General features: G+C 47.1%; 4 protein-coding genes and 1 pseudogene across 4 annotated transcripts; 2 read left to right on the top strand and 3 right to left on the bottom strand.

Moving 5' to 3' along the window:
* The first annotated feature begins 3,373 nt into the window (after window positions 1-3,373).
* On the top strand, window positions 3,374-23,022 carry LOC119276489 (protein VACUOLELESS1-like). Its single transcript, XM_037557554.1, has 15 exons — window positions 3,374-4,383; window positions 4,531-4,821; window positions 17,001-17,140; window positions 18,795-18,900; window positions 18,994-19,086; window positions 19,257-19,346; window positions 19,420-19,533; window positions 20,418-20,540; window positions 20,741-20,814; window positions 20,897-20,951; window positions 21,212-21,393; window positions 21,530-21,659; window positions 21,737-21,839; window positions 21,991-22,088; window positions 22,592-23,022. Exons 1-15 carry the CDS (start codon window positions 3,523-3,525, stop codon window positions 22,745-22,747), a joined length of 2,616 nt encoding a protein of 871 aa, XP_037413451.1. The 5' UTR covers window positions 3,374-3,522; the 3' UTR covers window positions 22,748-23,022.
* A 6,103-nt stretch (window positions 23,023-29,125) lies between these two features.
* Window positions 29,126-33,372, bottom strand: LOC119279576. The gene is made up of 15 exons (XM_037560775.1): window positions 33,188-33,372; window positions 32,433-32,772; window positions 32,088-32,338; window positions 31,865-32,014; window positions 31,716-31,790; window positions 31,449-31,604; window positions 31,314-31,376; window positions 31,148-31,237; window positions 30,961-31,077; window positions 30,800-30,880; window positions 30,293-30,718; window positions 30,025-30,219; window positions 29,817-29,942; window positions 29,535-29,738; window positions 29,126-29,463 (listed from the first exon to the last, which is right to left on the bottom strand). The coding sequence occupies exons 1-15, from the start codon at window positions 33,323-33,325 to the stop codon at window positions 29,275-29,277; spliced, it is 2,601 nt and encodes an 866-aa protein (XP_037416672.1). The 5' UTR covers window positions 33,326-33,372; the 3' UTR covers window positions 29,126-29,274.
* A 5,703-nt stretch (window positions 33,373-39,075) lies between these two features.
* LOC119279577 (putative cyclin-dependent kinase F-2) lies at window positions 39,076-40,506 on the top strand. Its single transcript, XM_037560776.1, has 2 exons — window positions 39,076-39,103; window positions 39,683-40,506. Exons 1-2 carry the CDS (start codon window positions 39,076-39,078, stop codon window positions 40,504-40,506), a joined length of 852 nt encoding a protein of 283 aa, XP_037416673.1.
* Window positions 40,507-40,575: 69 nt separating this feature from the next.
* Window positions 40,576-41,983, bottom strand: LOC119279578 (annotated as a pseudogene).
* Window positions 41,984-43,130: 1,147 nt separating this feature from the next.
* On the bottom strand, window positions 43,131-44,826 carry LOC119276490 (60S ribosomal protein L18a). Its single transcript, XM_037557555.1, has 4 exons — window positions 44,694-44,826; window positions 44,475-44,590; window positions 44,322-44,385; window positions 43,131-43,697 (listed from the first exon to the last, which is right to left on the bottom strand). The coding sequence occupies exons 1-4, from the start codon at window positions 44,706-44,708 to the stop codon at window positions 43,356-43,358; spliced, it is 537 nt and encodes a 178-aa protein (XP_037413452.1). The 5' UTR covers window positions 44,709-44,826; the 3' UTR covers window positions 43,131-43,355.
* Window positions 44,827-70,710: the final 25,884 nt, after the last annotated feature.

Consider the following 70,710-nt stretch of genomic DNA (forward strand, 5'->3'; position numbering starts at 1 on the left):
ATTTGATTGACTCTGGTGCAAGTGGGAGACTATTGGAGATATGCCTTAGAGGCAATCATGTATGATAATATTTCCTATGTTTTTATGAATAAAGGTAGTCCTTGGACATTATCAATAATGTGTATCAACAAGTATGTGACTTGTTTGTGGGACTATGCATTATATGATGACTGTCCTAAAAGGTCCGTAGTATGAAAGGGTTGTGTGGACGGGCAACCGACTAGACTAGCATATGACACGGTCGATGGCTTGGTCTCACTAGCCATGAAGCATTGGAAGCTAATCGGTTAATATGGACTCGAATGGATCTGGTCGGATGCGACATAGTTGGATCCGAGTTGAGATAAGGTCCAAGTTGGACAGACCCAACTATGAGACGCAACGATATGTCATCTATGAGTCTCTAATACAACATACGTTCTATGTCCTAAGACCTGAGCTGGCGCATGTACTTGGGATGGTGACAGACTTGCTTTGGGCCAACCAAACGCTACTCCGTGACTGGGTAGTTACAAAGATAGGTTTTGGGCTTGTCCAGACCCATGCTGCGAGACATGGTCGAGCAAGATGGGATTTTCCCCTCCAGTCAGGAGAGATATACTCTGGGCCCCTCATGTGATTCGACCAAGATAAGCATGGACATGTGACATGGATTATGAGATAATCCGATTTGTGGTCGACATCACTGGAACGAGAAAGAGGTCGGGCTAGCACAAGGATGACAGACTCGCCTTGAGCCCAACAACATATATCGTGTGGCAAAGGGAATAGAAGTGTGACATGTTGTACAGGTTCGCCTAACCAGCTTCATCGGACACTTGGAGTCGGCACACTTTTCTAGAGGCCGTTACCGACTAGATGAGGCAGATGTGATCTGACTCGCGACCAAGTGAACGAGAACCTAAGGGATTACACTTAAGGGAAGGAACCTATGAGGCTGGACATGACTCCACAAGTTGGATGTGATCCTACTCGGACTCAGATCCAGGTCGAATAGACTTTGGGCTTTAGAATCCATGTGAGGCCCAAGTGTTGAGCCCGCGACGGATGCCTATATAAAGTGGGGGTACGACATACTCATTTGGTTGATCGCTTCGGTGATGTCACTAGGGTTCGCAAATAGCCACCTCCACTCGTCGTCGACTGTGTGATTAGACCTAGCAGTCCACCGCACGTCGTTCCTCCTGCATGCGCGGATACCGTTTGAGGCGGTGCACTTGTGTCACTCCGGCGAACCTGTACGTGGGAACCGAGGACCGGCTGTTCGAGGGAGATCAGAGGAGGAGGGGACGATCCACGCGGACACGCTGCCCCAACTCTTCTTCTGCTGCACGTCTAGTGGTAATGATCTGTGATCCATTCCCGTAGCATGATCTTGGTTGTTCCGCGCGTAGGAATTTTTTTAATTTGCAGTCGGCGCATCCTACCGTAGAGCCCAACAATATTTAATCTCCAGGTGTGGTTGAATCGACAACTCAACTGCTAATACTTTCAAATATTATTTGGCTCCTCTTGTGTCGAATCTATAAATTTGGGTTGAATACCCTACCCTCGAAAATTGTTGCCATTCCCTATACTTGTGGGTTATCGATGTCCGACGATAAGACGACGCCTGATACGGGCACACCCACTCATACCAACGTCTGGAGGCTTTGTGGCGTCAGCACAAGACTACTTCATATAAGGCTTGAGCCCCCATTCGCAACAGAGGAGACACCAATCTCAATAGAACACTCAAAAACGCTAAAATCATCATCCAACTTCGTAGTCGTCGCCATTCCATGTCCATCTCCATCCCTTCGCTATAGCCACCACTGGTAATCGAGATACATCGCATACAACGACATTGTAAGACTATTATCATCAATCATTCATCTTCAAGTTTTATCTGCAATGTCTTTCATCTCTGATTTGTCTATGATCTGTGAGTGGTCCGCTCGGGCTATGGGCTGAGGCATAGCCTTGCAACCCCTATGTATTTATGCATGGTAATGTTGGTATTGACTTCATCACAACAGATTTGTCCCTTAAATCTTTTCGTTCTTAGGCCTCGCAGGTACCCGGGGATCCTTGAGATCGATATAGGAGGAGGTAAAGTGCAGGGATGCATGGATGACTATGTCGAAAGTCGATGCCAGTAAGGGAGTACGTTAGCTGAAAGCAATTCCCTTGCAAAATGTGAGGTCTGGTCATTAAACGCTCAGCGCGTTGGTCTAGAGAAATCCTTCATAACCGAGGTAACCTCACGCGACGGTAAGGGCCTATGGTTGGACAATAGAATCACGATGCAAGTTGATGATCAGTCGTGAGATTATTAGGACGCATCCCCCACAACATGCACGTTGGCAACACATAGTGGCATGTCTACAGGGACTGTGTTACTATATAGATGTAATCCCAAGTGTAAGTACAAAGTTGCAAGTAAGATATTAGCCCTTTCCTATTTTACTTTAGTTGTCTTCTCGGTTAGAACTGTGCGGTTTTTGATCCGGGAAAATTGAACTCTTTACGACGGCAAAAGCTTGCAAGACTCGCCTTTCGCATTAGCATTCTTTCCGTGGGTTCGATAGCCAGAGCCACATATGGGGGAAAAGACAGGGATTATCTACATCCGAAAAGGGATAAGTGGTAATTAGAAGGTAGAAGTGCAGTAGCGGCAATCTTTCATGCAGATGATGGAAGCTTTTATGGGTGTGAGTGCATTGATGATGGAAGGGATACATCACCCGCAATGTGTAGAACTCGTTGCTTGTCGAGAAGTTGTATGTTTGTGGCAGGATCTCCATGCAGGACTGCCGTAGTAGCATCAAACAATGCTCATATTGTCCGCAGTATACCCGAAGGAACCGGGGGGCAAAACACTATGCTAATAAGGTAAATTAGACATCTGAAGAATGATGATAGAGATGTCTCCTTCCATCATGACATCGAGAGGCAAACGTTGTTGTCCATAATATTGCGAAGAACTTCTTAGAACTATATAACTAGCCCAATATGTTTGGCTTTTGGAGCCCCGAGATATCAAGAAAACTCTATAATTGTTGGTTAATAAAGCTCGGGTATTCTTAAAATACAAAGGATAAGTAGTTGTGTTATGTCTCTGAGTATTATTTCTCCTAAATAACTTTTTTCAAACTTGATTGTTTCACTGATCTTTCCAACAACTTATTTTGGAACCTGAGCCGAAACATCTATTTTGAAACGGAGGGAGTATAACTTAGATCAGATTTTATAGATAACAAACTGTTTGAATTAAAAAAACCTGTTTGAAGTTTTTTTCTGAAATAGTAAGTTTAAGAGGTCAGTGAATCAGTTATAAATTCGAGATGAAGGACGGACCATGAGAGACGAACAATGCAACGAGCCGAGGGAACGAAGAGGATCAAGCAAGGCGGCCTGACCTGTCTTCAGATGTCAGCGGCCAATCCGTTCTAAACTCGGTTCCCCGGACAGTTCAGCCACAACCCCCTTCCATCCCCGGCTCGTGCGCGATCCGGACGCGCTCCGACCTCGCCGCGGGCGATGTCCTCCTCCGTCTCCGTCGCGGCGGAGTGGGACCTCCTCTCCGACCGTTTCTACCGCCGCATCACCATCTACTCCCCCCTCCCCTGGTCCTCCCCGGCCACCACCACCGCCTCCTCCTCCGGCGGCGGCAGCTCCGGGGTCAGCCGCCTCGACCTCTCGACCCACATCGTCGCCGCCGCTCCCTTCGGCGGCCCGATTGCCGCCGTCCGCGACGACTCCAAGATCGTGCAGCTCCACTCCGAGCCCTCGCGCCGTCGCCTCCTCCTCTTCTCCTCATCCGGCCACCCACTCGCCTCCTCCCCTTGGACGCCCCACCTCCCCCGCCTCCACTCGCTCGCCTTTTCCAGCTCCCTCAACCTCCTCGCCCTCCTCTCCGATGGTTCCCTCCTCCGTTTCCGCCTCCCCGATCTGAATCCCATTACTAGCTCCAGCCCCGTGCCCCTGCTGCCGCCTGCCTCAGGCGGCGTCGCCGACGCTGTTTTCTGGGGAGGCGGCGTGGCTATCCTCACCGAGGACAACCGCGTCGTGGTCACCACCGACATCGAAGTCGACGACCCGCACCCGCGGGAGCTCGCCGACCCGGGCGTTGCCGAGGACGAGCAGGTGCTGTGTATGGCCGTGGTGGAGCCACAGTTCGTCATGTCCGGGAGTCCAGAGGTTCTGCTTGCAGTTGGCGATCGGGTAGTGGCAGTTGACGAGGATGGCGTGCAGGTGCTCGGAGAGGCCCTGGAGATTGGACCCGTGCAGAAAATGGCGGTGTCACCAAACGGAAAGCTGCTTGCAGCGTTTGCACATGATGGGCGCTTGTTCGTAATCCCCACGGATTTTTCCAGGATCATATTCGAGTATGAGTGTGATGTAAGTATTGGATGTGCTGCACCGTTTGTCTGTAATCTGTATATCCAATTATGTGCTAACATTGGTGCATTCGATCATTATCTAGGCATGAATTGGCAGGAGTTATCTTTTGCACAATTATTCACTAGTATTTTTGTAATCTTGTAGTCTGCATTACCACCGGATCAAATTGCTTGGTGTGGGTTGGACAGTGTGCTCCTTTACTGGTCTGAAGTGCTTTTGATGGTTGGACCCAATGGAGATCCAGTGCAGTACAATTATGATGAACCTGTAATGCTCATTCCAGAGTGTGATGGCGTAAGAATCCTCACAAATTCAAGTATGGAATTTCTACACCGAGTTCCAGATTCTACTACATTAATTTTTGGCATTGGAAGCATGTCTCCAGCAGCATTACTGTATGATGCTAGAGATCACTACGACAAACAAAGTGCCAAGGTAATGTTCAATTCCTTTTCTTATGTAGATAATGTGCGACTATAATGGTATAGCACATCTGTCTTTTACTACCGCCATCCACTTGTTGCTAGCTTAATGTTTACATGTAGCATATAGTCACTTGAGATGATGTGCACCTTGATTCGCACCGAGATAATTACCCAAGAGATAATAGAAGAGATAATTATTTCCTCTTGCTTGGCTGTACTAAGATACTGGAATCCTTCAATGGGGTAAACTAGACTAGACTTAACATGGTTGGAGTCCAATTACAACTAGGTATCCAAGTAATCCCCAAAGGCCCAACCACTTAACTAAATCTGACCCGAGCTCTCCTAGTTCCCATAAAGTACCCCTAGTGTTTTACTCTTCCTGGACTCTCCTCCTTTCCGACTTGTCGGTAGACTGGATTCATGTCACAACATGGACTTTTAACAAATGCTACCATGCTAAGGTAAATACCAATAAGTCTAGTCTAGGTATAGTTAGAAATTTTGGCAGAATTCCCCTTTTCTTTTAATAAAGACATAGACAACAAGCAAATAAGAATATATCCATCCAACAGGACAACAAGCAAATAAGAGTAATCCGTCCACACGGGTATAACGTTCAACATGACTTCATATGAACCAACTCTGGAGGTAATTAACATATGACAAGTCTCGACACTATAGAATAAGCATCTAATAACTTATAGTGGGCATAATTAAGCAACTTGATTTGTATTAAGTCTGCATATATGTGATGGTAGTGTGTGTCCAAGCATGTCAAGGCGCTGCTCCCAGTCCCATGCATGCCGGCATGCCGGTCATGCTGCCATCACCTGTTACCTGAAAGCCAAATAAAAGACAAGAGTGAATAAAATCTAAAATACTCAGCAAGTGCAGTTTTGAGCCATACAAACAATAAACAATGTGACAATAAACTCACAGTCAGCTCGTGCAAATAGAGCCTTATCAAATAGAAGCATTTCTTTGGATGAGCATTAGGGTCATCACACTATTTCTTCACCAAGAACAGTGGACTAGTCACAAAGTAACTTACTCACTGACATCAGGTCATTAGAAAATTAGCTATGTTTGATTTACTCACTGAGATGGCTTTGTATAGAAGTTTCGAATACTCAAAATATGTGGGACCACTAGTAGATGCCCGTGCTACGCTATGTAATCAAAAACTCAAGGTGGAAACTAGTTTAATCAAACTATAGTTCAATTTATTTACTTTAATACTTTCATTTATTAATCGGCTATGGAACAAAGAATATAGCTAAAATTATTGCAAAGGGAATTAGGACAAGGATGATATCGACGTTACGCAATTCCGAGCGAGCACGAGGATGATATCGTCGGCCCTATGAAAGGTGACAATGGGTCTCCGATCCATGTTTACCCATGGGAAAATCACCTAGCGTGTGACGTGAATGGGATAATTAGTGTTTCCGCAGGAAGACTAATGAGAAAGAAGTAATCCACATTGAGTGAGACAGGTTCATGAATATTCTTCAGTTCCCATCCCTGTTCCCCATTTTTCATGATAATCCTTCTGTTTTTTTTCCTTGAGAGGAACCTATGTTTTGTTCTCTGGAAAGGGAGGAACTTGATTTTTGTGTTCTTTTAGGAAAAATTTAGTGAGAAGAGAACCTACTTAGGGTATGTTCGGTAGGCCTCCACAGCTGCAAACTCCCCAACTCCGTCGCCGCTAGCCAGCAGCCGGCTTCTCGTGTAAACTCATGGAGTGATCGATCCGTTCGGTGTGTTAGCTTCTGCCTGCGAGCTGTGTAAAAGGCTGGGCCTGGTCGGTGGCTGGCTTTATCGGGTCATGGCCTGGAAAAAGGAATAGTGGGCCGTCTAAATGGCTAGGCCTGGTCGGTGGCACACCTCATATGGCTGTTCGGTCGTGGCTGTTTCCGCGTACCGGTCCGTAACAAGTCACTTGGCGGTGGCAGCGAAGTGTAATATATGTGAACTCTCGCTTCCCTCGGTTTTTGTGGAGCTTGGTTTTCTCAACTCCACGAATCCTCCAAATTTACACTGCGTGGTTAGCCAGCTTCTCGCTTGCATGGTCGGGAGTTAGACCGTTCGTGTGCACTCCACACATGGAGTTGGGGATTTAAGAAGCTAGAGGGCTACCGAACAGACCCTTAAGCTAAGGTAGCCTACCTGTGCAAAACGAACTGACCTATTCACTCTTTTATGCTGGTCCATTTACCCTTAGTTTACATAGGTTGTCGGATATCGGGTTCCGGCAAAACCCTTAAGGTTCGAACTCTGGGGTGCGCACGAAGATCTTTTCCCTACCGATCCACGCCCCAAAACCTCGCCGCGATTCTAAGCTAGCACGATGAACAACACAAGGGACACGAGGTTTATACTGGTTCGGGCCACCGTTGTGGTGTAATACCCTAATCCAGTGTGTGGTGTGGTGGATTGCCTCTGGGGCTGATTATGAACAGTACAGAGGATGAACAGCCTCGTGAAGGGTGTTCTTGAGCTGGTGCGGTGTTCTCTTAGGGAAGGGATCCTCTCCCTTCTACTGTGGTGGCTATCTCTATATATAGAGGCATTGGTCCTCTTCCCAAATATTGAGCGGGAAGGGAGCCAACAACGGCAATTTTGAAGGGGGACAGCTAGTACAAGCTATCCTGACTAAAGTTGGTCTTCGACTGCCAAAGGCACTGGTGATGACGCCGTCTTGGGCTTCACGGTGATCTCCGTCCTGCCGCTCTGCTGGTCTTGGTCTCGTTGCACCGATATGGAAACCTTTTGCCTGATGCCTCGGTACTCCGCGCCTGCGCTTGCCCCCTTTGCACCAAAGAGGAAATGAGGACACTGCGCAGGCTGGCCCCTACTTGGCGCCCGCCTGGTGCCCGCCTGGTCTTGATCGTCATGGCTTGCGTCACGAGCACCTCGCGAGGTACTCCTTGCCTTGATCTCTCTGCCTCCTCGCGAGCCTGCCTGGTGAGGCCGCCCCTGAGGAAGCTTTGTGTCGTCCGCCCCGCGAGGCTTGGCCCCTCGCGAGGGTCTTGAACTTGGGTTGATGAAGACGGGCCGTACTTGGCCACTGCTTGAGCCACGCCGCAGGCAGGCAAGTCTAGGGACCCCCGTTCCCAGAACGCAGACAGTAGCCCTCGGGCCCAAGGCGCGCTCGGACTTGGCTTAGCAGCGAAGCCAAAGGGCAAGTGCGGAGCGCCGCGGGCCCCAACAGCCTGGGGCCTTGGTCGCCGCGTGGCGGCTGATGGGACGTGGGCGTCTCCGCTTCCCCACGCCGCCTCGGCAACTGCCTGATTTGACGAGTCCCTGCTGCATGCAAAAAGAGTCATGATTACCTGTGATCGTGGAGGCCGGCGGTTGGCCTCCTCTAGATTATAAGTACGGAGAGGCGTAAGCCCCTGTTGCCCATCTCCTCTTGCTCCGCCTGCTTCTTCTCCCTTGTTCCTCCTCTGCTCTCGACGTTTATGGCACCGATCCGCCATTTCTCAGCAGAGGAGAAAGGAAAGGCCCCCGGGGAGGGGCCTGACCCGCTCCCACCGAAGAAATGGCCGGTCTCTAGCCGCCGCGACGAAGTTGTGTGGCCGGAGATGAGGAGGCCTTGGTGCGAGCGGCCACCTCCTGGGTTCCCGCCTCCCTGTACGCCCGGGCCGAGGGCCCTGGAGAAGGAGACGCCGAGCGACGCCGCCCGCGCCGTCGGCGAGGCCGACGAGCCATGGCGGTGCGCGCCGTTGCTCTTGGAGTCCATGCCGCGGACTCTTCTCGGGAGCTGGTGCTCCACGCCGCGATGCCCCCGAGCACTTGGATCTGCTTTCCTCCCTTCTTCGCCTTTGAGATGCCGCCGAGGGGGCCTCTCGAGCTTTGGTTGCAGCACGCCGACTGCGGTACTCCGGCGACCGGAGCGGAGGTTGAAGTCGTCGCTCCGGACAAGGTCTACATGACCCGAGGCTGGGGCGAGATCGCCCGGATCTATCGAACAGGGGGTGCCCTCGTGATTCATTTCGAATACGATGGCGCCTCCTTGATGCTCTTCAAGGTCTTCGATGCAGAAGGCCGCCGGCTGGAGTGCTGCCCCAGAGGAGGCAGCCAGGACATTGATGTGGCAAGGGCTAGGCCTGCCACCCACTTCCCCAACGGCTCCTCTGGCAGCAGTGGCGATGCTTGGGAGTCCAGCGACTCTCCCGAGCTCTTCGTGACTTCGGAGACGAGCGACGACAGCTACGTGCCCCCGAGCTCGCGTCGTGCCCAGAGCAAGGCGGCTGCATCAGGCCGCCGGCGCGGCTGATCTGGATGGGGCTGGCGCCGGCCTCCCGTGGCCCACTGTTGATGATGGCGTCGGCCGCGGAGGCGCGTGTAGTTAGGGCTCCTTAGGATTCGCACCTTTTGTTCCCTGCGAGGAATTGAGGAAACACCCCGTGGGGGCATGTAAAGGGTCCGCAACGTCTTTTGTTGATATTATCCTTATTATGAAACGGTGCAAATGCACGTCCTGTTTCGGCTTGGCTCCCCCTTTCTAACCTCGCGATGACTTGGTGCTCTACGCTGACAGGTCCCGGTCCCCAGGCAGGCTTCAGCCGTCGCTGGTATGCCAGGTCGCGATGCCGTGGTCAAGGCCAGGAGGTGAGCGGCCCGAGGTCTAGTAAGAGCCCCCGAGGCGCGATGCTTAGGTCCCCTTTAGCGCTCAAGCGGCCGCCGAAAGGTGAGAAAGGAAGGCAAAGTCGCCGTCACAGATCCGCATTAAGTGGAGGTTTTGTGTCGCATCAGCTAGCTATTCCAGGGGCGAGATTTATCTCGAAAGCATGGAGTTGTTCATTCGCGAGGCGCCGGACTTGCGCGTCTGCAGCTGGGATGTAGCTGGGTTAGGCCTTCGCGAGCTTCCCCTCTCTTCCCCGCACTCTCCTTCGTGCTCTACGTCCTCAGGTCCCGGCCCTCGAGCGAGCTCAGCCGCCGCTGGTATGCCAGGTCGCGATGCTGTGGACAAGACCGGGGGGTGAGGGCTGGAGAGCCAGTAAGAGCTCCTGAGTCGCGATGCTCAGGAGCCCCCCTTTTAACGCACAAGCGGATCGCGCGGGCAAGAGAGAGAGAGAGAGAGAGTGCTCGCGATGCCTCCCGTTTTAGGCCTCAGGAAGTTCTTGTAAACCAACACGAGAAAAGCACGAGTTGCCATTACGATTGCCGGCCGGCCATTGGTTGCTCCGAGAGTGTGGTGAGGGCACTGAGGGCCTGGTGAGGTGATGCTTGCGGGGCTGCCGCGGGCCAGAGCTCGGCCACTCAGATTTATCGACGTTGCAGGGACGGACCCATGCACAAGCGTCGTGCCAGCGCGAGCGGCTCCAAAGGTAGGTGTCAATCGAGCAGGCGATTATCACAGGCAGGTTAAGCATGAAAATCAAATCAGATTAGATAGATGCAGGAAGGATACATGCCACTTGGTCAGGCCCGAGCGGCTTGGGGATGATGCAGCTCGAGGGCGCCCCCAGCAAGGTAAACTAAAGACATAAGCAAAAGGGATACATGCCGCAGGGACAAACCCATGCGACCTAGGAATGATGCAGCCCCGAGGGCGCTCCCAGCTAAAATGAACTCGAAAGATGTCACCTGGTACCATTGTAGAGGAGGTGCTGAAGATGCGTGATGAAGAGGCCGATCCTCACGAGCCCTCGGAGCCCTGAGCCTTGGGAGGCTCTGGGGGTCCAGGCGGTTCCTCGAGGACCATCTCCATCTCCGCCAGGACAGCGTGGTGCCTGGCCTCCTGAGCTGCCAGAATGCTCCGCAGATGACACTGGTGAGTGGCAGCCGCGTTTGGCAGGCCGAAAGGCATGCGAATGTAGTTGTGCGGCGGACCCTCGCAACGTCCCACGCGCGAAGGCCAGAAGCGCTCCTGAGACGCGGCTCGGCTGAGCCCTGGGTAGTCGATGCAGACGCGCAGCCCGCCATCCTCGCCTGGATGGGGAGCTACGCCGGGCAAACGGCGATCGCCGCGTATGACTCTCGATTCCTGCAGCTCCTGAGTGGTCTTGGTGATGAACTCCTGAGGGTTGGGCCTTCCTTGTCCCGTGCCTTTCTGAGGGAAACGTGTGCAAAGCACGCCTCCAAGTGGTGCCCGAGCGCCTCCCTCGTGATCTTGGCAAAGTCTGAGGCCCTCCAGAAGAGAGCCCTTGAGCCCTGCCCGAGGAGGGCGCCGGGCGCGCCTTCCTATGCGATGGAGGGAGGCGCCCCTTGCACGGGCGCAGATCCTGATGCGACACCTCCTGAGATGCCAACCTCCTGAGGCCTTGAGCTGGGCGATGTCTTCTTCTTGGGAACTGCCTCAGGAGGGTTCTCGCTCTTGCTGACTGGGTCCTCGATTGATGCAACTTGGAAGGCGCGCTCGAGGGAGCACACCGCATCTTTCTCTTCGCAGGGGACTGTGATGATTCCATCACTTCCCGGCATCTTGAGGACATTGTAACCATGGTGGGTCACCGCCATGAACTTGGCCAGGGCCGGATACTCGAGGATGGCATTGTATGGCAGGCGAATGTGGGCGACGTCGAAGTCGATGAGCTCGGTATGGTAGTTGTTGCGCTGTCCGGAAGTGACAGGTAGGCGAACCTGCCCTATCGGAGTGGTGGAGCCATCAGTAACTCCTGAGAAAGGCTTGGTTGGCTGAAGTTGATCATATGGCACTTAAAGGTTGTTGAACGTCTCGATGGACAGGACGTTGAGTCCCGAACCGCCATCGATGAGGGTCCTAGTAACTTGCACATTGCTGATGACTGGGGAACAAAGCATTGGGAGGATGCCAGCCGTAGCCGCACACTTGAGTTGATCCGCCGAGCTGAAAGTGATGGCGTACGTGGACCACCTGAGAGGGCGCGTGGCCTCGAGCTTGGGAAGGACTGCATTCACCTCGTGGGCAAACTGCTTGAAGATGCGCTGAGAGGCTGGGTCTGGGCTTCGCCCAGGATGCAAGCGATAGCACGGGGCTCCTGGAAGCCCCCAGCCCCCTCGTCCTGGTGGTGGTCGTCATTCCTTCTTGGCGGTGGTGGCAGAGGAGGAAGGCCTGCGTTGCCCTGCGGGCGATCCTCGCGAGGCTGCTCTCTCCAAGCCCCTTCGCGAGGCTGGTCCTGCCAACGATCCTCGCGAGGTCGGTCACGCCACTCTTGGCGAGGGCCTCAATCGTCCCATCGTCCTCCACCTCTTCCACCTCCTCGGCCGTAGCCCCGGTCGTTGTGCTCGGGGCGTCGACCGACACGTCCTTCTCGAACGGCCCTGAATTCCTGGCATTCGTTGGTGTTGTGGGTGTAGAGGTTGTGGTAGGCGCAGAATCGGTTGCCCTTGGACGACTCCGGCTGGTCCCTGCCGCGCTTCGTGTCTGGTTCTACTGTGAGCACGGCTGCTGCTTTGCGCTTCACGTCCTTGGCCTTGGCTTTCTTCTCTTCTAGGTCAGCAGCTGGAAGCTCGAGGAGGGAGAGGCGTCCCTCCTCAGCTCTTGCGCATTTGGTCGCCAGGTTGAACAGCTCCAGAGATGTGCACAGATCCTCGTGGATGGCGAGCTCCTCCTTCATCTTGACGTCGCGAACGCCGTCAGAGAACGCTGAGATGATGGCCTCCTCAGTCACCTTGGGGATCTTGAGGCGAGCGCTGTTGAAACGCTGAATGTACTTCTGCAGGGTCTCTCCAGGCTGCTGCTTGATGCGGCGCAGGTCACCCACGACCGGAGGACGGTCGCGAGTGCCCTGGAAGTTGACGATGAAACGGCTGCGCATCTCGTCCCAAGAGGAGATCGAGCCGGGAGGCAGGTTCAGGAGCCAGGTGCGGGCACCATCCTTGAGCGCCATGGGAAACCAGTTCGCCATGACCTTCTCGTCTTCGTTGGCCGCCTCGATGCCCAGCTTGTAGAGCTGTAGGAACTCGGCGGGGTCGGCAGTGCTGTCGTAGCGGGAAGGCAGATCTGGCTTGAACTTGCCTGGCCAGGCGACGCTGCGCAGCTCGGTGGTGAAGGTAAGGCAACCAGCCGTGGCCACCGGGGCCTTTTGCAGACGCGAGGCTTGCTCTTGATGGTTCCCGCGCGCTGCCGCCAGGGGCAGCACGGGGTCTTGACGTGCCGGTGCAGGGATGCGGTCTTGACGTGATGGAGCAGGGAGCACGCGAGCGCCTTCTTGAGGCCGAAGAATTTCTTGGCAGCTCCTTTCTTGTCGCGCGGACGCTGGACGCGATGGGTCTCGTCCAGGGGCCGCGCGCCTTGGGGCCAGGGTGCCTTCTTGGGGAGGAGGTGGTGGAGGCACTCCCTGAGCCGCATCGCCCATGCAGGACGGAGGGCGAGGCAGCGAGAGGGACGGCGCAGGAGAGCCCCCTGCGGCGCTGACGAGCTCGGTGATGCGAGCGAGCCACTCCTCGTAGGTCGTTGACGGGGCGGTAGTGCAGGAGCTCACGTGCCAGGAGCAACGCGGCCTGCGCGTCCGTGGGAGCGCGATGAGCGTGAGACGACGAACCAGTTAGGGTTAGCGACGGAGTGGCGGTGCGGCCTTCCCGCTGCACCGAGGGATGCAGCGACGATGCTTGCTGCTCGTTCCCCGCCGGGCCGGTGGCGGCGTTGGCGGCAGGCGACGGAGAACGACGAGGAGGCCCATCGACGGGAGTTGTCTGAGCGACGCGGGCGGCGAGAGCAGCCCGGCGCTTGGCGCAAGCTCGGCGAGCGTCTGCCATGGATGCGACGAAGCGATGGAACGTAGAACCGCGGAAAGAAGATTCTGGCGCACCCTACCTGGCTCATCAAATGTCGGATATCGGGTTCCGGCAAAACCCTTAAGGTTCGAACTCTGGGGTGCGCACGAAGATCTTCTCCCTACCGATCCACGCCCCAAAACCTCGCCGCGATTCTAAGCTAGCACGATGAACAACACAAGGGACACGAGGTTTATACTGATTCGGGCCACTGTTGTGGTGTAATACCCTAATCCAGTGTGTGGTGTGGTGGATTGCCTCTGGGGCTGATGATGAACAGTACAGAGGATGAACAGCCTCGTGAAGGGTGTTCTTGAGCTGGTGTGGTGTTCTCTTAGGGAAGGGATCCTTTCCCTTCTACTGTGGTGGCTATCTCTATATATAGAGGCCCTGGTCCTCTTCCCAAATATTGAGCGGGAAGGGAGCCAACAATGGCCATTTTGAAGGGGGATAGCTAGTACAAGCTATTCTGACTAAAGTTGGTCTTCGACTGCCAAAGGCACTGGTGATGACGCCGTCTTGGGCTCCACGGTGATCTCCGTCCTGCCGCTCTGTTGGTCTTGGTCTCGTTGCACCGATATGGAAACCTTTTGCCTGATGCCTCGGTACTCCGCGCCTGCGCTTGCCCCCTTTGCACCAAAGAGGAAACGAGGACACTGCGCAGGCTGGCCCCTACCTGGCGCCCGCCTGGTCTTGATCGTCATGGTTTGCGTCACGAGCACCTCGCGAGGTACTCCTTGCCTTGATCTCTCTGCCTCCTCGCGAGCCTGCTTGGTAGGCCGCCCCTGAGGAAGCCTTGTGTCGTCCGCCCCGTGAGGCTTGGCCCCTCGCGAGGGTCTTGAACTTGGGTTGATGAAGACGGGCCGTACTTGGCCACTGCTTGAGCCACGCCGCAGGCCGCAGACAGGCAAATCTCAAGACCCCCGTTCCCAGAACGCCGACATAGGTAGCTCCACATAGTCTCCCACTCTCCCTTACATAAACAGATGCCACCCGTAAACATCTGCTACCAGCACTTTGCATCTCACACTGCAACGCAACAGTGCCGCTGTTGGCTCTTCTCCTCTGACCTTCTCTTCTGCGTCTTGCTGTTTGCTGGTCCCTAGATGTTGTTGCTTCTCGACTGCTGGGGCTGTTGTCCGTTGGCATTGGATACTGCTATCTGTGCAGCCTGCCAGGGCAGGTCAGGGGTCCCTGCAGGGTCCCCGGGCAAGGAAAAATGGCACAGACGTCAGTGACCAGGCGGGTGACGGGTTAGCTTTTGCTTCACCAGGAAATGGGAAAAGGAGCAATTCCAGCTGGGGATGTCCCTCATGTGGTCTCCAGGGGTGCCATCCAGCGGATGCGTTCATGTGTCTTCATGAGATTCCAGAGACGGCAAGCGAGCACGGTGGTCTCGAGCTGCACTGCAAGACTTGAAGCATGGTAACAAGGAATTAAAATTTTAACCCAGGTTAGCAGAGATTTTACATGAGAAGAAGCATTGGAAACACAGGAGGCGAGATGACTTGGGATGGGATCCCTTGCTGCTGTTGTGCATGCAGATTTGTGTGGTCCCACTTGCCATGGCTGACGGGTGGAAGATTGTAAAGGGTGAACGGACGACCTCCAACTCGAATCATTATAAGTATATATAGGAAAGAAAAGATATGCGCAATACTACTGAATTAGAACCATTAACTCCAAAATCACCAACAATGGGCAGCCATACAAAGATGGGGATCATGATACACTTGTGCTAAACCTGACGACAACTGAAAGATTTACCTTCAGTACCAGAAGTCAAAAACCTCCCAAACCTGTAGAGCGAATTACAATTAAGAAATGATACCAAAAGAAACACAAGAACTAATAACACTTTACGACAAATCCCTCGAAATGTAACTTCCTGTCTCAAATAAACCTTGCCTATCCTCTGCTTTTTCGCTGTTATTTTCATATCTTCTAATCCACCTGTCCAAAAACAGCAAACAATACCAATTGGACATTTACCTAGAATTTCCTACACCTTTCGTGTTGTGACCAAAATTTAATTCTGAGTCCATCAACGATCAAAGCTTGATTAACGGAGAACGGCACCTATTAAAATTGTTGGTACACATGCATGCAAACCTGGATTCTTGGATTAACATGTGTGAGCGCCTGGCCAATCTAGTTTCTTGAAAAAATACATGCATGTATGGCTCCTGCCGCTGCATGAACTGTATGTATTTGCTGTAATTCCCGTACATGTTCTGTTATGTCATTGTGCTGCTGCCGCTGGCCCTTACACGCACAAATTAGGTTGGCTGGATTGTGTTCCAATGCTGAGTTCTGGAATATATGTCCACAAGTTGTGAAATGTTGCCTATGTAACTAACATGGTGATAAGTTGTGGACTCTTTTGGGAGGAATTAGCATTGGTCTTGGAAAGAGATAGTGCCAGCATTCGAATACTCTTGGTTGCGGAGTGATGTCGTGTCGATAATGTTGCCAGGTTTTTGTCGGCATTGTTTTCCTGATTGGTCCAAGCTGAATTTGGTTAATGAAGTAGTGGGTCCTCATGCTATCCTGAATTCCTGATTGCATAGCAGTATTAGATAAAGTCCAGACCATGTCATCTTGTTATTGAAACAAGGAAGTCCAGAAGAGTATCAGGGACTCTTGCGACGGAAGGGGACAAGCTCTGTCAGCAAGGAGGGTGACTATTCACCCTCACATTACCATTTGCTCTCCAACCCCAGCTCCAGACCATCTTTTTCTGGGTTCCGCCTCCCCCGCAGCCCCGCAAGTTAAACCATAGTAGGTGCATGGTCCATGTGGGGTTTACTCAGTGCACCCCTCAAATTTTGAGTTCTGCCACAAAAATGGGAACTGAAGGATATGCATTTTTTGGTCGTGGTCCCTACCTCAATACTACCTCATTCCAATGCAGATGTTGTTTTAATTAGTTGGTTTGGTTGTAATACTTGTCATTTGTTTTTTCTTTGAGGGAACACTTTCCATCAGATACTCCTAGTAATTTTTATTGAGTTATTGGTGATGGTGCTGCTACAGTGATGCCTATTCAATTAACAGGGGAAAAACACACCAAAACTAAGACTTCAATTTCGTCCTTGTTCTATGTGTTGGGAGCTGTAGCTACAAGTAATTTTAATATGGGGAGTCCTAAAGAACATAAACAATTTATATTTGACCATCCTACCTGTCATTGTTCCTGTGCAATCTTACAAATACATGGTAAGGTATCATATATTGGTCCCTGTTTATTTCACACTTTATTGGCATTTACTGAGAGTCAACATAATCGTCATTTTTATTGGAGTGCACTTTATGGCATTCAACATGTGTGACTTGTGAATTATATCTGCGCTGTTTGATATCTAAATATTATAAAAATATTGTCAACCATTTTGGAAATTGTTCTATGTCATCTCATAAATAGGTCCCCTTTCCCTTGAAAACCAAAGATGGGACATTAACGAAGATCTATACTCGCAGGCTTATGATAACTATCAGCTAATATCATCTTCCTTGCCCGAGGCGATTGAAGCATGTATTGATGCTGCTGGATATGAATTCGATGTTTCACGCCAACATACATTACTGAGAGCTGCGACTTATGGTCTAGCTTTCTGCAGGTTATTTTTTGTCTGTCTTTGGGATGCTGTTTTTACATATTTGTTTTTCCTTATTGCTAGCAGTCACATAAAGGACTGACCCAGTGTTAGAAGCTCCCACACCAGGTAGGGTCTGGGGAAGGATTATACTAGCCACGCCTTAGCCCTGCAGAGTGCAATGCAGAGAGGCCACGTCAAACCCAGGACCTCTTGGCACAAGTGGGGAGTAATTTACCACTGTGCCAGCCCTGTCCTTACTGTTGTGGAACCAGTACATATTAGTTATCACTTACTAATGCCAAGCTGAATCCATATGAACACTATATAGCCTCCATAGGTAAAACTTAATGTGAAATTAACATATACCCTCTCCATTTCATATTATAGGCCTAAAAGGCGTTTCGCTCTTGTCATGGAGATTAAGATGCATCAAGAGTAGTAAAAGGACTCCACTCACCCTCACATAAGAGCTTTGCATTAAGATTAATGTACTTCTAATATAATTCTTCCCCAGATCCTACCTGGTGTGGGAGCTTCTAGCACTGGGTCTGTCCTTTAATATGAGCATGCTAGCTGTGCGTGCAGTTCAATTGATTTCTTGGTGAAAAACCATTGTCAACCACTGCATGCATCTGCCAACTTTAATTCTATTGAGCTTTTCTTGGAGCCTTTACATCATGTGTAATGGGTGAAGAGAAGTCAATGGAGTGCAGAAAAGAGAAATAAGAGTTAATATCACATTGGTGGTTGTTGTGCGCCCTGTAAAACAAAATATAATGCTCAAATTCATACACCTAGTAAAATGAAAAGGCGAGCCTTCAATAAAGTATACCAGTATCTTGTGTTTATGTGAATAAAGTATATGCACCTTGTAAAATGCAGTAATGCACCTCTAATATAAGCCCTTAATCCCTTAGTGTATTTTTTGGAAGATATTCCCCTGTGAGCTCAGATGTATAATTCCCTAGTTTTCATTCACTGCCTCCATAGTATTTATGACATCATTAACTCCAGTATATTCTTCTTTACACTGCTGCGTGCAGATGAACCATCCAACTATATGTGCATGAATGTTGGATTGCTAGGGAACTAATTTGACTAGCATCGTTAACACTTACATTCTAATTTATAAACCATGGAAAACGCCCTGGGTAGGAGAGCTTAATAGAGGCGGTGATGCTCAATGATTTTTCTTATCTACTTCCCATCGTTCTAGGCAAAGAATGCATATGTTCGCTGATTTGAGGGTAGTTTCTTTTCCACTATAGTAAAACCTTCTCAGCCTGCTGGAGCTTAAGGTCTTCTATTGTTAAAAAAAGTTAGGCTAAGTATTTTGCTTATCGCATCATGCCCTTACATATCTGAACTTCCTGGATTTATCGACCACCTTTGATAATCCTTGCAACCAGGAGGTTGTAATAGTGTATGACATATGTTTTAACTTGGATGGTAGTATATGATGCGCAGCTGCTACTGTCACACCTCATGCATCTTGCAAGATTGGGATGTTATAGCTCGCTAGTTCTGTAATACAAAAATTAGACCATCTTATTAAATTACCACCAATGATCATTCCTTTATTTGTAACACTTTTTTAGCCACTAGTATTTATTTTTAGAGAATAATTTATTGCTGATATTTGAACTTGGTATTGATACCCAGTTGGCTTTGGCAGTCGATTTCCACACGGGCGCTTTCAAGAAATGTGCAAAATTTTACGCGTTCTAAATGCTGTTCGTGACCCTGAGATTGGAATGCCGCTTACCGTGAAGCAGTACAGAGTTTGTATCGCTTTCAGATTCCGTATTGAACATTTCCTTTATCTTTGTTAGCTTATATATTCTATGGGTCTGTTTGCCTTTTGTGTTCCTTAGCTGCTTACTGCAACTGTGCTCATTGGACGTCTGATTAATGCTAATCAGCATCTTTTGGCACTTCGCATCTCTGAGTACCTTAACCTGAATCCGGTAAGCGCCTTTTTCTTCTCCTTCGCCTTTTTCTGTTGTGATTTTTGCTCTGATATAGATAAGTACTGTGTTGACTGTTACATAATATTGTTCTTAATAACTCACCAAATGCACAGTGAAAATCCGTTGGTAAGTAATACCAGTTCCATTTGCACTTGCATCTTTTATAGGAGGTTGTGATTATGCATTGGGCATGTGAGAAGATAACAGCCTCAGCTGCAATTCCAGATGTAGTTCTTCTTGAAGGTTTGCTTGACAAGGTTTGTGTTTCTTGTAGTCAGACTTGATAATTGATGATGTTAACTGTCAATACTTATGCAATCGCAATTGCAGCTCAGGTTATGCAAAGGCATATCATATGCTGCAGTGGCAGCTCATGCAGATAAGAGCGGCCGGCGAAAGTTGGCTGCCATGCTCGTTGACCACGAGTCCCAGTCCTCGAAGCAGGCAAGTTTTCTTTTGGCTTAAAGATATGTTTTTTTTTTCTGGCTTGCGAGTAAGGTGGGCACAACATATAACTTACTAAGGTAGCAATCAGGCCTTTCAGCACTTTTTTGGCTTTGGATATTTAGGTAACAGCTTTGATGGTTCATGTAACATGTTTTCGTTATCTTCATATGTTTGCGCCATCATTCTTCTCTTCCTAAATATGAGAATATACTTCCAAATTGGAGTATGCCATATAGGTGGGACAGGAGTAAGGATCTTTTGAATTATGACACATCATACTTTTCAATGTATATGCAAGACTGTATTAGAAATAGGGCGACGCTACGCGTCAGCCCGCGTCCGCATCCGTTTGATCGGGGGTCATCCAGCCGCCCGGCCCCTTCCCCACCCTTTGCAACAGACCTCTTGTTGCAGAAACATTTGCAACAGAGTTTCTGTTGCAGAGTTTTTTTTGCAACATAGATGATGTTGCAGAATTTTTTTGTCTTAACTTTTTGCCAACGTAGGTGTTGTTGCGGAAGGACTTCTGCAACACAGACAATGTTGTAGAATTTTTGTCTTAATAACATTTTTGCAACCTGCGTGTTGTTGCGGAAGAACTTCTGCAACACAGATAATGTTACAGAAAAAACTATAAGTGGCAGAGGCACGCGTTTAGTGGTGGAGGTACTGGCCGGTTGTGCGTTAGCTGATCAAACTGGTATCCGACGGCTGCGCATGCGGCGGAAGTGTACGTGTGATCGGCCGGCTGAATCTAATATTTTCCCTTAGAAATAGGAGAAATTTGTAATTAACTATGTACGAACTAGCAACAAGAGAAAGAAAGAAATGAAATAAACAATAGCATATGCCATCCTCTCATTTTTTTAAAAATTGTGTAGATTCCTTTGTTGCTAAGCATCGATGAACAAGACAAAGCATTACAGAAGTCAATTGAGAGCGGTGATACTGATCTTGTGTACCTTGTGCTTTTCCATATCTGGCAGAAGATATCTGTAGAAAAGGTAAATTAAATCTCCCTCACTTCCTAATTACGTCCAGATAAGTCACTGCTGCTGAGAATCAATATGAGCCAACTATGAGTATGCTGTAGTTATGGGTGTGCCACCTTTGATCTTCTAACTTGTTTTTGGGAACTGGGATGAAAATGGCTTCCTTTCATCAAGTTCTTGTTGATGTTCGTTGACATTATTTTATTTTACAGAGCGCTCCTTTGGATTTTTTTGGTGTAATCAACGCAAGGCCTTTGGCTAGAGATTTGTTCATAGCATATGCAAGGTGATGCACTTGTCATGTTTCTGGTTCTTCTTTTCAATGTGTAGCTGTGTTGAACATTGTTCCATGTCTCTATTATGCACAGACACTCTAAGCATGAAGCTTTGAAGGACTTCTTTCTATCAACAGGGAGGCTCCAAGTAGGTTGCATATGTGATAACCTGTTACTATCCATTATTCTAATGTGTCATAAATACTGTTTTCCGTACTATTCAGTGAATAACTTCTTAAATAAGCACAGTGAGATATTTTTGCTTCCCGTGAACTAAGTAATCAGCTCATATATTAGTTGTTGGAAACTTGGAATACATGGCAAATTTAACATGCTAGTATCTCCTAGCATGACTTATTATTTTGCATTGCAAATCTGCTTTCCTAAACCATTGAGAGCATTCTGCAGGATGCTGGCTTCCTTTTGTTGAAGGAGTCAAGAGAATTAGAGAGGAATCCAATGGCAAGCAAGGGGTCTCCTCTCCATGGTCCACAAGTGAGGCTCGTTGAGCAGGCCCACAGGCTTTTTGCTGAGACCAAAGAACATCTTTTTGAATCCAAATCTGCTGAAGAGCATGCCAAATTGCTAAGGTATGAGATTATTTATCAGACTACCCTGCGATTTGAGGACACTATCGCCTCATTGTTTGGACAAAGTTACGCAATTTGGTTGTTAGCATCATGCAATATCCACAAATGAATTATTTCCTGATTCTTTCTTATTCAGAGTGCAGCATCAACTAGAAGTTTCCACGAAGCAAGCAATATTTGTTGGTTCTAGTGTCAGTGATACAATAAAAACTTGTATTGTAATGGGAAATGAGCGAGCTGCAGTCAAAGTGAAATCAGAGTTCAAGGTATTGTGAATGTCTTAAAAGGTAGTGCTGATGAATGTTGTAATTTTTGACTTCCTAATGCCCATTGTGCTGCTTAGGTTCCTGATAAAAGGTGGTACTGGTTGAAGTCGTGTGCTTTAGCAACAGTTGGTAATTGGGATGCTTTGGAAACATTCTCGAGAGAGAAGAGACCACCAGGAGGTAGGTTTACGTATCTGACTTGGATTTTCATAAGTAAAGTTGTACCAAAGAAATATCAAGTTCATGTTTCTTCCATGCAAATTATAATTTCCATCATAACAATATTATATGTTTTTAATATGTTATTATCCTCTCTTTTTTTTACTTGCAGGCTATAAACCATTTGTGGAAGCATGCATTGATGCCGGTCAAAAAACTGAAGCTCTCAAATATATTCCAAAATTAACAGATCCTGGTGAAAGATCTGAGGTATGATTATGTATAGCCAAAATTTACGGGTCATCTAACAAATGAGGGAGCATATAGTAAGCTTTTTGCATAGCAGAAGCTGTTGTTGCCCTTTTCAGTTACTTTTATTTTTGGTTCATCCAGCTTGCCAGATCAATGTTTTAGGTACTGGTAAGCATTAGGGAAGATACAGCTTGTTGAGGACTGGGGTGAAATTTGATGGAATAGATCAATTGGAACATGGGTAAAACAAATAGAAAGTTTAATACTGTATCAACCCTGGTTTACATGATTGGCCGGTAGAAGATCTCCTTGATAGTTTGTTTTAGAGCAATAGCATGGCCATTTTAATTTGAGCATTACATCAGCATAAAATATCTGAGACGACAGTCTACTGAACCTTGAACAGTTCAGGTTTAAATATTCAAGGAAATAGAGGGAAACAATAAATTTACTGTGCATTGTCACTTCTATATATATATGCAAATGCACATCTAATGATCTTGGTCATGGTTCTTCTACAGGCATATGCGCGTCTCAATATGACTGAGGAAGCTAAAAAGGCAGCATCAGAGGCTAACAATGGCGACGAGCTATTTGGTCGCCTAAAGAGTACTCTGGCGCAGAATACTCTTATCGACACACTACGGGATCGACTATCGTTCCAAGGAACGTACTGAGATATGTGCAAGCACAGGTCGCGATGCCTTATGTTTGTGTTCACTTTTTCGTTGTGTATGAATCTCCACTGTGAATACCCATCTGTAGAAACTGAGGATTTCCAGTGCGATGGAAAATGTGTAGAGGAGGGAGAACTGGACAAATAGGAGGTTTTGAAATGTAAATGTGCAATATCGACATGTTGGTTTCATCGATCCTGCGAACCATGAAGTTTTACTTGATGCTGTATTCTAAGTTTATATAACTAAAATTCGTGAATGGAACTATCCAAGCTGATTTCAGATAGCTCAGTGAGAGGAAACGATTCGTATCAGGCGACTGATCTAGGGGAAAGAATCGATCTCCTCGCCGGAGAGAAAAATGCTTTCTGCCCCTCTTCTCAACATGTTTATTGCCACCTTCCCACAAACATTGTTTAGCTCCTCCGCTTGCTTTGGTTTCTCCTACCCCCGAAGCCTACTCCCAACCACCATGATACCTCGTTCAGACAGAAGTCTTGATCGCAGTCAACGGGCCCTGATCTACCTCCGATGGAACTCTGGCTAGCCGGATTTGTGGCCAGCGAGCTTGAATAGACGGGCAACGCCTCCATCGTTGTACGTTGAGAGCTTGAAATCGATAATTTTTATGTTGAAATGTTCACGGAAACATGAATTCATGAAGCCGAAGCAGAAACAGAAGTTTCTCAGGGAAACTGAAATGAGATGTTGCTTAAACGATATTTTCATAGTTGCACGTGCAGATTTTTTCATTTGTTCTTTTTCTATATTGTTCACTCTAGCCCATCACTTTTGAAAAGAAAAAAATTGAGTTGAGCGTAGAAGTAGCTATGCTCAAATTTATTTATTTTATGCTCAAATTTTAGTAGAAGGTGAACCCGGGCTGCTTAGCCCACCAACTTGTGGTAGTAAGGACTCCAGGTATTTCTCAACTCATATACACTCTTAGCCCAACTAATCTTATAATAAGCCAAACAAACATAACACTTTCCCAGAGTACTAAATTCCTCGAAAGCCCCTATACGCCTCTTGTCCCAAGCGAAGGCGGCTAGGATTTCATGCCTCTCATTGGCAGCGCCTCCGATCTGCCTCCTCTCCTGTGGCCTTAGGACCATGGGGACGTGGGAGGGCTCCGTTTTTGAACGTTTTAGATTTTGTTAGAGTTTGTGTCCCGCACAGGAAGGCGAGACGTTGACGGTTCTTTGAAGATGGAATAACTATTGAATTTATTGATATTTACATGTATATCAATGATATATGATACTAGTATTTGTTTGTAGTTTTATCAACCATTGAATTTGTTGATTTTTTTGTTTTTATTTATGGTTCAATAAGTTTTTGAGTTTACCTTTGTATGCGTGTCTGCATATTTTACTATGTATTTGGTTCCAAAAATAGCTGCCTAGAATTTTTGTATTTAATTATGTTTACACTAAAAAGTACTCACTCCGTTCACAAATATAAGATGTTCTAACTTTTTAATAAATCAGATGTATGTAGACAAGTTTTAGTATGTTTGTTCATTCATTTTAGTTCATATGTACTAGTTTGTACTGAAACATCCAAAATGTCATATATTTATAAATTAGTACTCACTCCGTTCCAAAATAGATGACCCTATTTTGTACAAAAATTAGTATAAAGTTAAGTCATTTATTTTGAAACGGAGGGAGTATAAGGGAGTAGAAGTGTTAAGTGTAGGAACATGTAGTTCCACCCCAAATCACATACAGGGTTAGAGCGAAGCCATAGAGAATACGGAATCTCATTGCGTGTGATACCATGGCTACCGATTTTCGCATGGCTGCAGCCCATGAAGCAAAAATAATGCTTTGACTCTACTGTCTATATGACTCTACTTCGCCCATGTGTCATTCTTTTTTATTCTTTTTATCAGATTTTAGGTGATTGGTTGTGTGCATCTTAGTTATGCATAGGCCGGATGTTACTTATAATGCTTTGTATCCTCTTGATATCAATTTTTGAGATAATAAAAACGTCCTTTATCAAAAGTGAAGCAAAAATATGGGATTAAAGATATCATACGTGGAGAGGATGCACAACATCTCAGCTCGAGCTCATATGAGCTCGGGTGAACAGTAAAATCCATAAAATAAAAAAGGAAAATAAAAAAATCTCCGTTTTTCTAGTAAACATTGAAAAATGTTTTGATTGCTTGCAAAGTTTCATTATGGAATGACATTCGTGGAAGTAGTGGCAAAAAGAATCGATGCTCCAAAAATGCCACTTCCTCAATTCCAAATTATAAGATGTTTTGGTAGGCTAGAATAGCCTAACAAAATGTGGACGTGGATTTGATGAACATGGTTCCACACGCACCCCTTATGAATAGTAAATGCAAAACAAATACTAAACAAAATTAAAAAATCTGAATTTTTTATGTAATATACATAGTCAATCGGTATACTCGCATATGAAGTTTCACGAAGAATTCACATCTGTAGTAATCTAGGCAACAATGACAAAATCGAAGCTATATTAAAAAACACCGTTCAATGAATAGTATTGTCCTAATCGTATTTTCTTCACTAAAAATACTATGGTTGACAATACATCACGAAACATCACCACGTGAGTAGAATGGCCGACTAAGCTTCATACCCTAGAATTTCAGAATTTTATAATTATTTCTAGTAATTATTTCAAATTTACTATTCACGTGGATGCGTGTGGAACTATGTTCACCCTTGTATTTTTGAACAAAATGTCTTATAATTTGGGACAAAGGTAGTATTTTCAAAAGCATTTTGAACTGCTGATTTTTTTTTGGCCACGACTTCTATGATGTCATTTCAGAAACTTTGCAAGCGCTCAAAACTTCTGTCAATGTTTGCGACAGAAAAATCGTTTTCTTTTTCTAATTATTTGTTTACTTTTTTTAATATTTTACTGTTCATGCCATGCTCGTATGAGCTTGAGATTTTTTATTTAAGAATCATATGAGCTTGAGCTGAGATGATGACTTTCCACGTGGAGAGCATAACCCTTTCTGCCCCGGTATTGTCGCGATTTTGTGACGAACGTGCATCTTAAATCACTACAATTTCTTATCGACGCTGCATTATCACAAGTGACAAACATTCATCATGGAGAGTCCTTGAGAGTCCTTACTGAGCCAGGTAAGAGTCTAAGAGCAACTCTAGTAGACCCCGCAAAAACTTAACCTACAAAACGTGTTTATAGTTTCACGAGGATCGCGTTTGCGAGTCGAAAACTAGCGCGGCCGAACAGATAGTGTAAAACTGGAATAAAGAGCTCCTTCCTCCAGTCCGGCCGTTGCCGTCCCTTCCTCCAGCCGGTCGCGCTGACCACGCCGGCCGCGCCCCGTCGCCCGTCGGCTGCGCCCCATCGCCCATCGGTCGCGCCCCGTCTCTGCCGGTCACGCCCCATCACCGCGCCGGTCGCGCCCAGCCTCGCCGGCCACGCCCCGTTGCCTCCGTCATCCGCACCCAGCCTTGCCAGCCACGCCCCGTGGCCTCCGTCGTCCGCGCCTTGCTCTATTGCCAGGCGAGCCGTGCCCCTTTGCCTGCCGCGTCGGGAGGATTCCGGCGGCCAGGCTGAGGTCATGGGAGGCCACGACGATGTCGAGCTCGTCAATTCGAACCGGCAACGATCGATTGCGGCGTCTAGCAGCCTTTTCCGATGTGAGGTGATGAATTCCGGCGAGTTTAGAGCGGATTCCGGCAAACTCCGCGGCGGCGTGTTTGCTTCGATGAGGTTTGACCGGTATACGGGGCCCCCTATATTCGGCCTTCCAACCTCCAAAGATAAGGGTTTCGGATGTGCATTTGCGATGGCCCTTAAAAATTTTACGGGTTGGACTATTTTTAGGTTTCTGTTCTGGACACTTTTTTCGCCCAAAACTGTAAAACACAAAAAATTTGCAGGTTTGACCACTTATGTGGGGTCTGCTAGAGATGCTCTAACACCGCCTTCCAGTATGAGAGTAATAACCATCCCAGCAGCCACCTCCTTCAATAAAGAAAGTTAGGGTTCGTGTCTCTCGTCGGCGCCGGCGCAGGTCTGCCTCGTCTCCGGTGGCCCTAGGGCCATGGAGGCGCGGTGGATCCTGGCAATGGCCGGCGGAAGGGCTCCGTTTTTAGTCTTTTTTCAATCTTGTTAGGGTTTGTGTTCTGCCCAAAAAGACGAGACGGCGGCGACTCCCTTAAGATGGAATAATGGTCTGCCCGACCGCCTAGCCTCCCGTTCGACGGTATGTCTAGCATCGTTGGTGGGCGTGTGGAGGTGTGTCTCCGGCGGATCTATTTTTGGTGGATTTGTTCGGAGTTCGTCTACATTCGTGTGTCTTCGGTTTGGATCCTTCCGATCTACGTTATTCTTCATCGACGGTTGCTGTTCTGGGGTGCTGGTCCTATAGGGCCTTATCGCGACAACTTTCCGACTGTCTACTATAACAAGTTGTGCCCGACTCCGGCGATGGAGGAGCGATGACGGCGGCGTGCCTTCGGCTCGCTTCAGTGCTTGTAGTCGTTGTTATGTGGTCTACAGATCTGTATGTATTTTTTATTTTTGATATTTGTTGTATTGCTATGATCGAAAATGAATAGACCAGAATTTTTTTTAAAAAAAACACCGCCTTCCAGTGCCGAAGCAACCGACACGCGCTATTACGTGTTCTTTCCTTAGACCGGGATGAGGAATCCGAGTGCCAACCTTGTACCCCGCCAGTCCGATAACAACTCCAACTTGCCTCTTCAATACGAGTAGTATACATGGGAAGTGCATGCGATGCGACCTTCTCCCCTCTCACGCCTCCCCAAGATCGATCGATCGATATACAGTTCCCTCCTCGGCTCGATCAACTCGTTCTCTGTCCATCTTCTCCCCTCCGTTCTCGATGGCCGTCGTTTGTGCCCAAGCCGTCGACTCTTGGCCCATCTGGAACCTTCAAGGCTACGGGGTCGAGGAGACGCCTATCTGGGACCACGTGGACTGCGAGGAGACGCCCATCTGGGACCTCGACGGCTGCGTGGAGACGGCCGAGCTCGGCTCCGGGACCTTGAGACATTTTACGGTGCATCAGATGAATTTTGACCGTTCATTTTTCTGTATGGATGGCCCCGATATGAAAATACTATTTCAGATTTCTGGTAGTATATTTTGCGATCAGGGGTAGTATCGGTAGTTCACTGTTTAACGAAAACGCGGGCTGGTTCCCCCGGAAAAACAAGTGAAGGGCATTAGTGGAATTTAACGTCATCATTTGTTTTTTCAATAGCCATCGTCGCCCTTCCTCGCCCGCAGTCTGACGGCCGACGCACACAACCAGAATGAAAGGTCAAAGGAAAAGGGCGACCGATGGCGGCGCTATGGCGACAGGACGACGGCGAACCCCGGTCGCCGTGAGTGCCCTCCGCGCAGTATTTGCGGTCGGTATGGTTTGGCGCCCCGCCGTACCCGGACGAGCCAGCACCGCGGGCGCCGCCCCTCCCCGGTGTCCTAGGCGGCTGTGGTCGGCGGCTAAATGTCCCCGCCGTTCGTGTTCCCCTCCTAAGCTGCGGGATGTGGAGCGGGTCGCCGACGGGGAGGACTAAGGCGAGACGTCGCCGGCATGCCCCGTCGCCGTGAAGGCCGTACGCGCCGCCGACCAGTGCCGTACAGATCTGTCGCGGCCGATGCAGGTACTCGCATCCGACCCATCGATCCATTGGTCCCCATTTCTTTTGTCCATTTCGTAAGCTAGCTTCTCCATCGTAAAAGCTGATCCAGCCATGGTCCTCGAAGGAGGACGAGTTCCATCGCACCAGCCTGATCCAGCCATGGTCCTCGAAGGAGGACGAGTTCCATCGCACCAGCAGATTTTTTTTGTATGTGATATTAGTGCAGAGCATTTTTAGTCTCAGATTCCAGAGAGGATGTTTCTGTTTCAGTGCAGAGAATGTTTAGTTTCAGATTCCAGAGAGCATGTTTCAGTTTCAGTTTCAGATTCAGTCATAGTCATAAGTTCAGTCTAGTTAATTAGTACACCTGATAAACACTCAGAGGTTAGGCAATGGCTAGTTCCCAAGTTGGTGGCCAAGAAAATCCTGATCACCGATTAAATGGGTAAGCAAACAGGACAGCATTTGCCTATCATTCATTGGCATAATACAGAACTGAAACCCCAGGTTTAAAAAGAATGTGTTGCTTCCAAGGACACAAGTAACAAGGAAATTGCGACCGGAAGTGTAAAGCCACTTAGAAATTTGGTTTTTGAAGCACATCCTATAAACCAAAGGGAATTGCATCATTAAACAAAGAATACAAGATTTTGTGTGTGAAAGACTTTAATTAAAAATTAATGTAGATATTCAATGCAGATAAAAGTAGTAAATGTACGGCAATTTGCCGTATATATGAAGTAGCACAACCAAAAAAATTGTTTGATACATCTCCGCTGTATAGATAAAGTAATAAAACTGAAAACGGTGTGGAAACCTTCTTCGGGGCAAAAACCACACCACGCCCAATCCTATTAACTCTACCCTAAGTCTAGCGCCATACAACTATAGTGCGGAACCATCGTCTCCTGAGACATCTCCGCTGTCGTTGTGTCCGTCGTCACCTTCGAGGTCGAGGTCTTCTAAATCATCTTCTAAATCAACTGCTGGTATGGCCTTCCGAACTTTCAACTCATTGTGAGGTGAATTGAGCAAGGCAGCAGCAAGCCATCTTCTGAACTGTCTTATGTCATCCTGCATAGGAGGTAGATGTTAGGACCCTTTGTATATGTGAAAGTTAAGTTAGATAGGGAAGATGTAGGCACCTGGTTGAATATAGCCGACAATCTCACTCCGGTCCAATATTGGATGAATTTCAACACCCAGAGAGCACAGGAACAGCCATCTGTTTGCTGTGGCACTTCATAGTCTTTGATAGGCCACGAAGCCACTTGAGTGTCCGGCCATGTACTTCCTTGCATTCCATTTTGCATCACTGCTATATCAATATGTGTTTCCATTCCAAGAAGCTGCAAGTAACATATCACTCAATTTAGTACCGTATTCGTATAAACTGTAAGTTATATAAAATGTTATTAGAGCCTCACCGCAGCAATTACTTCTTTGCGGTTGTTGCGTGATTGGAGTGAGTCCAGAATTTGAATCTCCCTCTTTTGGGAGTTGACAACAGCCAGGAACCAGTGGTTCTTGGGAATATTTGAAGGTAGGAAAATCTGCGTGCAAAATTTGTAAGTGGTTTGAAGTGCCTAAAAATCAAATTTCTTATTATTATAACAGAAGGGTGGATGTTGTTACCATGTCATGTTGCAGGTAGTTATCTCCCCATTTAGTGCCTGATTTGCCGCTTAAAACATCCAAGGTACAATTCGGGACTGTGCCATCTCTCTTCAGGATGTTGACGATGGTAGACCTTTCGACATACACGGTACCATGATCTCGTACACCTTCTAGTCCGTCGAAACGTAGGAGTTCAATTGCCGCATCGAGTACCTAAGAAAGAAGATATTAGTTTAATTGGAAAACATATAAATAATCAAAGATACCATATTGCGTTAGCACTTACATCGTCATCCACCCAAGCTGCAAAGGAGGATTGATCTGGTGTTGTAAGGCATTTAAGATACTTCTGCGTTAGAAGTATGTCCTTGATTTTCACCAACTTGGCTGTCTCAGGAGTACTGTTTACAAAATCAGCTACTATATTCTGTGTAACTCGATCTGTTTCTGCCTGAAAATTGATCAAGTCCTCCTTGAGCTGTTTTAGCTGCTGGCCGTTGCTTTTCCCGGGATTCATCTTCTTATTCTGTGTGTACATAACATCGTTACTGTCATGTGTCTGTTGAGATAGAGCTCTTTTCCTTCTGAGCGCGGGGGTGTAAAATTCATACTCCTCGCTCTGAAGGAGCGAGGACTTCTTTTTCTTCCGGCCATCATGCCTGACACGCCTCCCTATGGAGTCCATGGCATCCATGGACGTAGGCTTGACCTTCTGCGATATTTGACTTAAGGTTAGGAATATGGGTTGAGAATAATGTTTGTTAGCAATTTGGTTCAGACATCTGATGCTGACCTCAGATTCGGAGGGTAAGTTCTTGCTATCGTCTCTTTCAGTCTTTGACTTCTGGGGGTGTACATATGTTTTCTTCACCTTCTGCAATATTGTCATCAAGTTAAGAATATGGTTGAAATAAAACCTTTGCTAGCAATATGGTTCAGACATGTGATGCTGACCTCAGATCGGGAGGGTAAGTTCTTGCTGTCACTCTTAAAACGCTTACCAAATGAGTCCACAGCGTCATCTCTGTCTGTTTTTCCTTTGTGGGGGTCCACAGGTGTTTTCTTTACCTTCTGTACAGATGGACAAGTTAGCAGTAAGTATGGTTGACAAAAAAACATTGTTCCAAGATGGAATTCATACCTCAAATTCCCCAGCAAGGTTCTTGCTGGGGTTGCTGTAGACACACTTTGGCACTTCATTTGTACTAGCAGCAACATTCTTTGAGGTTTTCTAGTTCGCACGTTAAAATAAAAAATGGTTAGCATATGTTCTCTACATGAAGATAGTTAGAAATTTTGTGACATACCTTGATATTATTAACTCTCTGACCCTCATTAAAGTCCTTCTGTCCTACGCCAAATCGATGATCCTATTAATGAAAAAAATGTTAGTCATGCACTTATCTAGCAGGATGAATTACAAAAAAAAGAAATATGCGTACATTGAATGCACAAATGAAGTCCTCCAAGCGCATGCTGTTTTGCTTCTGGCGCCTTTGTACTCCGTCCAGTTGTGCGGAAATCTCTGAGTATTGCTGAGACACTATTGCTTTTATCTCTCCCACCTGGGCGAGTACGCGGCCTAGTGTCCCATCGACCTACAAGTTAAGAAAAATTAGAACTGATTGTTTCATAAAATTATTTGTACAAACAAATAGTTTCAGCCTAAGAAACGAGTAGTATCATTGTACAAGTTACATAGGACGTACCTCAAAAGCAGACTTTGTAGGTTGATGTGAAACCTTGGGCACTGGCTTCCAAGGGCGTCTGAGGTCCTCAACCATCTGCATTTTTTTATATATTATGATCAATTTTGCAAAAATTGAGCAGATGACAACTAGTAACAGTAAGCATATACCTGTCCTACTTCTACGTAGTTCTGCGATATTATTTTGTCGACCTCTCCAGCCTTTGCTTCGTCCCAGTATTGGATCAATGGTTTATCTCGTTGAAGGTATGAAACAGTGCGATCAATATGGTCGACTCGGAATTTCTCATAGAACCAAGTCTGCAAGAAAATTAAAAAGAATACATAAGTGACCAATTAAAGAACATCAAAGGAAATAATGAGTTCGTACTACCTGCAGTAGTGGGAGGTTCCCCTCCAAGTTCGCGGCACCATTCACAAACTTCCTCACACTTGACATTAAGTGGTCGAGAGATAGTTTAGCATAGTTTATGGAGTTTATAGTATGTATGTCCACGACAATTCCCAAATATTTGGGATCAACATAAGGTTGTGTCGTTGGGCAAACCAACTTGCCAATAGTGTACAAGACGTAAGGCTTCACAAACCGTGGCCTCTCTTCGCCGATCATCTTCTTACGAAGACCTGAAAAGGTTGTTTGTCAACAATTGTCAATTATTGTAATTATGAAATTTGTTCCATTATCAAACGAAAAAATAGTTCTTAAAATATCATATACCTTTCAAGGTCAGTTTGTTATCTTCAGGATCCTTTAAATCAAGCCATATGTCCTGCACTTCTTTGAACGGAGGAGGGACAAAGTCCCTCCCCATGCTAGGTAGGCCTGTGATGTGTTCTACGTCTTGCAAGGTTATTCTCATAGGTACCCCGCGTATTACAAATGCGTCAACTTGTGAATCGTATGTGCTAGCAATCTCTTGGCACAAAACTCTCCTAACGTTCATTGCGGGAGTCTTCAGAGTTTCACGAATTGTCGTTTGACTAGCTATGTCATACTGTTCCCCAGTTAACGACTGGACAAACTCTGAGTACCCGTGCATTGATACAACCTGGGTACCCTATATGTGCAAAGATTATTTTCAGTGAGAAGGCAACAAAAATAAGAGATTTATTGTGAACAAATAATATTTCTAGTGACAAATAAAAATATAACTTTACTGTACGTACCATTGGAGCAAAAAAAAATTCAACAGAAAAATTTGCGCTCATTATTCTATCTTCTGCTGCTCTACTCATTCATTGACGTACTATATTACTGGCTTCCTAATTAAAAATTTGATTAATGTAACTTGTACTTAATTATCTTTTTTGATTTAATCTACTGATCTTTTACGCTGTACAGGAGGAAATTAGGAGTGATCTACATAAGAGGCGTCATGTGCAAGGCGTCATGTGCATCTGACTTTATTTGAACCTAACAATAAGCGAGATTTGTACAAGAGTTGATGTACGGGTTCAATGATATATGCATACCTTCTTTGCCGACGAGTGTGGAGGCTTCGGTGCACCTGACTTTGTCGATGAAGGTGGGGGCTTCGATGCACGTGACTTGGACTGCTTCGTGACCGACTGTGCAGGCCTCGCGGACGCAGCGGGATGATAGGAAGACATACGATGGTGATGGTGATGGCGAGATTGGTTGGTTCTTGTCAAGGTTAAGGATGGGGTTCAAGGAGGGAGGCTGAGTCGTGGTGAGGTTTAGGTGGATACGTATAAAGCATATATATAGGCTGGGTACGTGTAGGTTACAATCTAGTCATTATTTCTTGCCGAAGAGATAAACCTGTTTTGTTTCTTGTTGATGGGATTGGAAGTAACTTTCTAGAATACTCCAGAATTTTCCTATCAAAGATACCACCGCCTTAAAATCTTTTGCATGCAATCCTAGGGGGTGCATGCCTCATCTCCTTCCGTTGCTAACGATAGCTACTTTTCTTTTTTCTGGAAACAAAACAAAATCGCCGGTCGGTTATCTATTTCCGTTAGACTACGCATATGTATCATTTATCTCCCCACGAAGGGGGCCCATCTCCCTTCCAATCACGCCCTCAGAAAAAAGTGTTCGCTACACATATTAACACGAAGAATAACGTTCTCATAAAATGTGTTGCCTCCATTACAAATTGTCATGGCCGCATTAATTGGGCACGGATGCCCAGACCCACGCAAGTATGAGATAGTATGAGTTGTTCGGACCCACATGATGCCAAATGTCAGTACGAGCCGTGCGAACCCACAAGTGTCAGTACGGCAACAACATGGCAAGCACACATGCCAATTTTCGTTCACATCTAACATTTTATGCAATTTCTATGGTTTTCCGATGAAAAAACCCTGAAATATAAGCCGGTCGTGACGCAACGTGTGTTTGGTGTCTGAATTCGTTCATTTTTTGCGTGGGAGCCTCCCATGGGCATTCCCACATGATGCCAAATTTTGGAATCATGCCGTGCATGGCAAGAGATATACCATGTGGAAACGTGCTGCTTCGATTGGGACGAAAGGCCAAGTCTCAAAGTGTTTTTTTTTCAGATCCACCAAACGGACCCAAACTTTTTAGGCACGCACACAACAACATTGCAAGCACACATGCCAATTTTCGTTCACATCTAACATTTTATGCAATTTCTATGGTTTTTGATGAAAAAACCCTAAAAAACTGGCCGACAAGATTCAATTTGATTATTTTTGTTTATTTGTATTAATAATTTTGGCCTTCGTGAATGTTCCTCGCCACACTTTATTTTTCAAAGAAACGTACTGGTTTTATTTTTCTTTAAACGTATTGGTTGACCAGCTGGCGCGTCTCCTAATTTCATGGAAGGTATCTCCTGACTTGTTAACAAACCGTGCATATCTCCTGATTTTTTTTTCAGAAACGCATATCTACCGATTTGTTAACAAACCGTGCATATCTCGTAACCACATCTCGGCCTCTTCCATCTCGTTCCAGCACAACCTCATCTTCGGCGATCCAGATCGAACTCTGCTGGCTGGGATCCACGGCTGGTTCTCCTCCTCGTGGGCAGCACACAGCCGCCGGAGAAGCCCCTGGTGAACGATGTCACACCGACCTTCTCGTGGTCATCCCCACTCTCTCATAGGTACTGCACTAACTCCCCAGGGCCACAACAATCGTTCATATGAGTTGCTATGCGTTCCTAGAACCCTAAAATGTCTTTGATTCCTAGTTTCAGCGTTCGGTACTGATTGGATTCACACTGTATTGCAGATGATCCTGATTTGCCTGAGTTGCTATGTGCTTGTCACGAGCCAGTAGTCCGAGACATCTATTACACTGATTATAACACGCGTTGTTGCTACCTAAAATGCAACATGCATGAGGTCTGTTGTCACCCTCATGCCCTGTTGCGAACGAATTTCCTAGTGTTTTATTATTGACGTATACCCCCATGTTATTAATGTACGCAGCTGGGTTGCAAGTTGTTCATTCGGGAAGACCTCCTCAACAACTACGCTGAGCAGATGGTCAATTACTGCACAACGGCAATGGACAATTGTCATGAAGATGCATTGGCTACTGCGGCCTTGCTTCTGAAGGAGAAGGATCAACAAATATCAGAATTAGAGACCAAATTATACTCTCTAGCATCAGAGTTGCCTACTACAGGCGAGAAGGACACGTCGAATGACATAATACTCGCAAAGAAATTACAAGAAGAGAGATACAAATGTAGAAGATACTCAATACTTTTTTGGTTCATGATGATAATATATGTTGCTAGAATTTTAATCCCCACTTTGTAAGACTAGATTTCACCTACAGATCATTAATGTTGAACTGAATGAACGTACTAGTTCATGGTGGCTTTCTTGCTCTTACTGACTGATCATGATGCGCTTATGGTCCACCAGAAAGCGTCTGAACATCCAGATCAATTATGGAAACATGATCAATCAATTCCATGTATAATGCATGACTGGCACGGGCATGCATGGCCGCTGTGAGAAGGATTAGCACGAGAGAAACTGCAAGTATGTTCATTCACAGAAACACAAAGAGAAGATGGGCACGTAGTCATGCAGTACGATAACAACAAGAGTCAACACTGATGCATCTTGTAAATTCCAATCTCATAAACGGGAAAATGTAGCGTGCATCTACATCTCATTCAAAGTACAAATATAACTGATGATAAATTCCGTAGTAAAAAACTGAATGTATAACACTTGTGACCAACAATTCGATAGAATAATGGCAAACAGGAAGTGGCTTTATTGTCATCTTTTCTTTGTCCCCCTTGTCATCTTTGTCTGTCTACTTAGACTTTCCAGCCATTTTCCTGTACAAACTCAAATAAATTAACATCGTATCGACACAGGGTTCAACATGGACTTCTGAAAATGCATAAACTTACTTCAAAGGTCTTTTGTTCTTAGCACACACTTCGTCATTGTTCTCTTTTCTCTTTCTCCCCCGAGTCATCATACTAACTTCAGTCACCTTTGCTGAAGCTTTCCTGTGTAGTGCAAAACATTGTTTAAATTGCACATATTAACATGCTTCAACAACAGTTCGACTTGCACAAGTACAGTACACAAGATACATGATTTTTTTTAAAACTTACTTCACCGGTTTCCTCTTCTTAGCACGATCCTCTTCTTCTGCCGCCTCTTCTTCTTCTTCTTCTTCTTCTTCTTCTTCTCCTTCTCCTTTTCCTTCTCCTTCTCCTTCTTCTACAGTATTGTTCACTTTTTTCTTCCTCCCCTTACTCAACTGACCATGAACTTTCCTGCAAAAAGTAAACCATATTGACAGGCTGCAACCAAGAAATGAACATATGCAGTACACATCAAAATGACCAAACACTTACTTCAATGTTTTCTTTTTTGCTTTCAAATTCTCCAGGAATGGCTTCAACCTCTTATTCGATTCTTTGGTTGGTCTGCCTTTGGGATTTATTATTGGTTTAGGGTCTTGGACTTGATCTGTAAACCATTGCCGCGCCCCAGAAAAATAAGCCGGCATAGGAACAAATGATGGCGTGCCAGTATTCCCATCATTTCTGTTGCCCTCGTCCAATATGCTCCTCAGGTACTCCATCACCTTTTCTGACTGCATTTCACTAGCTGAGGCCGTGAATAAAGCCTCACTAGCCATATTGCGCAGTTCATGGTACTTATCCATCTGTTCTGACCATATATGTGTATTGGCACTCCTCACAGAACGGAAAGCAGGCTTGGCTTGCATTGTCCATCTAGCCTTCACACAACATGCGGGGATGGTGCATATCCCATTGTACTTCAAAACGCAAAATTATGAGTACATGGAAAATCCTCGCTTTCCATCTTCCTACAACAACAATATGCACTTTCCATCTTAGATCCATCAAAAATACATGTGACATGGAACCTAACGTGCACCGACTCTTTGCGAGCAACTCCATAGCTAACCAAACCAGTGTCCTCTTCCACCTCAAGTACATTCCATCTTGATAAGTTGACAATCTCGGCCTTTACCTTACTGAACATAACAGGGGTATAAATAGATGAGGCACTTATCTCAAGTGGATCGGCAGTCAATCTAGTGAAGGGGATTGTGTGCGAAGCTACAGCGTCCAATGCTGCTTCATTCCTACGCAAAACTGACACACAGTGTTCAACGTGTTGCACGAGATCAACGAGTTTCATTCTCCTATTCAGGTGCACATGAAGCCTCGAGTTTAGAGACTCACTCCTCTGATTGCTCAACATCCCTAGGAAATACCTTCCCTTGTTATATGCTACAGACCACTTTTCTCTCAGCTCGTACATCCTGTGAATCCATGCATCTTTCTTTTTCCTTGTGATTCTGAATCTCTTCTTATAAGCTAACCAGCGTCTCTCAAACTCATGAACCTCCATGGCATAGTAAATAAATTTCCTAAATTCCTTAAGCTTTTCCTTTCGGAGGTGAAGCACCATATTCTGCTCGATATGCCAGCTGCACAGACGGTGATATGTGCTGGGCCAGACTGATGATATGGCTTTGGCCATTGAAGCGTCGCCGTCTGTGATCGCTGAAATGGGATGCTTCTGGTGCATTGCCTCCAAAAAAACCTGAAGCAGCCACTCATATGAGTCAGCCGACTCGTCGGATACAAGACCAACCCCAAACACGACTGTGATGCGGTGATGGTTCAGCCCCACAAATGGAACAAATGGCAACCTATATTTGTTTGACCGGTATGTGCTGTCAAACACCACCACACCACCAAATGCAACATAGTCCAAGCGAGATTGGGCGTCTGCCCAGAATATGTTCTGCAGATGCCCATCACTGTCTGTGATGTATCTGTAAAAAAAATCTGGGTCTTTCATCTGTTGTGCTGTCATGTAGTTCAGCATAAATTGAGCATCGCTACCTTCTATCTTTTTCTTCTTCTCCAACGCGACATGGTTATACAGATCGCGAGATATAAATCCAACCTTGCCCAAACCACTAGCCTGCTTCTCCATCACATCCATTATCTGATGTGTGCGAAGTCCACCAACCGAGTACTCAATGACATCCGCCTTCTGTGGATCGGTCATGCCACGATGAGACCACAAGAAAGGTGACAACTCAGGATTTATGAATGGATGGCTATGTTGGTCAACAAAATTCTTTACAAACCACAACCCAGTGCTTGCTTGAAGCTCAACCTGCAAAAGAGCAGGACAACCACACCGAGAGAGTGCCCTTGGCGTCCTTTTCTTGTCGGTTTCATCAAAGTGCTTTACGTCACGATATCCTTGTTTGCAACACACAAACGTCCTCCGGTATGCATTTTCTTTGTTTCCCTTATATTTCAGATCACCCTTTCGAACACCAAACCCTTTGTTCTTCGCATACCCTAAGTAGAACTTGTACGCTTCGTTCTCACTTTTAAATGTCTGCCTGACCATCGAGTCGTACTCCATAAATTCATCTATCGAGATGCCTTCGCCAGCCATGCCGATATCCTGCCATAAGAAACAGCAAAATCTGTGACATATTTATATGAAAGAAAATACGCTGCAACTAAAACATATTAATTATATATTGTCAACGATTATAATCTGTAACTGAACCAATAATCTCTGACATCCTTACTAATTTTCTGAGCAGCCAAGAATCCTACTGGCCATAGTAATTTAACCCATCGTTTTCATGTTCTAAGAAATCTGTATTATGTTCTTGTACAAAGTAACATGCATCCCACAATATCAAACTCATAATCTGAGAGTTCTCACACACACTACTATTCCTTGCTCGGAAAAAAGAGAATAACTAGGAACCTCACACACACTACTAATCCAGCATCCACACGGACAGAAAACCGAGCAGCCATTTTCGAATTTGTATTGCGTGCACAGCCAGCATCCATGTGCGCCCAGCTATGGTGTTTGGGGAGCATCAGAGGCAACGTACCTATGCGAGGGATCTCAACCACGACGCGCGGAGGAACCGACTCGGGCGCCGTCCGAAGATCCTTCGATGGAGAGAGAGGGCCGCCGGGCGGCGCGGGCCGGCTGCGCCGTTGAAGATCTTGGGGCCCCGTCCAAGATCTTGCGGCGGCGCCCGCAGGGCGGGAGACGGAGCGGCCGACCCAGTGCGACTCAGGAAGCGGCGACCGATGGGCGAGGGAAGGAGCGACCGCAGGGCGGGAGAAGGAGAGGCGGCCCCTGTGCGACTCAGGCGACGGCTGCCAGGCAGAGAGGCGGCGGCAGAAAAATGAAGAACGCACGAGAAGTGAAACCTACGAACTAAGATAGGGCAATTCTATTCCAGCTGTGATTACTTACGTTAATAATCACAGCAATTACCCATATTATTAATTAATAACATTATCATTAAGAAAGGACTAATCTACCCTTACAACCAATTACTAAAATGTCCTCAAGAAAAAAAACAGGGATCAATAATGACCATTGGATCAACTATATACTACCCACTATTTACAGGAGTATGATGCACCGTAAAATATCTCGGGACCTTCGGCACAGTCACCAAGGCGTGGTCCTACAAGACCGGCGAGAGCGTCGCCATCAAGACCCTCAGCTCGAGCAGCCATGACGCGGTCTGGCGGGAGGCCGACCTCCTCAGGGCGTGCCATGGCCACCTCAACATCTTCCAGCTGCGGGCCATGTCCTTCGACCGCAGCGCCGACAGGCTCTCCCTCGTGATGGAGTACGTCGGGCCAAGCCTCCACGACGTCCTCCACCGCGCCCGCCGCGGCTGCCCGTTCCAGGAGGATGTGGTGCGCTACCTCATGCGGCAGCTTCTGAGCGGCGCCGACCACATGCACCGGCTGTGCCACGTCGTCCACCGGGACATCAAGCCCGAGAACGTCCTCATCGGCGACGGCGTCAAGATATGCGACTTCGGGCTCGCCATGCACATGTCCCAGTCCCCGCCGTACGGCCACCATGGCACGCGCAGCTACATGGCGCCGGAGATCCTCCTGGGGAAGCCCGACTACGACGCCACCGTGGACGCCTGGTCGCTGGGCTGCGTCATGGCCGAGCTCCTCCTAGGCGAGAGGCTCTTTGGCCGCGCGGCGGACGACGCCGACCAGCTCCTCAGGATCTTCTACATACTTGGCGTGCCGGACCAGATCTCCTGGCCGTCCTACAACTCCATGCCGCTCGCCGGCGAGCTGGTGGCGCCGCCGAGCATCCCCCACCGCAACAGGCTGCGCGAGGTGTTTCTAGAGGACTGCCTGTCCAGACAAGGCTTCCAAGTATTGAGCGGCCTCCTCTCCTGCGACGCAGGCAAGAGGCTGTCGGCGGCTGACGCCCTCGAGCTTCCATGGTTCACCTCCAACTAGATAGGGCGACGCTCCGGAAACTCTGATATGATAGCGTGCCGCCGACAGACATTTTTTTTTTTGAAATTTTCACGGGTGGGGGGGGGGAGAGATTTCCTCACCTGAATTTTCATATATCTGGGCCGGACCGCCCGAGTATACAAGATAGCATTACATATATAATTTTTTTTTACAGGCAGGGAAGGAGGCAAGAGGGGCGGAGGGTGCAACACTAGGCGGCTAGGCACCGAATCCACACATCGGCAGCGTCCTTGAGGGTAGTAGGGAGGCGGATGCGGCACGGCATCCTCTCTGCAAAGCTGCAGTAGCCGGGGGAGTGAGGGTGGCATGTTCTGGAAGACCACCGCGTTGCGGTGTTTCCAAAGTTGCCAGCAGCAAAGGAGCAGGAAAGCTGGCCCCGTCCGAGGAGGGACCAATCCCGGAGGAGACATAAGGTGCAGCAGCTTGACTGTGGAGACTGTCGGGGTCGCCCCGACAGAGGCCCGGAACTGCTGGGCAAAGGGGCAAGTGAAGATGAGGTGGTCGGCCGTCTTAAGCGGAGCCGAGCAGATGGGGCAGCCAGCCCCGGCCACCTCAACAATGTGCTTACGCAGAAGCACGTCTCTCGTATGAATCCGAGCCTGCACCAGGAGCCAGGCAAAGAAACGAACCCTGCTTGGAGCGTAGCTCGTCCAGATGAAGTTGGCGAAAGGCGCTCCCACACCACCAAAGTGGCATAGCTGGTAAACCCCGACAGAGGAGAGGTCGGTCCCTTTGGCACAGTCCGGGCGGAGAGCACGAGCGTCGGCCTCCTCGGACAGGACCAGCGACTGGACGATGGGGAGGAGAAGTCCTCGCTCGCGCGCTCCAGCGCGGTTTAGCCGCGGTACGAGCCCCCCGTCGAGCCCATGTTGGGCGACGTGGGCAACCGAGACGTCCGGCGAGGTGACGTGGGAGAAGAGAGAGCTCATCTGGATGGAGAGGGCGCTACCGGGGAGCCAGGAGTCGAGCCAGAACGCCGTCGTACGCCCGTTCCCGACGGAGACAGCGGTGAGCGCCCGGTACGAAGGCATAAGTTTGGCGAGGGACGACCAATGTGGTCCGGGTCGCGACATGGCCGAAGCTGGGGTTAGGAGAGAGCGACCCAATTCGCCCCAGACCCAACGCGCCTACGGGGAGTCCTGACGAGAGTGCAGCCGATGAAGGAGCTTCAGCAGGAGGCAGCGGTTCTAGATTGAGAGGGCGCGCATCCCCAAACCCCCCTCCTCCTTTGTCCGAGTGACACGATCCCAAGCGACAAAGCATTGCGCCCCCGATGCTTTGTCCGCACCGGTCCACAGGAAGGACCGCCGCAGGGCATCAATCGCCCGAAGGATTCGACTGCAATATTTCTGTAGCTGTGCTGTCTGAGTTTGTTTGTAAGGAATTGTCGACGTTCGTTCAGGCAAAAAAACCTGTGCCCGTTACTTCATCATACATCAATAGGAAGTGCGGCCATGTGTTTGGGTTGTGGCACATCGAATGCTTTTGTATCCACAAGCCGAAGTGAAGTTCGTGTGGATTCCAGACTTCATTTTTCAGAAGACTAGGGAGGCTTCCCCCATTTCATTGCAACCAAACCGTAGAATCCAAATTTGTTTTCAGTTTGGCTATTCATCTGTAGTCCAAAATTATAATTTGTCGATTTTGCTCGAAGCCCCGACGAAGCGGCAAAGAGACCGAGCGAGGAGCTACCCGGAGCCGTGTGGATGAGCTCATCCACACCACTGAGCTGACCAATGTAGTTCTTTTGTGCCTTATTTGGGGTTTGTGAAAATAAGTTGGCCCAAATAAGCCACAAAAGAATTGGCCTTAAATAAGGGTTACCTTTTGGGAGAGCTCGCAATGCTCACTTTTTTTGACAGAGCGTCTCAGATGATAATGTGAAGAGTGATCTTTGCAAGAGATAACCATTAACGTGATTTTAACCAAGCGGCAAAGAGACCGAGCGAGGAGCCGTGTGGATGAGCTCATCCACACCACTGAGCTACCAACTTTTTTGGCTTATTTGGGGTTGTGAAAATAAGTTGGCCCAAATAAGCCACAAAAGAATTGACCTTAAATAAGGGTTACGTTTTGGGAGAGCCCACAATGCTCTTTTTTTTTGACAAGGTGCCTCAGATGATAGAGTGTGGAGTGATCTTTGCAAGAGGTAACCATTACCATGATTTTGAACACAAAAAAAGTCATTGCCGGCCCAGACAAAAGTTGGGCTTGTGGTTACTCCTTTCGGATTTTTGGTTTCCAACCTATGTTGCGAAATTTATAAAAATGAAAATAATATTATTATTTTTTAAATCGAGAAAACACCCGCTGAGGATCACAAGAGAAAAGTGGTCTCTCTGAAATTTGTTGCATGTTTATCTTAAACATTCTATACAAATTTAAACTTGTTGCAAGCATCCTCCCCAAATTAGCTCAAAGCTGGGGAGAACAAAAATACAAGAAAAATGAGAAACAGAGCTGTAGTCGGTTGGGGTACTTCCAAGTTGCAACAGCTACCTAAAGAAATCTGAATTGCTTCTGGTTACCATAGTGATATGATTATATTCCAAAAACAGTAAAGGCAATCGTAAAGAGGAACTACACTTACACAATTAACAAAAGATACAAAACAGAACCGCCTCCAAACAGATCTATATCAGATACCAATAGATTGTATGCAGATTACTGATAAGAACACAATCACAAGGTTCACCGACCATGTCTTTAAATGATAAATAAGCAACAAAACACTAGTCTTCATGCATTAGAAGATCCAACATACTAAGAGAACATTTCAACTTTTGTGCTTCTGCCCAACAAAAATACCAGCATCCACCACAGCCCAATCACATGAACAGGTTCGGCCTCGTCGCCTTGTAGGTGGTCTTCAGCTTCCTGGTTGGTGGCCTGACCTTTTGGTACACAAGGGGGAACTTGATCTTGGAGTTGTGGAACTGCTTGGTGTTGTCTCTCTTGCATAGCTTGAAGTTGACAGTCGCGGTCTTGATGATCTGAATGCAGGGGGATCTCACACGGTGGCGAGAGGCCATCTCAGTGTACATCTGCTCCACGGCACCATTCAGTGTGGTGTCACGGTACTCCTTGTACATGTTGTGGTAGCCGGTTCTGCTCTGGTAACGCAGCCAAATGCCATAGTTCTTGATCGTGGTTGGGTTCTTCTCAAAGATCTGACAAACAAGGAGTATTTCAGTGCAAAAATAACAATCACATGCCATAATTGGGTAAAAAGAATCAGTGGAAAAATCAGGTTCCAATTGGTTCCCAAACCAAGAAACTATGGATTAACACCAGCCGACCACAACATACACGTCACACAATTAGAAAAAGGAAAATCATAAATCAGAAAGTATACGTGCCCGCATAATCAAGAAATCTAGAGACAACTCATATGGGTCGGTCCAAGTCCTTGTTGTGAATACAAATTAGATTATGCAAAACAGAACCTTCGCACATCAGAATGAAGTATCAGAAGTAATTGATGCATAGATAATGTAAATACAACTACTACAGGTACATGTTTTCGCAAGAAAATCACATACATCATGATCACAACAAGATGGAAGGGGCATCACTGCATATTCAAACACAACTAGAATGATTTTATGTTGCATTTCGGTTAATTAACGCCACAGATAGTACAGATAAAACTACCGATGCAGTTGTAAGAGTGGATGGATAAAAGGAGCTAATTAAGCCGCTCTCGGTTGGTAATTGTAATGTACAGGAAAGAACCAGAAGGTGGAACATAATCCAAGCTCATGGCAAAACATAAATCGAGAAAGGCCCAATACCTCGTTGATGGCGAGCATCTGGCCGTTGCTCTTCTTCACCTTCTTCAGCTTCCTCAGGAAATACCTGCACAGACGCGACAACAGCCATAAGGAATACCGAATCGAAGACGAACAGATCCTTCAGATGTCCCGAGGAGACGGGGAGGAGCTCACCAGAACTTGCTCTTGGCGCGCACCTCATTGGTGGCCCAGAGCTTCATGCGGTAGATCTTAGGCTGCTCATCGCCGGGCGTCGGCAGCGCGCGACCCACCACCTGGTACTGATGGAACTGCACACGCACGGACGCATCGAGACGAATCAAAAACACGGATCAAGCGCGGACACGGAGGGGTCAAGGATAGCAACGGCCGGGAGGCAGCACTGGAACTTACCCTGAAGGCCACCATTTCCGCGAGCTCTGCGAAGCCCCTAGCCTAACCTAACCTAAGCAGATGGGGAGGGCAGGAGGCGGCGGGCGAAGGAGGCGTCCGTGAGAGGGAGAGAAGCGTTTATAGGTGGCGAGCTTGGCTGTAAACCCTAATGGGCTTTCTCCGTGTCGTGGGCCTATTCTTATAGCTTGTGGGCCTATTGTTGCGCTCTTTATCATAGAGGTCCGGGATCGAAAGTGCCTTTCTGCTCCCGAGCTCATTTGAGCTCGGTGAACAGTAAAATCAAAAAAAATAAAAAAATAAAAAATTTCAATTTTTTTTGGGAGAAACATTGACAAAAGTTCTAAGTGCTTGCAAAAATTCATCATGAAATCACATTCCTGTAAAGCGTGGCAAAAAAAAAACAAATTCAGTGCTCCAAAATACTTTTGAAAGTAGCTTTTTCAGAGTACTGATTTTGTTTTTTGCCACGCCTTCTAGAAATGTGATTTCATGGCGAATTTTTGCAAGCACTTAGAACTTCTGTCAATGTTTCTCCCAAAAAAATTTGGATTTTTTTAAAAAAAATTTGATTTAGTTTTGATTTTACTGTTCACCCGAGCTCATTTGAGCTCGGGTGCAGAAACTCCGCGTCCGTCCGGGATGTGCTTTTCGTCCAAAAAACTAATTGAAAGTACCCTAAAAAAACTAATTGAGGGTACTCCTTCTAAAAATCACTTCCACCTCCTCAGGTTGCGACAAGTGGCGTGACTTGTTGCAACATGTGAGTTTTTCCTTTCTTTCTAAATTCGTTTATCCAAAATGTTTTATCTCTTAAATCATGCTCAAATCTCAACCCGTTTTCATCGTTGAATTCCTCGCGTCAAGATCTCAAAACTAGATCCCATGTTAATAGGTTTTGACCAAAAAATCATGAAAAAAACGAACAAAAAACTAGAAAAAACGAACCAAGAGCACTTTTTTCCCTTTCCGGAAGAGGCACGACCGCGCCTCTTGTGGAAGCAAATCTGTGTCTCTCGCGAAAGCAAACCTGTGCCTCTCGCGGAAGCAAATATGTGCCTCTCGCGAAAAAAAGAAGACGCGGTTTTCGTTTTTGTGAGGCACGGTCATGTCTCTTGCGGAAAGAAAAAAATAAAACGCATTTTTTTCCGTTCCAAGAGGCACGGCCGTGCCTCTCTCAGAAGCAAATCCATACTTCTCGTGCAAGAAAAAAAAAGAAAACATGTATCTTTTCCGTTTCCAAGAGATACGACGGTGCCTCTCGCGAAAGCAGAGTCGTGCCTCCTGAGGAAGCAAATCTGTTGGGGATATAACTATTAGGTATGACCCGCCCAGGAGGGGCCGGGTTATACCTATGACGATTCAAGATATGAAGCCCAAGATGACAATTGAAGATGGTGGTTTAGTTAAGGGCCCAAAGCTCAAAGGCGACTCAAGGCCCGTAGAGATAAACCGTCATATGTATGTAAGTTGTATTGTAAGGCAGGAATAGACAGAGATAGAGCCGGACACTGTTTATGAGCCTGTCGGGACTCGGAGAGCCGCTGGGCGTCGACCTCTGTATATAAAGGGACGACCCGGCGGCGGTTCAGCGCAAGTAACATCAGATCGAGAACTAGGTCAAGCGGATTCGCTCCCTGGTAATCGAGACATAAGTAATCCCACCTCAAACTGGATTAAGCCATTACCTTCACCGCAAGGGGCCAAACCAGTACAAACTCCGTGTCCTTTGTCTCGTTTTAACCCCTTTAAAGCTTCCTAGTTGCGATGGCTCCACGACTAAGTCCTTTCACTAGGACATCTGTCGTCACAATTCCACGACAGTTGGCGCCCATCGTGGGGGCAGCGCATGGTGGATTTGAGTTCTTGAAGGGCAGCTTCGAAGGGCTCAAGGAATACGATGTGGGCCAGATGACCAAGAGTCGTCGCGGCAAGCTCTACACCGACGATGCAGGCTGGGGCCCCGACGCCGGCTCAATTGAGTACGGGTACCGGGTCCCCTTCGGTGGAATCCACGTCTTCATCGGCAAGATCGGCGGGCTGGGCCCTGAACCGGACGTCTGCACCGACATCATCGAGACGGCTCAGCGTGCGAGACCCGCCCGAGCTCAGCCCGCCGTGAAGCGTGCCTTCGTGGGATGCATCCATGGAGGGGAATTTTCTGAAGGATCTGTGTCCGGCGGTGAGACGGCCATCTACTCTGATGGTGAGTCATCCACGGGTGAGACGGATTCGTTGTATCAATGGCAAGATGGCGGGCTTGGGGGTTGTTCCGATGGCAGCAGTATTCCGGACCCCTTTGAGCCGCCGAGAAGAGTTGGGATCTTCATGGCTGGCACACAACCCGGGCAAAACTCTACGGCTGCAGCGGCGATGACCTCCGGGTCAGCAGCGGTGGCGGCAGGTGGGGCAGGAGGCCCTGCGCGCCCACCGGCTCAGGTTCTGATGGCTTTGATGGATAAGATGACAGCTCTGTTAACCGCCATGGTCAATCCGACGGATCAAGCTCAACATGATGCAGAAGTGGCACAGCTACGTGAGGAGGTAGCACAAGCCAAGGAACACTTGCCAGCAGAGGACATCAGGATGGCCGCAGAGCGGGCGGCTTTGGATGCTCGGGCCCAGCAGATTCAATCAGAGGCTCTTCAGCTTATGATGGATCTGAACGCATCAAATGAGGTCATGAGGAGAAGGCACCAGAAGGCTCAATCCCGTCTGCCTCCAGTTTATGGTCCTAGAAACCTCTTCCGCACACTCGGCGTAGGGGCCAGTAACCCGCCAGAGGTAAACCGGGTTGCAACGCCCGGGGCTAGGACGCCGGTTCAGCCACGTGTGACAGAACCCCCTCATCTGAATACTACTCCACCTCACTATGTACCAACACCACCGGGTCATTACTCTAACCCTCTAGAGAACATGATCGCTGCGGCGACACGATTGGCGACTCTCCCGATGGATGGTGACTCTCCGACGGTAGTTGAAACACAAAGGGTCAGAGAACTTCTTCAGACGGATTTGGCGCAGCAGGAGGCATACTCTTATAGTCGAGATAGGATTCATTCGACCCCTCGCCCAAGCCGAAGCCTGAGCTATAGCAGACACATGGATTCAGCAGTCATTTCAAGCAACGCCCGGCGCCGTGACCAGCCGCACGGGCATGACCCGGTGCGTGATGGAGTTCCTAACTTGGTTGATCAGGACAGGATACATCAAGAGGCTGAGCGGGCGGTTCAGCAGGCGGCTCAGTGGGCGGCTTACCAGTCTTTTCCGGTTTATCCGACGACTTCAATTGAGGCAGGCATGACCACTAGGACTGGAGGTGTGCCCTGTTTGGTGCCGCCTCTGCATAATGAGCATTTGCCCAAAGATTTCAAAGGACCTCAAAAGGTGCCTAATTACACGGTTGACTTACAACCGGGGGCATGGATCGAAAGCTACGAGATGGCCATGGAACTTCTGGAAGGCAGCGACCCTACAATGGCCAAGTACTTCACCATGATGCTGGATGGGACAACCCGTACTTGGTTGAAGGGGCTCCCACCTAACTCCATCGGTTCATGGGCAGAATTGAAGACCCGGTTCATTCAGAACTTTAAGGATACATACAAGGAGCCCATGTCGATTGTGGACTTGACTAATTACAAGCAAGGGGAGGGTGAATCCACGACCCATTGGGTGCGTTGGGTCAAGGCCATAATACATTCATCTCATAAGATGGAGGCCGGCTCTGCAGTCTTAATGTTGGAGAAAAATTGTCGTTTTGAGCCTCTGAAAAGAAGCTGGGGTGGCTCAAGCGTGACTGTAATGACATGGGCCAGCTGATGGCGGCTCTAGTCAAATATGCCGACTCTGATAGTACCAAGGATCTCGAGTCTGACAAAGAGAAGGAAGGGAAGGGAAAGAAGAGCGGCAACGCCGAGGGTCCTCAGCATAACCCGGCAAATCAAGGAGGCAATAATAAATGTAAGGCTGGCGGTAGCTCAGAGTTTGTGGCTAACACCAATGCACAGGGCAACAATCAACGACGTGAGGGGAGACCACCTTCTCGGTCCGACGGGTCAGGTCCCACTCTTGAGCAGTTGCTAAATGAACCCTGTCCAAGGCATGGTACTCAGCAGAAGCCGGCCACTTACCTGTGGAAGGATTGTGCGATCATGAAGGCTTTCAATAATTCTAACATGTTTGACGACAATCATGGACCGGGCGGCGGCTCAGGCGGCGGTGGGTTTCATGGCCCGGGTGGTGGTTCTAATTCCAATTTTCAAGGCCCTCAAGGTAACCAGGGCGGTTATAATCAACAATCTGGCCAGGGAGGTCAGCAGCAGTAGTCTGGATATCAGAGTAATCCAAAGCAGCTGAATAGTGGACAATATCATGTGTTTACCACCAGCTTGTGCAAATGGGACCAGAAACTTCATAAGAGGGTTGTGAATACTACTCCACCTCACTATGTACCAACACCACCGGGTCATTACTCTAACCCTCTGGAGAACATGATCGCTACAGTGACATGATTGGCGGCTCTCCCGGTGGATGGCGACTCTCCGACGATAGTTGAAACACGAAGGGTCAGAGAACTTCTTCAGACGGCTTTGGTGCAGCAGGAGGCATACTCTTATAGTCGAGACAGGATTCATTCGACCCCTCACCCAAGCCGGAGCCCCGAGCTATAGCACACACATGGATTCATCAGTCGTTTCAAGCAACGCCCGGCGCCATGACCAGCCGCACAGGCATGACCCGGTGCGTGATGGAGTTCCTAACTTGGTTGATCAGGACGAGATACGTCAAGAGGCTGAGCAGGCGGTTCAGCAGGCGGCTGAGCAGGCGGCTCAGCGGGCGGCTTACCAGTCTTTTTCGGTTTATCCGACGACTTCAATTGAGGTAGGCGTGACCACTAGGACTGGAGGTGTGCCCTGTTTGGTGCCGCCTCTGCGTAATGAGCGTTTGCACAAAGATTTCAAAGGACCTCGGAAGGTGCCTAATTACACGGCCGACTTACAACCGGGGGCATGGATCGAAAGCTACGAGATGGCCATGGAACTTCTGGAAATGAGCGACGCTGCAATGGCCAAGTACTTCGCCATGATGTTGGATGGGACAGCCCGTACTTGGTTGAAGGGGCTCCCACCTAACTCCGTCGGTTCATGGGCAGAATTGAAGGCCTGGTTCATTCAGAACTTTAAGGATACATGCAAGCAGCCCATGTCGATTTGTGGACTTGACTAATTGCAAGCAAGACAAGGGTGAATCCATGACCCATTGGGTGCGCCGGGTCAAGGCCATAATACATTCATCTGATAAGATGGATGCCGGCTCTGCAGTCCTAATGTTGGAGAAAAATTGCCATTTTGAGCCTCTGAAAAAAAGCTGGGGTGGCTCAAGCGCGACTGTAATGACATGGGCCAGCTAATGGTGGCTCTAGTCAAATATGACGACTCTAATAGTACCGAGGATCCCGAGTCTGACAAAGAGAAGGCAGGGAAGGGAAAGAAGAGCGGCAACGCCAAGGGTCCTCAGCATAACCCGGCAAATCAAGGAGGCAATAATAAACGTAAGGCTGGCGGTAGCTCGGAGTTTGTGGCTAACACCAATGCACAGGGCAACAATCAACAACGTGAGGGAAGACCACCTCCTCGGTCCGGCGGGTTAGGTCCCAATCTTGAGCAGTTGCTAAATGAACCCTATCCAAGGCATGATACTCATCAGAAGCCGACCACTTACCAGTGGAAGGATTGTGCGATCATGAAGGCTTTCAAGAATTCTAACATGTTTGATGACAATCATGGACTGGGCGGAGGCTCAAGCGGCGGCGGGTTTCATGGCCCGGGTGGTGGTTCTAATTCCAATTTTCAAGGCCCTCAAGGTAATCAGGGCGGTTATAATCAGCAATCTGGCCAGGGAGGTCAGCAGCAGCTGTCTGGATATCAGAGTAATCCAAAGCAGCTGAATAGTGGACAATATTATGTGTTTACTGAAGGAAATATGCCCTAGAGGCAATAATAAAGTTATTATTTATTTCCTTATTTCATGATAAATGTTTATTATTCATGCTAGAATTGTATTAACCGGAGACATAATACATGTGTGAATACATGGACAAACATAGTGTCACTAGTATGCCTCTACTTGACTAGCTCGTTGATCAAAGATGGTTTTGTTTCCTAACCATAGACATGAGTTGTCATTTGATTAACAGGATCACATTATTAGGAGAATGATGTGATTGACTTGACCCATTCTGTTAGCTTAGCACTTGATCGTTTAGTATGTTGCTATTGCTTTTTTCATGACTTATACATGTTCCTACAACTATGAGATTATGCAACTCCCGTTTATCGGAGGAACACTTTGTGTGCTACCAAACGTCACAACGTAACTGGGTGATTATAAAGGAGCTCTACAGGTGTCTCCAAAGGTACAAGTTGAGTTGGCATATTTCGAGATTAGGTTTTGTCACTCTTATTGTCAGAGAGGTATCTCTGGGCCCTCTCGGTAATGCACATGACTATAAGCCTTGCAAGCAATGTGACTAATGAGTTAGTTGCGGGATGATGCATTACATAATGAGTAAAGAGACTTGCCGGTAACGAGATTGAACTAGGTATTGAGATACCGACGATCGAATCTCGGGCAAGTAACATACCGATGACAAAGGGAACAACGTATATTGTTATGCGGTTTGACCGATAAAGATCTTTGTAGAATATGTAGGAGCCAATATGAGCATCCAGGTTCCGCTATTGGTTATTGACCGGAAACTGTTCTAGGTCATGTCTACATAGTTCTCGAACCCGTAGGGTCCGCACGCTTAATGTTACGATGACAATTATATTATGGGTTTATTGTTTTTGATGTACCGAAGGTTGTTTGGAGTCCCGGATGTGATCACGGACATGATGAGGAGTCTCGAAATGGTCGAGACATAAACATTGATATATTGGAAGCCTATATTTGGATATCGGAATCGTTCTGGGTGAAATCGGGATTTTACCGGAGTACCGGGGGGTTACCGGACCCCCCTGGGGGTTAATGGGCCTACATGGGCCCTAAGGGAGAAGAGGAGGGCCGGCCAGGGCAGGCCGCGCCCCCTCCCCCCTAGTCCGAATAGGACAAGGAAGGGGGGGCGCCCCCCTTTCCTCTTTCCCCCTTCCCCATTCCTTCTCCAACAAGGCAAGAGGGGGAGTCCTACTCCCGGTGGGAGTAGGACTCCTCCAGGCGCACCCCTAGGGTCCGGCCGCACCTCCCCCCTCCCTCCTTTATATATAGGGGGGAGGAGGGCACCCCATAACACACAAGTTGATCTTTGTGATCATTCCTTAGCCGTGTGCGATGCCCCCCTCCACCATATTCCACCTCGGTCATATCGTAGCGGTGCCTAGGCGAAGCCCTACGTCGGTAGAACATCATCATCGTCACCACACCGTCGTGCTGATGAAACTCTTCCCCGACACCCTGCTGGATCGGAGTCCAGGGGTCGTCATCGAGTTGAACGTGTGCTGAACTCGGAGGTGTCGTACGTTCGGTACTTGGATCGGTCGGATCGTGAAGACGTACGAATACATCAACTGCGTTGATCTAACGCTTCCGCTTTCGGTCTACGAGGGTACGTGGACAACACTCTCCCCTCTTGTTGCTATGCATCACCATGATCCTTGCGTGTACGTAGGAAATTTTTGAAATTACTATGTTCCCCAACAATGGCATCAGAGCCAGGTTTTATGCGTAGATGTCATATGCATGAGTAGAACACAAGTGAGTTGTGGGCGATATAAGTCATACTGCTTACCAGCATGTCATACTTTGGTTCAGCGGCATTGTGAGATGAAGCGGCCCGGACCGACATTACGCGTACGCTTACGCGAGACTGGTTTCACCGCCACGAGCACTAGTTGCTTAAAGGTGACTGGCGGGTGTTTGTCTCTCTCACTTTAGTTGAACCGAGTGTGGCTACGCCCGATCCTTGCGAAGGTTAAAACAACACCAAATTGACAAACTGTCGTTGTGGTTTTGATGCGTAGGTAAGAACGGTTCTTGCTAAGCCCGTAGCAGCCATGTAAAATTTGCAACAACAAAGTAGAGGACGTCTAACTTGTTTTTGCAGGGCATGATGTGATGTGATATGGTCAAGACGTGATGCTATATTTTATTGTATGAGATGATCATGTTTTGTAACCGAGTTATTGGCAACTGGCAGGAGCCATATGGTTATCGCTTTATTGTATGAAATACAAACGCCCTGTAATTGCTTTACTTTATCACTAAGCGGTAGCGATAGTCGTAGAAGCAATAGATGGTGTAACGACAACGATGCTATGATGGAGATCAAGGTGTCGCGCCGGTGACGATGGTGATCACGACGGTGCTTCGGAGATGGAGATCACAAGCATAAGATGATGATGGCCATATCATATCACTTATATTGATTGCATGTGATGTTCGTCCTTTATGCATCTTATCTCGCTTTGATTGACGGTAGCATTTTAAGATGATCTCTCACTAATTATCAAGAAGTGTTCTCCCTGAGTATGCACCGTTGTGAAAGTTCTTCGTGCTGAGACACCACGTGATGATCGGGTGCGATAGGCTCTACGTTCAAATACAACGGGTGCAAAACAGTTGCACACGCGGAATACTCAGGTTAAACTTGACGAGCCTAGCATATACAGATATGGCCTCAGAACACAGAGACCGAAAGGTCGAACGTGAATCATATAGTAGATATGATCAACATAGTGATGTTCACCATTGAAACTACTCCATCTCACGTGATGATCGGACATGGTTTAGTTGATTTGGATCACGTGATCACTTAGATGACTAGAGAGATGTCTGTCTAAGTGGGAGTTCTTAAGTAATATGATTAATTGAACTTAAATTTATCATGAACTTAGTCCTGGAAGTATTTTGCAAATTATGTTGTAGATCAGTAGCTTGCATTGTTGCTTTCATATGTTTATTTTGATATGTTCCTAGAGAAAATTGTGTTGAAAGATGTTAGTAGCAATGATGCGGATTGGATCCGTGATCTGAGGTTTATCCTCATTGCTGCACAGAAGAATTATGTCCTTAATGCACCGCTAGGTGACAGACCTATTGCAGGAGCAGATGCAGACATTATGAACGTTTGGCTAGCTCAATATGATGACTACTTGATAGTTTAGTGCACCATGCTTAACGGCTTAGAATCGGGACTTCGAAGACGTTTTGAACGTCATGGACCATATGAGATGTTCCAGGAGTCAAAGTTAATATTTCAAGCAAATACCCGAGTTGAGAGATATGAAGTCTCCAACAAGTTCTATGGCTAAAAGATGGAGGAGAATCGCTCAACTAGTGAGCATGTGCTCAGATTGTCTGGGTACTACAATTGCTTGAATCAAGTGGGAGTTAATTTTCCAAATAAGATAGTGATTGACAGAGTTCTCTAGTCACTATCACCAAGTTAGTAGAACTTTGTGATGAACTATAGTATGCAAGGGATGACGAAAACGATTCCTGAGCTCTTCGTGATGTTGAAATCGACGAAGGTAGAAATCAAGAAAGAGCATCAAGTGTTGATGGTTAACAAGATCACTAGTTTCAAGAAAAGGGCAAAGGGAAAGAAAGGGGATTTCAAGTAGAATGACAAGCAAGTTGTCACTCCCACGAAGAAGCCCAAAGCTGGACCAAAGCCTGAAACTGAGTGCTTACACTGCAAAGGAAATGGTCACCGGAAGCTGAAATGCCCTGAATATTTGGTGGATAAGAAGGATGGCAGAGTGAACAAGGGTATATTTGACATACAAGTTATTGATGTGTACCTTACTAGTGTTTATAGTAGCCCCTGAGTATTTGATACTTGTTCGGTTGCTAAAAATTAGTAACTTGAAACAGGAGTTACAGAATAAATAGAGACTAGTTGAGGGTGAAGTGACGATGTGTGTTGGAAGTGGTTCCAAGATTGATATGATCATCATCGCACACTCTCTATACTTTCAGGATTAGTGTTAAACCTAAATAAATGTTATTTGGCGTTTGCGTTGAGCATGAATATGATTTGATCATGTTTATTGCAATACGGTTATTCATTTAAAATCAGAGAATAATTGTTGTTCTATTTACATGAATAAAACCTTTAAATGGTCATACACCCAATGAAAGTAGTTTGTTGGATCTCGATCGTAGTGATACACATATTCATAATATTGATGCCAAAAGATGCAAAGTTAATAATGATAGTGCAACTTATTTGTGGCACTTCCGTTTGGGTCATATCGGTGTAAAGCGCATGAAGAAACTCCATAAAGATGGATTTTCGGAATCATTTGGTTATGAATCATTTGATGCTTGTGAACCGTGCCTTTTGGGCAAGATGACTAAAACTCCGTTCTCCGGAACAATGGAACGAGCTACTGACTTATTGGAAATAATACATACCGATGTATGCGATCCGATGAGTGTTAAGGCTCGCGGCGGGTATCGTTATTTTCTGACCTTCATAGATTATTTGAGCAGATATGGGTATATCTACTTGATGAAACATAAGTTTGAAACATTTGAAAAGTTCAAAGAATTTCTGAGTGAAGTGGAAAATCATCGTAACAAGAAAATAAAATTTTCTGCGATTTGATCGCGGAGACAAATATTTGAGTTACGAGTTTGGTCTTCAATTAAAACAATGTGGAATAGTTTCACAAACTCATGCCACCTGGAACACCACAGCTTAATGGTGTGTCCGAACATCATAACTGCACTTTATTTGATATGGTGCGATCAATGATGTCTCTTACCGATTTACCAATATCGTTTTGGGGTTATGCATTAGAGATAGTTGCATTCATGTTTAAATAGGGCACCATCAAAATCCGTTTGAGACGACGCCTTATGAATTGTGGTTTGGCAAGAAACCAAAGTTGTCGTTTCTTAAAGTTTGGGACTGTGATGCTTATGTGAAAAAGTTTCAACCTGATAAGCTCGAACCCAAATCGGAGAAGTGCGTCTTCATAGAATACCCAAAGGAAACTGTTGGGTACACCTTCTATCACAGATCCGAAAGCAAAATCTTTGTTGCTAAGAATTGATCCTTTCTAGAGAAGGAGTTTCTCTCGAAAGAAGTGAGTGGGAGGAAAGTAGAACTTGATGAGGTAATTGTACCTTCTCCCAAATTGGAAAGTTGTTCATCACAGAAATCAGTTCCAGTGATTGCTACACCAATTAGTGAGGAAGCTAATGATGATGATCATGAAACTTCAGATCAAGTTACTACAAAACCTCGTAGGTCTTCCAAAGTACAGTCTGCACTAGAGTGGTACGGTAATCCTGTTCTGGAAGTCATGTTACTAGACCATGATGAACCTACGAACTATGAGGAAGCGATGATGAGCCCAGATTCCGCGAAATGGCTTGAGGCCATGAAATCTGAGATGGGATCCATGTATGAGAACAAAGTGTGGACTTTTGTGGAGTTGCCTAATGATCGACAAGCCATATTGTATAAATGGATCTTCAAGAGGAAGACAGATGCTGATAGTAGTGTTACTATCTACAAAGCTCGACTTGTCACAAAAAGGTTTTCGACAAGTTCAAGGTGTTGACTACAATGAGATTTTCTCAACTGTAGCGATGCTTAAGTCTGTCCGAATCATGTTAGCAATTGCCACATTTTATGAAATCTGGCAAAAGGATGTCAAAACTGCATTCCTTAATGGTTTTCTTAAAGAAGAGTTGTATATGATGCAACCAGAAGGTTTTGTCAATCCTAAAGGTGCTAACAAAATGAGCAAGCTCCAGCGATCCATCTATGGACTGGTGCAAGCGTCTCAGAGTTGGAATATACGCTTTGATAAGTTGATCAAAGCATATAGTTTTATACAGACTTGCGGTGAAGCCTGTATTTACAATAAAGTGAGTGGGAGCACTACCGCCTTTCTGATAAATATATGTGAGTAACATATTGTTGATAAAAAATGATGTAGAATTTTTTTGGAAAGCATAAAGGAGTATTTGAAAGGAGTTCTTTAAAAGAAAGACCTCAGTAAAGCTACTTACATATTGAGCATCAAAATCTATTGAGATAGATCAAGACGCTTGATAAGTTTTTCAATAAGTACATACCTTGTCAAGATTTTGAAGTAGTTCAAAATGGAACAGTCAAAGAAAGAGTTCTTGCCTGTGTTGCAAAGGTGTGAAATTGAGTAAGACTCAAATCTCGACCACGGCAGAAAATGGAAAAAAGAGAATGAAAGTCACCTATGCCTCAGTCATAGGTTCTATAAAGTATGCTATGCTATGTACCAGACCTATTGTATACCTTGTTCTGAATTTGGTAAGGGAATACAATAGTGATCTAGGAGTAGATCACTGGACATTGGTCAAGAATATCCTTAGTGAGGACTAAGGAAATATTTCTCGATAATGGAAGTGATAAAAGAGCTCGTCGTAAAAAGTTACAACGATGCAAGCTTTTACACCAATCCAGATGACTCTAAGTCTCAATCTAGATACATATTGAAAGTGGGAGCAATTAGCTAGAGTAGCTCCGTGCAGAGCATTGTAGACATAGAATATTTGCAAAATACATATGGCTCTGAATGTGACAGACCCGTTGACTAAGCTTCTCTCACGAGCAAAACATGATCACACCTCAGTACTCTTTGGGTGTTAATCACATAGTTATGAATATTGGTGTTAAATCACATGGCGATGTGAACTAGATTATTGACTCTAGTGCAAGTGGGAGACTGAAGGAAATATGCCCTAGAGGCAATAATAAAGTTATTATTTATTTCCTTATTTCATGATAAATGTTTATTATTCATGCTAGAATTGTATTAACCGGAAACATAATACATGTGTGAATACATAGACAAACATAGTGTCACTAGTATGCCTCTACTTGACTAGCTCGTTGATCAAAGATGGTTTTGTTTCCTAACCATAGACATGAGTTATCATTTTATTAACTGGATCACATTATTAGGAGAATGATGTGATTGACTTGACCCATTCCGTTAGCTTAGCACTTGATCGTTTAGTATGTTGCTATTGCTTTCTTCATGACTTATACATGTTCCTACAACTATGAGATTATGCAACTCCCGTTTATCGGAGGAACACTTTGTGTGCTACCAAACATCACAACGTAACTGGGTGATTATAAAGGAGCTCTACAGGTGTCTCCAAAGGTACATGTTGAGTTGGCGTATTTCGAGATTAGGTTTTGTCACTCCGATTGTCGGAGAGGTATCTCTGGGCCCTCTCGGTAATGCACATCACTATAAGCCTTGCAAGCAATGTGAATAATGAGTTAGTTGCGGGATGATGCATTACATAATGAGTAAAGAGACTTGTCGGTAACGAGATTGAACTAGGTATTGAGATACCGACGATCGAATCTCGGGCAAGTAACATACCGATGACAAAGGGAACAACGTATATTGTTATGCGGTTTGACCGATAAAGATCTTCGTAGAATATGTAGGATCCAATATGAGCATCCAGGTTCCGCTATTGGTTATTGACCAGAAACTGTTCTAGGTCATGTCTACATAGTTCTCGAACCCGTAGGGTCCGCACGCTTAATGTTACGATGACAGTTATATTATGAATTTATAGTTTTTGATGTACCAAAAGTTGTTCGGAGTCCTGGATGTGATCACAGACATGACGAGGAGTCTCGAAATGGTCGAGACATAAAGATTGATATATTGGAAGCCTATATTTGGATATCGGAATCATTCCGGGTGAAATCGGGATTTTACCGGAGAACCGGGGGGTTACCGGAACCCCCCCGGGGGTTAATGGGCCTACATGGGCCCTAAGGGAGAAGAGGAGGGCCGGCCAGGGCAGGCCGTGCGCCCCCTCGCCCCTAGTCTGAATAGGACAAGGAAGGGGGGGGGGCGCCCCCCTTTCCTCTTTCCCCCTTCCCCCTTCCTTCTCCAACATGGCAAGAGGGGGGAGTCCTACTCCCGGTGGGAGTAGGACTCCTCCGGGCGCACCCCTAGGGGCCGGCCGCACCTCCCCCCTCCCTCCTTTATATATGGGGGCAGGGGGCACCCCATAACACACAAGTTGATCTTCATGATCGTTCCTTAGCCGTGTGTGGTGCCCCCCTCCACCATATTCCACCTCGGTCATATCGTAGCGGTGCTTAGGCGAAGCCCTGCGTTGGTAGAACATCATCATCGTCACCACGCCATCGTGCTGACGAAACTCTTCCCGGACACCCTACTGGATCGGAGTCCGGGGATCGTCATCGAGCTGAACGTGTGCTGAACTCAGAGGTGTCATATGTTCGGTACTTGGATCGGTCGCATCATGAAGACGTACGACTACATCAACCGCGTTGATCTAACGCTTCCGCTTTCGGTCTACGAGGGTACATGGACAACACTCTCCCCTCTCGTTGCTATGCATCACCATGATCCTTGCGTGTACGTAGGAAATTTTTGAAATTACTACGTTCCCCAACATTTACCACCAGCTTGTGCAAATGGGACCAGAAACTTCATAAGAGGGTTGTGAATACTCCACCGGGTCATTACTCTAACCCTCTGGAGAACATGATCACTACAATGACACGATTAGCGGCTCTCCCGGTGGATGGCGACTCTCCGACGGCAGTTGAAACACGAAGGGTCAGAGAACTTCTTCAGACGGCTTTGGCGCAGCAGGAGGCATACTCTTATAGTCGAGATAGGATTCATTCGACCCCTCGCCCAAGCCGGAGCCCAAGCCGGAGCCCGAGCTATAGCAGACACATGGATTCAGCAGTCGTTTCAAGCAACGCCCGGCGCCGTGACCAGCCACACGGGCATGACCTGGTGCGTGATGGAGTTCCTAACTTGGTTGATCAGGACATGATACGTTAAGAGGCTGAGCCGGCGGTTCAGCACGTGGCTGAGCACGCGGCTCAGCGGGCGGCTTACCATCTTTTCTGGTTTATCCGACGACTTCAATTGAGGCAGGCGTGACCATTAGGACTGGAGGTGTGCCCTGTTTGGTGCCGGCTCTGCGTAATGAGCGTTTGCCCAAAGATTTCAAAGGACCTCGAAAGGTGCCTAATTACACGACCGTCTTACAACCGGGGGCATGGATCGAAAGCTTCGAGATGGCCATGGAACTTCTAGAAGTCAGCGACGCTGCAATGGCCAAGTACTTCACCATGATGCTGGATGGGACAACCCGTATTTGGTTGAAGGGGCTCCCACCTAACTCCAACGGTTCATGGGCAGAATTGAAGGCTTGGTTCATTCAGAACTTTAAGGATACATGCAAGCAGCCCATGTCGATTTATGGACTTGACTAATTGCAAGCAAGACGAGGGTGAATCCACGACCCATTGGGTGCGCCGGGTCAAGGCCATAATACATTCATCTGATAAGATGGAGGCCGGCTCTGCAGTCCTAATGTTGGAGAAAAATTGCCATTTTGAGCCTCTGAAAAAAGCTGGGGCAGCTCAAGCGCGACTGTAATGACATGGGCCAGCTGATGGCGGCTCTAGTCAAATATGCCGACTCTAATAGTACCAAGGATCCCGAGTCAAATAAATAGAAGGTAGGGAAGGGAAAGAAGAGCGGCAATGCCAAGGGTCCTCAGCATAACCCGGCAAATCAAGGAGGCAATAATAAACATAAGGCTGGCGGTAGCTCAGAGTTTGTGGCTAACACCAATGCACATGGCAACAATCAACAACGTGATGGGAGACCACCTCCACGGTCCGACGGGTCAGGTCCCAATCTTGAGCAGTTGCTAAATGAACCCTGTCCAAGGCATGGTACTCAGCAGAAGCCGGCCACTTACGTGTGGAAGGATTGTGCGATCATGAAGGCTTTCAAGAATTCTAACATGTTTGATGACAATCATGGACCGGGCGGCGGCGGGTTTCATGGCCCGGGTGGTGGTTCTAATTCCAATTTTCAAGGCCCTCAAGGTAATCAGGGCGGTTATAATCAGCAATCTTGCAGGGAGGTCAGCAGCAGCAGTCTGGATATTAGAGTAATCCAAAGCAGCTGAATAGTGGACAATATCATGTGTTTACCACCAGCTTGTGCAAATGGGACCACAAACTTCATAAGAGGGTTGTAAATACTACTCCACCTCACTATGTACCAACACCACCGGGTCATTACTCTAACCCTCAGGAGAACATGATCGCTGCGGCGACACGATTGGCGGCTCTCCCGGTGGATGGCGACTCTCCGGCGCCAGTTGAAACACGAAGGGTCAGAGAACTTCTTCAGACAGATTTGGCGCAGCAGGAGGCATACTCTTATAGTCGAGATAGGATTCATTCGACCCCTTGCCCAAGCCGGGGCCCGAGCTATAGCAGACACATGGATTCATCAGTCGTTTCAAGCAACGCCCGGCGCCGTGACCAGCCACACGGGCATGACCCGGTGCGTGATGGAGTTCCTAACTTGGTTGATCTGGACAGGATACGTCAAGATGATGAGCGGGCGGTTCAGCAGGCGGCTGAGCAGGCGGCTCAGCGGGCGGCTTACCAGTCTTTTCCCTATTATCCGACGACTTCAACTGAGGCAGGCGTGACCACTAGGATTGGAGGTGTGCCCTGTTTGGTGCCGCCTCTGCGTAATGAGCGTTTGCCCAAAGATTTCAAAGGACCTCGAAAGGTGCCTAATTACACGGCGACTTACAACCGGGGGCATGGATCAAAAGCTATGAGATGGCCATGGAACTTCTGGAAGTCAGCAACACTGCAATGGCCAAGTACTTCACCATGATGCTGGATCGGACAGCCCGTACTTGGTTGAAGGGGCTCCCACCTAACTCCATCGGTTCATGGGCAGAATTGAAGGCCCGGTTCATTCAAAACTTTAAGGATACATGCAAGCAGCCCATGTCGATTTGTGGACTTGACTAATTGCAAGCAAGACGAGGGTGAATCCACGACCCATTGGGTGCGCCGGGTCAAGGCCATAATACATTCATATGATAAGATGGAGGCCGACTCTGCAGTCTTAATGTTGGAGAAAAATTGCCATTTTGAGCCTCTGAAAAGAAGCTGGGGCAGCTCAAGTGCGACTTTAATGACATGGGCCAGCTGATGGCGGCTCTAGTCAAACATGCCAACTCTAATAGTACCAAGGATCCCGAGTCTGACGAAGAGAAGGCAGGGAAGGGAAAGAAGAGCGGAAACACCAAGGGTCCTCAGCATAACCCAGCAAATCAAGGAGGCAATAATAAACGTAAGGCTGGCGGTAGCTCGGAGTTTGTGGCTAACACCATTGCACAGGGCAACAATCAACAACGTGAGGGGAGACCACCTCCTCGGTCCGGCGGGTCAGGTCCCAATCTTGAGCAGTTGCTAAATGAACCCTGTCCAAGGCATGGTACTCAGTAGAAGCTGGCCACTTACCTGTGGAAGGATTGTGCGATCATGAAGGCTTTCAAGAATTCTAACATGTTTGATGACAATCATGGACCGGGCGGAGGCTCAGGCAGCGGCGGGTTTCATGGCCCGGGTGGTGGTTCTAATTCCAATTTTCAAGGCCCTTAAGGTAATCAGGGCGGTTATAATCAGCAATCTGGCGAGGGAGGTCAGCAACAGTAGTCTGGATATCAGAGTAATCCAAAGCAGCAGAATAGTGGACTATCATGTGTTTACCACCAGCTTGTGGAAATGGGACCGGAAACTTCATAAGAGGGTTGTGAACGCCGTTGAGCCGGCAGTTCCTCATTACTTGAGATGGTCTGAGCAGCCTATTCTGTGGAGTAGGGAGGAGCACCCTCCCCGGGTTGGCAATTCGGGTCACTTGGCCTTGGTGGTGGCACCTCAAGTTGGTGGATATAAATTCACTAAAGTGCTCATGGATGGAGGCAGTAGCATCAACATCCTTTATTATGAGACTTCCTGTCGCATGGGTTTGACTGATAAAAATCTTAAGACGTCCAACATTGTTTTCCATGGAGTGGTGCCTGGTAAGTCGGTGTACCCAGTGGGTAAGATTGAGCTGGAAGTGGCTTTGGAGATGAGCATGATTCCAGGGCCGTGAAGTTAACTTTTGAGGTGGTCAAAATCAAAAGCCCGTATCACGCCCTGTTTGGACGGCCGGCTTATGCAAAGTTCATGGCGCGGCTGTGTTATGTTTATCTGCAGCTCAAGATGCCGGGTCATAAGGGTACTATCACAGTGCATGGGAGAGATAGCCCTGTAATGTGAAGAAGGCAATGCTGCTTACGCTAAGTCTATCTCTGCAACAGAGGAGTTGAAGTTTTATAAGGACAATGTTGACTTGGCGGACATGACGTCTTTGAAGAAGCTGACCACGGAGCATGAGCCGGTAATGAAGTTTAAATCGGCCGATGATACCAAGCTGGTTGATTTTGTTCCTGGGACGCATCTAAGCAGTTCAATATTAGTGCTAACTTGGATCCCAAATAGGAAAGCGCGCTCATCGAGTTCATCTGTGAGAACCAGGACATCTTTGCATGGAAACCTTCTGACATGCCAGGTGTACCGAGAGAACTCGTTGAGCACACTCTCAATATTGATCCAAAATTCAAGCCGGTCAAGCAGTTTCTTCAGCGGTTCAGTGAGGAGAGGCGTAAGGCCATTGGTGAGGAAGTGGCCCGACTCTTGGCGGTCGAGTTCATTGTTGAAGTTTTTCATCCAGAGTGGTTAGCTAACCCGGTGCTAGTGCTTAAGAAAAATGGCACCTGGCGTATGTGTGTGGATTACACGGACTTAAACGAAGCTTATCTGGCTAATCCTTTTGCTCTCCCTCGTATAGATGAAATCATTGATGCTACGGCGAGTTGTGAGCGTCTGAGCTTTTTGGATGCTTATTCTGATTATCATCAGATCAAGATGGCAGTTAAGGACTAGGAGAACACGACTTTTATTACTCCTTTTGGAGCCTTCTACTGTGTGTCCATGCCTTTCGGGTTCAAGAGTGCCCAGGTGACTTATCAGCGATGTGTGCAGAACTGTCTTCACAATCAGATTGGGTGCAATGTTCATGCTTATGTGGACGACATTGTGGTGAAGTCCAAATAGAAGGAGACCCTGGTAGATGATTTGAAGGAAACCTTTGATAATCTCCGGGTCTACAAGATGATGCTTAACCCGGCCAAGTGCTTTTTTGGTGTGCCAGCAGGCAAGCTTTTGGGTTTTCCGGTTTCTAACAGAGGCATTGAGGCTAACCTGGAGAAGATCAAGGCCATTACGTCTTTGGTTAAACCGGCATGTATCAATGATGTTCAGGGTTTGGCGGGTCGTATTGCTGCCTTAAGCCGGTTAGGTGAGAAGGCCATACTGTTGTATCAGATGATGAAGAAAACAGACGACTTTGTCTGGAGTGATGCTGCTAATGCTGCCTTTGAAGATTTGAAGAGACAACTGACAGAGCCATCGGTTCTTGCTGCTCCCATTGATAAGGAGCCATTATTGTTGTATGTGGCTGCTAACACACGTGATGTCAGTGTGGCCATTGTGGTGGAGCACAAGGAGGCTGGCAAAGAATATCCGGTTCAACGGCCGGTTTACTACATCAACGAGGTGCTTATTGAGTCCAAGCAGAGATATCCGCATTGGCAAAAGCTTGTTTATGGGGTGTTCATGGCCAGCCGGAAGCTTAAGCAGTATTTTCTGGGTCATCCCATCACTGTGGTTAGTTCATCTCCTTTAGGAGATATCATTCAAAACAGAGAAGCCACAGGACGAGTCGCCAAGTGGGCCATTGAGCTTGGGCCTCATGGTTTAAAGTATGTGCCATGCACTGATATCAAGTCTCAAGCACGGGTGGACTTCATGAATGATTGGACAGAGTTGCAGATGCCTGAAGAGAAGCCGAACAACACATATTGGACTATTCACTTTGATGGGTCCAGGCAATTGGAGGGCTCGGGGGCTGGAGTTGTTTTAGCTTCCCCTCAAGGTGACAAATTTTGTTATGTGCTAAGTTGATGTTTCCTTGTACTAACAATGCAGCTGAGTATGAGGCCTTGCTTCATGGTCTTCGGATGGCTAAGGAGATGAGCTTAAGCCGAGTAAGGTGCTTTGGCGACTCAGATTTGGTGGCTCAACAACTTTCAGGCAAGTGGGATTCCAAGGATCCCCTCATGGCGGCTTATCGCCGTGAAGTTGATGCCATTGCCGGGCACTTCAAGGGTTATCAGGTGGAACACATCGATCAAAGAAAGAATGAGGCAACTGATGCTTTAAGCCGGCTGGGATCTCAGCGTAAGCCGGTGCCACCTAACACTTTCTTGGATATTCTGCATAACCCTTCTGTTAAGTTACCTACAGAGGAAGACTTGGCTGTTCCTGACCCAAAAGCACAATTGCTGGTGGCTCTTCACATCATCCCAGATTGGACAGTACCATATTTGGCTTACATGACCTGAGGCGAGTTGCCTGAGGATGAAACCTTGGCTAGGCAGATAACCCGGTGGTCTAAGTCATTGACAATTGCCAATGGTGAGTTACATCATCGCAGTGTCACTAGGGCTTTTCAGCATTGTGTCTCTCCTGAGGAAGGTCAAGAAATTCTTCGTGAGATTCATGAAGGAGATTGTGGCCATCATGCCGGTTCAAAGTCCCTTGTGGCCAAGGCTTTTCGTCATGGATTTTATTGGCTGACGGCTCACCCTGATGCGGAAGATATGGTCAGTAAATGTGATGGTTGTCAGAAATTCTCACGACGAGCTCACGTGCCGGCTCAAGAATTGAGGATGATTCCAATTACTTGGCCGTTTGCAGTCTGGGGACTAGACATGGTTGGGCCTTTCAAAAGGTCCAAAGATAAAAAGACCCACCTCTTGGTGGCTGTTGACAAATTCACAAAGTGGGTTGAGGCAGAGCCAGTTAGTAAGTGTGACGCAGCCACGGCGGTTCAATTCATGAAAAAGGTGATCTTTCGTTTTGGCTTTCCACATAGCATTATAACTGATAATGGTACTAATCTGTCCAAGGGTGCCATGGAGGAGTTTTGTCAACGTGAGCATATTCGGCTTGATGTTTCATCAGTAGCTCACCCTCAATCCAATGGTCAAGCTAAAAGAGCCAATCAGGAAATCTTGAAAGGCATCAAGCCCCGGCTTATGGTTCCTTTGCAACGGACGCCGGGTTGTTGGGTGGAGGAGTTACCTTCTGTGATATGGAGCATCAATACTACCCCCAACAGGTCTATGGGTTACACGCCTTTCTTCATGGTTTACGGAGCAGAGGCAGTTCTACCTAGTGACATCCGTCATGACTCGCCTCGCGTGGCAGCTTACGTTGAAGCTGATAATGAACAAGTGCGTCAGGATGCACTTGACCTGTTAGATGAAAAGCGTGACTTCGCAGCAGCCCACTCAACGATTTATCAACAGGACCTGCGCCGCTATCACAGCCGCCGGGTTAAGTCCAGAACCTTTCAAGAAGGTGACTTGGTGCTCCGACTCATCCAGGATCAAACTGATGCGCACAAGTTATCCCCACCTTGGGAAGGCCCCTTTGTGGTCAGCAAGAACTTGAACAATGGGTCATACTACCTTATCGATGTTCAGGAGTAGAAAGACTCACGTAAGTCGGAGTAGGAGACCCGCCGGCCATGGAATATCGCTCATCTTCGGCCTTACTACACTTGAGCCACCGGCTATCATGATGTACATATTTTGATGATGTATATATATTATGATAAGTAATAAAGCAGGACCTCCATCCTTTTCATCCTCAATGTTCATGTGTCTTCATCATACTTCCAAAGACCAATTGGGGGCTGATCGTATTCGAATCTAGCTTAAACCCTCTTGGTCCGGCTCATGATCGTATTCGAATCATAGGCGTTAAACCTCATGATCACTTGGGGGCTTCCTGTTCAAACAAAGGTCATATTTGAACCAGAACATAGTTGTCGGTACCCTCTTGATCGACACAATGCCAAACCCACTAGGGGCTTCTTGATCATATTCGAATCATAGCTTAACCCCTATTAGGGTCTGACTTTGATCGTATTCGAATCAGAGTCGTTAAAAACTCTCAAGGTCATTAGGGGGCTTCCTGTTCAAACATAGGTCGTACTCGAACCAAAGAGAACATAGCTATTGGTACCCTATTGATCGGTGCAACGCCAAAACCACTAGGGGGCTTCATGATCGTATTCAAATCTTAGCTTAACCCTTGTTGGTCCGATTTACTGATCGTATTCAAATCAGAAGCCTTGATTTTTTCTGTTTCGGCATAAGTTTTTTGAAAACAATTTTTTTTGGTTCTGTCTTGAGACTTTTTTGTTCAGATCTAAGGATATGTGTGTTCTATTTAACTCGGCTTGGCTTTGGACGATAGTTTGCCAGCAAATGACAATCATCAAACATTTGGAAGTGTTGGCTTTCAAAGATTGGGTTATCACCCTTACTGTTCAGGTCACATAAACCGGCAGTGCAATTTGAAAATCATAGGTATGATATTATAGTTGTGTTTCAAAGTTATGATTCATAACAGGCTTATCTGTAACTCCTTTTTTTCCATATTAGTGGTTCTATGTAACAAATTATGACCCGCCCTGTGGTAAGCCGCCAAGGGTTCTTGTGATCTATTTCTATGTGCAGGACAGTTTAAGGACTTTCTCATACATAAGGAAAACAGATGATAAGTATAATAAGGGAGAATATAAGATGGTGGCTTAACAGTGTTGAGCACCAAAACGTGCATGATGGCACGGCAAAGCAAAGTCATTACTACCCTATTACATGACTCCCCGAGTCCAAATGATTCAATTGCTTTTCAAAAGGCTACAAATATGAGCCGCCCGGCAGATCAATTCTCTTATTGGCCTGAAGCTTCCAGATCAACCCTCTCTACTCCTTCGTCCTGTTCCCTGTCCTGGAAGGTTGATAATGACCAGTCAATGCCATTCAAAGCTTCAAATTCAGCTTCATCATCAATTAGCCCGGCCGGGTCAACTTCAGGGGCGAAGGTATGCTTACGGATTGGGGGGATCAGGCTTGTCACTTTATAACGCGGCGTCGGCATCCTCTGATTCCCCGCGTCATAACCCGGATGGTACTTGGTGAGGTCCGCCTCATCGGCAATCAGGGTGGCCACAGGGCGCATTTCCTTCACACAAGCAGTGAAGTCCTACTGTTCAAATGGAGTGCCATCCTCCTTAAGGCTTGGATACCCAATGGCGATGTCGGCTGGGTCTAATTCTGGTAGCCAAGCTTTGGCCCGGCTTAAGGCTGCCACGACTCCGGCTCTCGCAGACGATCGCCTTAATTCATTGAATCGCTGGGGCAGCACATAAAGCTTCTTTAGCACATCCACCAGGAGTGTGGGGACTTCATTTGACAGGGCAACTGTGGCTAAGGCACGCTGAGATCCAGTGTAAAGTTGTTCCACGAGCGTGTAAATTGCCTTCAGTTTTATCAGCATGTCCTGATTGAGGTTTGTGCTCCTGGGGCCTGCATAGCAATGGCAGATGAGTTAAAACAACAATTCATATGATCAATAGAAAGGTTCAACACTTGGCACTTGCAGGGCAACTTACCAAAGATTGCCGAGACCATCTGAGATACATGGCGTTTTAAGCTGGACAATTTAGTGGTCACCTCTTCAAGAGTCGCCTCTGCTTTCTCAGCTTGATGGGTTAAGGCGATCTTTCCTCAGCACAGGCCTTTTTCTCCACTTCAAAGTCTGTTTTTTGTTTCTCTTGTTCAGACACACTGAATTCAAATTTGGAATTGGCTCTTTGGGTTTCAGTCTCCTGTGCGTCCAGGCGGTTCTTCAATTCAGACAGTTCTGATTGAAGTTGAGTAGTGGTAGCCTGTACAAATACCAGGTCAAAATCATGAATATTAGCATACAATATTAAGTCCCAAGCCTTTTGCAAGCAACAACACTCGACACTAGGGGGCTAATGTCTACCGAAGGATTCTATCTAAGTGGCGGTTCATGAGGGTAAGTCCCAAGCACTTTGCAAGCAAGAGTACTCGGCACTTGGGGGCTAATGCATATTGCTGTTAAACCTACACAAGTACTATATTCTACACAAGCATGTGAAGGACCGGCTTATTCATGTTGATTAAACCGGCCCTTGGGGACTATGGATTAAGCCAGATTTTTTTATAGGTTTGACCAAAGGTTATTACTGATGCTTATAAGTTTGTTCTAAGTCTACGACATATTCATCATAAGCAATAGACTTGGGGGCTGGCATAGTAAGGATAATTCAACGAAGGGAAGAGTTTATACCTCAAATTTCTGGTCCATTTGCTTCACCATATCAACTTCGAGGCCACGACTGTTGTGCACTTGGCTAAGATAGCCAGAAAAAACTTCCCCAATGCTCATGTGAGTATAATCAGCAAAATAATCTGACCTTACGACGTTCCAGGTGTTCCTCCTTGGCAGAGCACTTGGCTAGCACAGTAGGTCTTCCCGGTTTAGTGTAGCCGGTCTTGGTAATTTCAACATCAGCATCTTGTGGGTCGTCTGTCTTGGCCGGGCTAGAGACTTGAGGGTTTACAGAGCCGTCGCCGACTTGATCGGCAGGCGGGTCAGCGGTCGATGTTGGCGTATCATGAGCCGGTTCAAGCGGCGGCTCAGGAACAGAGGCCTCAGGTGCGGCTGTCTAAAGTTCTGGCTCGTTGACGGTTGGCCCTTCGGTCGGCTTGTTCTTCTTCACCCTCTTGCCGGGCTTTGCTTTTCCGCTGCATAAGATCAAAAAGGTCAGTACAAATATAAAGAATTAAAATGAATACAGGATAAGTAAATCATCATTACCCTGGAGCGGTCTTAAAAGCCGGCATGTTGGACTGGATTGAGTCGCCGGAGGAAGGTGAAGTTTCCTGATAATTTGAATCAGAAGAGTTGAGTGGTTGACGAGTGAGACCCACCAAAGGATAAAAAGGATCTAAGTCGGAGGTGACCTCATTCCGGCGCTTCCTTGGTGTGTTAGGTAAGCCAGAGGAGAGTTCCGCGTCCTTGCTGGTCTGGGTCTGCCTCCGGCTCTCATGAATCTGTCGCTTCAAAAGAAATTGAGGATCCTGATAAGCTAAGGGATGTGAAAATCTTACTTTCCGGGTTACTCTTCAGATTTTCTGTCTTGGCAAAGGCTCAGAGTCCAAGGAAATAATAGTTACCTCTTCGTCCACTCCGCGACTCGTTCCCGTGTCACCCTGATGATAATCAGTGTCAATAAGGTGGTTGAAAAAGGAGCCAAGAGAGTCAAGAGCTGCCTCCGACTCAGAGGAATCTTCTAGTTGAAGCAAGTCAGAGGCGCTGGCCTTCTTTCCTTTCTTCTTGGCGGCGGCTTTCCTGGCAGCTCTCTAGGCCTTCCTGGCTCTCTTTGCAGCCTCATGATCATACTTTTTCTTCCAAAATTGGTCGTCAGCCTGTGAAAATCAGCAAAGGTTTGGGTAAAGACAAAACATCAAGGATGAAGGTAAATTTACTCAGTATGGCGGCTTACCGCTGGAGCCGGGTTAGCTTTGCAGAAAGGGCTTAAGCCCACCTTGCCATAATCTGCTAGGCTTTCATTCAAGAGTGACTTTGTCATATCATCGATGACATCGTCATGTAAATCATTAGGGATGTGCCGCAGAGGATCATTCTTCTCGCCCGTGTAGGTGCACATCAAACCGGAGCGGCGACTCAACGAAATGATCCGCCAGGCAACCCAAACCCGGACCAAGTCAATACCATTTAAACCGTTCCCCAAAAGAGCCTTAACTTTAGCCATGGTGGGGGCGAGTTTCTGGAGATCAGCAGCTAACAGCTTGTTTGTAAGAGGATGATTAAACTCAAGGCATAGGGCGCGAAAGCCGGGCAGAGGGTTCTCATCAGTTGGAGAAGTGTCGTGGCAATAGAACCATGTCTGGTTCCAATCTTTGGGGTAACTTGGTGGATTTGCATAAGGGAAAATGGCGTCTCTCCGTCGTTGGATTGAGACCCCGCCGAGCTCCAAGCTAGGTCTGTTGGCACATTCATTCTGGTGGTTCAAATAAAATAACTCTCTGAAGAGTACCAAGTTGGGTTCTTCTTCAAGATACACCTCGCAGAATACTTGAAAGTTGCAAAAATTAGACACAGAGT

Source organism: Triticum dicoccoides, chromosome 3B, assembly GCF_002162155.2.
Source record: "Triticum dicoccoides isolate Atlit2015 ecotype Zavitan chromosome 3B, WEW_v2.0, whole genome shotgun sequence".
In the NCBI taxonomy this organism is placed as follows: Eukaryota; Viridiplantae; Streptophyta; class Magnoliopsida; order Poales; family Poaceae; genus Triticum; species Triticum dicoccoides.

Coding starts and splice junctions, on each gene's coding strand:
- LOC119276489 (XM_037557554.1), top strand. CDS start 3,523: ATGTCCTCCTCCGTCTCCGTCGCGGCGGAGTGGGACCTCCTCTCCGAC. Junction 4,822..17,000: donor ACGACAAACAAAGTGCCAAG/GTAATGTTCAAT, acceptor CTATACTCGCAG/GCTTATGATAACTATCAGCT. Junction 19,534..20,417: donor AGTCCCAGTCCTCGAAGCAG/GCAAGTTTTCTT, acceptor AAAATTGTGTAG/ATTCCTTTGTTGCTAAGCAT.
- LOC119279576 (XM_037560775.1), bottom strand. CDS start 33,325: ATGTCTTCCTATCATCCCGCTGCGTCCGCGAGGCCTGCACAGTCGGTC. Junction 31,238..31,313: donor AGAGAGTTAATAATATCAAG/GTATGTCACAAA, acceptor CGTGCGAACTAG/AAAACCTCAAAGAATGTTGC. Junction 29,464..29,534: donor TGTCGGCTATATTCAACCAG/GTGCCTACATCT, acceptor CCTCCTATGCAG/GATGACATAAGACAGTTCAG.
- LOC119279577 (XM_037560776.1), top strand. CDS start 39,076: ATGGTGTTTGGGGAGCATCAGAGGCAAC. Junction 39,104..39,682: donor TGGGGAGCATCAGAGGCAAC/GTACCTATGCGA, acceptor CCTTCGGCACAG/TCACCAAGGCGTGGTCCTAC.
- LOC119276490 (XM_037557555.1), bottom strand. Junction 44,386..44,474: donor CGCGCCAAGAGCAAGTTCTG/GTGAGCTCCTCC, acceptor GCGTCTGTGCAG/GTATTTCCTGAGGAAGCTGA. Junction 43,698..44,321: donor AGATGCTCGCCATCAACGAG/GTATTGGGCCTT, acceptor CTTGTTTGTCAG/ATCTTTGAGAAGAACCCAAC.